The sequence below is a fragment of the Delphinus delphis genome, chromosome 3 (genome assembly GCF_949987515.2).
Source record: "Delphinus delphis chromosome 3, mDelDel1.2, whole genome shotgun sequence".
Lineage (NCBI taxonomy): Eukaryota > Metazoa > Chordata > Mammalia > Artiodactyla > Delphinidae > Delphinus > Delphinus delphis.
This window is the reverse complement of record NC_082685.1, coordinates 2,967,647-3,030,991: the sequence shown is the minus strand read 5'-3', so window position 1 is coordinate 3,030,991 and position 63,345 is coordinate 2,967,647. Positions and strand designations below refer to the sequence as shown.

General features: G+C 60.5%; 5 protein-coding genes across 8 annotated transcripts in view; 2 read left to right on the top strand and 3 right to left on the bottom strand.

Moving 5' to 3' along the window:
• The window catches only part of OAZ1 (ornithine decarboxylase antizyme 1), a 3,658-nt gene extending 1,366 nt beyond the window's left edge, over window positions 1–2,292 (top strand). Inside the window, 5 exon segments of the mRNA XM_060007336.1 lie at window positions 273–330; window positions 332–418; window positions 821–993; window positions 1,427–1,512; window positions 1,738–2,292. Of these exon segments, the coding sequence (XP_059863319.1) occupies window positions 273–330; window positions 332–418; window positions 821–993; window positions 1,427–1,512; window positions 1,738–1,871 (538 nt within the window). The 3' untranslated portion in view covers window positions 1,872–2,292.
• Window positions 2,293–4,481: 2,189 nt separating this feature from the next.
• PEAK3 (PEAK family member 3) lies at window positions 4,482–8,960 on the bottom strand. Its single transcript, XM_060006450.1, is given in 9 exon segments — window positions 4,482–4,616; window positions 4,618–4,648; window positions 4,650–4,822; window positions 4,824–4,990; window positions 4,993–5,212; window positions 7,631–7,789; window positions 7,791–7,836; window positions 7,838–8,123; window positions 8,873–8,960. Coding segments are annotated over 9 exon segments (1,305 nt in total).
• A 9,446-nt stretch (window positions 8,961–18,406) lies between these two features.
• LINGO3 (leucine rich repeat and Ig domain containing 3) lies at window positions 18,407–20,497 on the bottom strand. Its single transcript, XM_060007335.1, has one exon. It carries the CDS (start codon window positions 20,482–20,484, stop codon window positions 18,586–18,588), a length of 1,899 nt encoding a protein of 632 aa, XP_059863318.1. The 5' UTR covers window positions 20,485–20,497; the 3' UTR covers window positions 18,407–18,585.
• A 20,742-nt stretch (window positions 20,498–41,239) lies between these two features.
• Window positions 41,240–46,060, bottom strand: LSM7 (LSM7 homolog, U6 small nuclear RNA and mRNA degradation associated). The gene is made up of 4 exons (XM_060006522.1): window positions 45,989–46,060; window positions 45,778–45,868; window positions 42,959–43,030; window positions 41,240–41,498 (listed from the first exon to the last, which is right to left on the bottom strand). The coding sequence occupies exons 1-4, from the start codon at window positions 46,058–46,060 to the stop codon at window positions 41,356–41,358; spliced, it is 378 nt and encodes a 125-aa protein (XP_059862505.1). The 3' UTR covers window positions 41,240–41,355.
• Window positions 46,061–46,125: 65 nt separating this feature from the next.
• On the top strand, window positions 46,126–61,488 carry SPPL2B (signal peptide peptidase like 2B). Of its 4 annotated transcripts, none has more exons than XM_060007332.1 (15): window positions 46,126–46,225; window positions 51,390–51,509; window positions 52,074–52,256; window positions 52,692–52,781; window positions 53,365–53,504; window positions 54,068–54,210; window positions 54,380–54,476; window positions 55,307–55,423; window positions 57,154–57,235; window positions 57,953–58,027; window positions 58,110–58,172; window positions 58,258–58,357; window positions 58,711–58,788; window positions 60,178–60,338; window positions 61,131–61,488. In XM_060007332.1, exons 1-15 carry the CDS (start codon window positions 46,151–46,153, stop codon window positions 61,353–61,355), a joined length of 1,749 nt encoding a protein of 582 aa, XP_059863315.1. In that variant the 5' UTR covers window positions 46,126–46,150; the 3' UTR covers window positions 61,356–61,488. The 4 variants fall into 4 exon arrangements, with proteins under 4 accessions (XP_059863315.1, XP_059863314.1, XP_059863317.1 ...); XM_060007331.1 differs by having other exon boundaries at window positions 61,128–61,488; XM_060007334.1 differs by having other exon boundaries at window positions 60,178–60,405; window positions 61,128–61,211.
• Window positions 61,489–63,345: the final 1,857 nt, after the last annotated feature.

The following is a 63,345-nucleotide window of genomic DNA, read 5'->3' as shown; positions in this document are numbered from 1 at the left end:
AAGAGGCACTCGGGACCGGTTGGACCTTTAATCGGCGTCACCACCCGAGGAGGTGGATTTGAGTGGCCTCTTGTTCCTGTGGCTGCTGACCCGACGGAGGCAGATGTTGATTCTGCACCCGGTGTAAACATTGCGCTTGAGAGAGGGAGGCGCGTTGCAGGGAGCTGGGCTCTGGTAGGCCTTGGTCTTCTGCTGGCCTTGCTGGGTTCGGGGCCCTGTCAGCGGAGGCGGGGCGTCTCCCCCAGTGCTGCTCACCAGCACCTTTTCTCCAGTTCCAGGGCGTCCATCAACTGCTGTAGTAACCTGGGCCCAGGGCCTCGGTGGTGCTCCTGATGTCCCTCACCCACCCCTGAAGATCCCAGGTGGGCGAGGGAATAGTCAGAGGGATCACAGTCTTTCAGCTAATTTATTTTACTCTGTAAGTATTCTTCTTCCTCGGACTTCTGGGTACCTGAGGTGGCGGAGGGGGAGAGTAGCCAGACCCACGAAATGTTTTATGCACCTGTTGTGTGCCAGGAACTCTCCACATGGTTTTCCTGAATCCAAGATGGAAGGAACAAAGGTGCGCACTGCAGCGCAGGCTTTGTCTGAGCCTGTAGTAGCTGTTGGCGCCTCATGTTTGCGCCTCAGCTTGGGGGTCCTGCTCTGGCCTTGGGCGGAACCACCGTTCCTCAGAGGCCCGGGAGGCCCCGCACCCCAACAGCGCTGCAGGGTCATATGGGTGCTTTTCTGGGTTTTCCAAACTGTCAGAGTAGCAAGGGGGAAGATCCCCAGGCTGTGAAGGCTGGCGTCCAAGGTTGGGTTTGGTCTTCTTCCACAGGATAATCGGCTGAATGTAACAGAGGAACTAACGTCTAATAACAAGACGAGAATTTTTAACGTCCAGTCCAGGCTCACGGATGCCAAACACATTAACTGGAGAGCGGTGCTGAGCAACAGCTGCCTCTACGTTGAGATCCCAGGCGGCGCTCTGCCCGAGGGGAGCAAGGACAGGTGAGGGCGGGCCTGTGTGTGCCTGGGGGGCAGAGCAAGGCAAACTGTGTTTGCACCTCAAAGTTGGACTCCAGAGGAGGGAAGCCTGAGTCAGGAGCCAGGCAGTGGTTATTGTTTCCGGAGTGAGGGTTCCCCTTTTAAGCAGTGGATCAGCAGTATCACCCAGGGGACTCCAGGGGCCATCTATGGTTGTCACATTGTGGGTGTTGCTCCTGGTGTCACGTGGGTGGGGCCAGGGACACCCCACAGTGCCCAGGACAGTCCCCCAGAATGACCTGGCTCCAATGTCAGCAGTGGCAAGGCTGACCCTGGATTAGACCCGGGAGAGGCTGGTGCTCCCAGTATGCAGATGAGGCCACAGACAGAAGTGGGAGAGCTGGGCTAGGGCCCCTGTGGGGCGGCAGGGGCGCGGGCCCTGACGCTGGAACCTCAGCTTCGCAGTTCTCCTCGAGTTTGCTGAGGAGCAGCTCCGCGCTGACCACGTCTTCGTTTGCCTCCATAAGAACCGCGATGACCGAGGTGGGTGATCTCCACGCGGGGGAGAGGAAATGGGAGAGGCTGCCCACTGCCCTGGAGGCCAGGCCTAGGGTGGGGTCCGTGCTGTCCGGGGGCCGCACCACACCCTGTGAGCAGCCCCCTTGCCCTAGACTCGGGCCTTCTGTCTCAGGCGGTCCCTGGGCCGGCAGGGCTCTGGGCCCTGCAGGTGGACGGGGTGGTTCTGACCTGATGGCGTCTCCTCCGCAGCCGCCTTGCTCCGTACCTTCAGCTTTCTGGGCTTTGAGATTGTGAGACCGGGGCATCCCCTTGTCCCCAAGAGACCCGACGCTTGCTTCATGGCCTACACGTTTGAGAGGGAGTCCTCTGGTGAGGAGGAGTAGCGTGATGCCCCTGAGGCCCCTGGGGCTCGATTGCAGACCGCTCCGTGTGCACTTGCTGCCGTGCTTCGGGCGGGTGGTGTGATCAACTGCGCGCTGACCTGCGTCAGCCTGCTCACCTGCTGGCTTTGTCCGCATGTCGTAATTGTGCAAATAAATGCTCACTCCAAATTAGCCGTGTATTTCTTGAGGTTTAATGTTGTGTTTGTGATACTGAAGTGTTTGCTTTAATTCTAAATAAAAATTTATATTTTACTTTTTTATTGCTGGTTTAAGATGATTCAGGTTATCCTTGTACCTTGAGGAGGAGTTTCTTATTTGAAGTCTTTTGGAAACAGTCTTAGGTCTCTTAACTTGGAAAGATAGGTATTAATCTACCCTTCTATTGCTCTCAAAAATCCAAATAAAACGATTGCCCTTCCAAGACCTGTGTTGGCTCAGTGGTGTTGACAGGGGCGCTGTCCGAAATGGAGGGCAGGTGGAGGGGTGGCCAGGGGCCAAGGGGAGAGGGGCCTCAGGGTTGCCTGGGGTTCAGGGAGCTGTGTGAGCGTCCTGAGCTGAGTGACCCCCGTACACACACTTCCTTCTTTTTACAGAGGGGTGGGGAAGCCAAGGGCCCGGTCTCACCTCTGGCCACAGCCAGCCTTGGCCTCCTGTGGGCAGCCCGGCCCTGGGGCTCCACCCCGGCTGCTCCATACCTCGCCTTCCCGCCACCTCCTGCCCCACCCCACACCTTGGGCCGTCACTCGCCTTCCCCAGTGCCATTCCCTGCGGTGGCTGAGGCCTGAGGCTGGCTGGAGTGGCCTGGTTCCAGTCTGAAGCTGTTTACTGGGTCCTGGGAAGTGGCGTAGCGTGGCGTGGGGCGGGGCAGGGGCTGCCCGGGACTTTTCCAGCTTGGGGGTGGGGTGGTGTTTAGCCGTGGGCACCCCGCCCTTTAGCCTTTGTACAGTGTCGTGCTGGGGCAGGAGCGCTGCTGGTGGGTGTCCTGGCCGGGGCAGAGGTGGGGAGGTCTGAGAGCCAGAAGGCAAAGACACTGCAGTGGCGGGGGGGCTGGGGTGAGGTGGGGGGTGGAAGGCGGAAGAGCTGCGGGGCTGCAGCGCCACCTGCTGGCTGCATCTGCGAGCGTGGCCCGGCGATTGACAAACAGGCGGCCAAGCGGGTATCTTTTACTGAGGAGGATGGAGTTTAGGGGATTCAAGTATATTTGGGGGTTGGGTGGGCTATTCAGCTACCTGAGTGATAATGGGGTTGGCTTTCAAAGGTTTGGGGAGACAGCTGGACACACTCCAGTCCACGTCAGCAGGGCAAGGGCCAAGAAAGGGGTTTGGAGTCGGGGTGTTGGAGGAGGTACAGGAGTCTGAAGCAGAGGTAGAGGGGAGAGTGTCTGCAGTGGAGGGAACAATGGGCAAGGCCTGGAGGCCAGAAAGCACCTCCGCAGATGGCGATGTGGCAGGAGGGGCTGGCCAGAGAGCATGTAGAGCCTTTAGAAGAGCCCGATTGTACTGTGAAGGTACTAGGGAGCCATGGGAGAGGTCTGAGCAGGAGAGGGCCCTGGTCATACCTGGGGGTCAGAAAGTTCCCCCCAGGATCGCCATGGTAGGGTTGGGGTGAGTGAAGGGGCGTGACTGGAGACCCCAGGCTATGGCAGTGGGACCCCTCAGGGCTCCTATGTACATTTTTCAGAGGTATAAACCGAGACCTCATTCTCTCTCTCAGGTCCCCTGATGTGTACCACTTTGTTTATTCCATCAATTAAACGCCTAGCGTGTGTTCAGCCTGGCCCCTGCCCTCAGGGAACTCACAGCCTGATAGGTGAGGTGAACAGGTGACAGGTAAAGAGATGAATAAATACTTCCAGGTGGTGACAAGTGCTCGGGGAAGGCAGGACGCGGAGCTAGAGAGGGCCCAGGAGGGGCAACTTTATTTGCTTAGAAAAGGTGAGTGAGATTTGGACAGTCTGGCAGAGGGAACAGGCCATGCAAAGACTTGGTGGCTGGACGGAATTTAGTGCCACAGAGGAACAACAAGGAGGCCACGGTGGGTGGAGGGAGTAGGGGGTGCAGGGCATGGGCACGTTTGGGCAGGTGAGCCCAGACCCCACTGGGGTGGGCTGGCTGTCTCAGGTTCCAGGGAGCCTCCCTCCTCCTGGAGGCCCCAAGCAGTTCTTGACAAGGTCGTTCACAGCACAAGGGGGTGTTCCAGGGCCAGGAATGCCTCTGATGCCACCATTCGGAGGAGTGTCCACACTGTCATGGAGACAGTGGCCATCAGACCCCAGCATTAGAAGGGCATCCTGGCTTCTGCTGGAAGGCGGTGGGAGCGGTTCTACCCACTGGGAGAGACATTAGCTGTCGGGGATTCCACACCTGGAAGAGGGGTGGGCATCTCTGGCATCAGAAAGCCTCAGCAGGCACTGGCCATTAGCCCCCAGCCCTGGAAGGGGGGCACCTGAATTCTTAGGGGGCCTTGGGCCCAAGTTCTCAGCTGCATCCTCTGCTGGCCTCCTGGTTCCTGCTGGAAGGGGGCGTCCACCCTATCACCAGCCCCAGCCCTGGGAAGGGGGACCTGCCTCCTAGAGAGGCCCTGGAACAGGTGCATTGCTCACGGGAAGGATCAGTTACACAGCAGCTCCAGGGCGAGGTACAAGGAGTCCTCGGTGGCCTTGGCCAGGTATTCACAGCACAGCCAGTCTTCCAGGCTGGGCACCTCCCCACCAACGGCCCGCTCGGCTAGGTGCAGGACCAGCAGCAGCGCGGCGCATCCGCAGCCAGGACCCCAGCGGGCGCCCAGAGCAGCACCGCGCCGCGAGTCCCGGCCTCCGAGGGCTGCGCGCGGGCCAGCTGGGCCGCCAGGTGCTGCAGGCCCACGGCCAAGGACGTGGCCAAGGTTGCGCCCGGGCCAAGCAGCTCTCGGAGTGGGCTGCCCAGCTGCCGCGCGTGGGCGGCCGGGGGGCCGCGGGGGGCCGCGGCCGACGTCCGCCAGGAGCAGGCGCTGGGTCCTGGCGGCTAAGCAGCCCCGCAGTGCCGCCAGCATCAGGTTCTTGGGCCGCCGCTCGGCCAGGGCCACAGCCCGCGCCTCCCTCCGGGCGCTCCAGGGCTGCAGGAGCCCCAGGGGCACGGCCTTGCGAACTCCTCGGGCGGCTGCGCGCCTGTCTCCACAGGCCACTGGACCACCGTGAGCTCCGGCATCTCCGCCGCCAGCGCCACGGGGCTGCTCCAGGGCGTCTCGGGAAGTGCGCCCTCGGGCGCCAGACCACACAGCTCCTGGTGGTTGAAATGCGGGGCCAGCGAGGCCTGCGGCCCTAGCCCACACGGGTGGGGCTTGTCAGCTCCTGGCTTGGGCACCTGCGGGATAGAGGGACGCTTCAGAGCTCCCCGCCACCAAACCAGCACAGCTCGCCCAGTGCCTCTACGTGTTCTAAAGACTTCCCACCCAACCCAACCTGCCCACCATCGCTGTATCCCTCCAGAAGCGGGGGGTTCGTGTTAATTCGGATGTTGGTCACCAGTATGATTTTAAGGAAAGCTACACCAGGGAGGATAGCGTTTAGGGGATCGGACTTTCCACTCTGCCAGAGGGGCGGATGCTTGCCACTTGGTAGCAAGGAAGATGACAGCTAAGGTGCCAGAGCTGGGCTGTCCACTAGAAATGCAACTCGGGCCATGGTGTCATTCAAATTTTCCAGTAGCCACATTTTAAAAAGTGAAAAGGAGCAGGTGAAAGTAACTTTCTTTCTTCTTAAAAAAAAAAAATTTACTAGTTTGTTTTATTTTTTAGATTCCAATACAATTGAAAACTTACAGGATTTGTCTTTGTCTTATTTCACTAAGCATAATACCCTCCAAGTCCATCCATGTTGCTGCAAATGGCATTATTTTGTTCTTTTTTATGGCTGAGTAGTAGTCCATTGTAGATATATTTCACATCTTTTATTGAGGGACGCTTAGGTTGCTTCCATGTCTTGGCTATTGTAAATAATGCTGCTATGAACACTGGGGCGCATATATATTTTCTAAATAGTGTTTTCAGTTTTTTCTGGATATATACCCAAGAGTGGAATTGCTGGATCACATGGTAGTTCTATTTTTAGTTTTCTGAGGAACTTCTAGACTGTTTTCCACAGTGGACGCACCATTTTACATTCTCAACAACAGTGTACAGGGTTCCTTTTCTCCACACCTTCGACAGCATTTGTTATTTGTGGTCTTTTTGATGATGGCCATTCTGACAGGTGTGAGGTGATACCTCATGGTGATTTTGATTTGCATTTCTCTGATTAACGATGTTGAGCATCTTTTCATGTGCCTGTTGGCCATCTGTATGTCTTCTTTGGAAAAATGTCTCTTCAGGTGTTCTGCCCAGTTTTTAAAAAATAAATTTATTTTTATTTTATTTTTGTCTGTGTTGGGTCTTTGTTGCTGCGTGCGGGCTTTCTCTAGTTGTGGCGAGCGGGGGCTACTCTTTGTTGCAGTGCGCGGGCTTCTCATTGTGGTGGCTTCTCGTTGCAGAGCACGGGCTCTAGGGGCACGGACTTCAGTAGTTACAGCATGCGGGCTCAGTAGTTGTGGCGCACGGGCTTAGTTGCTCTGCAGCATGTGGGATCTTCACGGACCAGGGCTTGAACCCATTTCCCCTGCATTGGCAGGCGGATTCTTAACTGCTGCGCCACCAGGGAAGTCCCCTGCCCAGTTTTTAATTAGGCTTTTTTTTTTTGATACTGAGTTTTATGACCTTGAAAGTAACTTTCATAATCTATTTTATGTAATCCAATTTATCCAAAATATTATCATTCAACAGGTCACCAAATGACAAAAGTATTAGTGAGATGTTTTACATTATTGTTATTATTATTGATACTGAGTCTTGGAGACCCAGTGTGTATTTGGTACTCGGAGTATATCTCAATTGGCACCAGCCCCACTTCAAGCGCTCAGAAGTCACCCATGGCCAGCAGTTGCAGTACTGAACAGCAAAGCTCTTTCTAGAAAGTAGGGGAGTATCAGCCCTGGGGATTACATTTGAATCACCTTGGGGCAGGGGTTAAAAAGGACAGGTGCTGAGGTGGGGCTCTGGGAGTGTGATATTTAAAAATAAACTCCCCAGGGGTCTCTGAGATGGATGGAACCAGGACGGAGCTGTCAACTAAAGAACTCACAGCCAGCAGCAACTTACTCCCTCCATGCTCCGGTCTGTAAAATGGGTCCATGATAACACATTCTGCCGAATGGGTGAGGTTCCTCCAAAATGGTGATGTGTCTGACACTTGGTAGTCTGGTTTATTTGATGGGAATCTTTTTTTTCTTTTTCTTGGTGGTGCATAAAACAGAAGCATCTTATAACGAAACGTGGTGACGCTTGCATGAGGATTAGCTGAATGAAAGTGTCTAAAAGTCCTTAGAACAGCACAAGACATGAAGGAACAGTGCTCAGTATATTTTGTTGAAGATGATGATGGAAAGTGGGAGCTATCAGCCGGCTGTGGGTTTCTCGCGCCAGAATTCACGGGTGAGTGAGTTAAAATGCAGACTACTGGGCCCCTGAGAGTCGTGGGGGAGATTTTAACAAGACTCCCAGGTGATTTGAATGTAGGTCGCCCCACACCTGAGAAACGCGGTTCCAAGGGCTGACGGTGTTAGTTCGTATGTTGGTTGCAAAGTAAGCAATTGGACCTCAGTCTAAAGAGCCCTGGGTTACGCCTTGGTCGGGACACTGGGGAAACCTCCGAGGAGGCGGGGCGGAGGCGGGGCGAAGGCGGGGCTCACCTTCGCAGCCAGGAGGTGCCACGCCTCCTTGTCCCTCCGCACCAGGCGGTGGTGGAGGGCGTCCCAGTTCTCCACGCAGGGCGAGCTGTCCAGGAGGCGGAAGCGGTGGCCGGGGCGGCAGGGGCCCGGGAGGCCCCCCAGGAGCCGGGCGTGCAGCCGGGGCGTACACGGCGCGGAGGCCCTCCAGCTGCCGGGCCTCCAGCGCGGCGGAGAGAGAGGCCCAGCTCCGTGTCCAGCGAGCAGCAGGGCAGCTCTGCAGGGCGACAGGCTGGCCCCGCCCTGTCGTCGCCTGCCTGGCTCTCGTGCACACTGCGGGGTCCCAGAAGGGGCTTCTGAGGCTGCCCTGCTCGAGTGGGGCCGGGGCTGGGGGACTTGTGGGTGGGCAGCGACTGGGCCCTGGTCAGGGTCTTCTTGGGCAGGGGCTGCGGGTCAGTAGCGAGGCGCTCAGATGTCGGTGAGCAGCAGGCCTTGGAGGGCAGCAGGCGGGCACGGGGAGGGAGTGGGGGAAGGGCGTGAGGACACGCAGAGCGGGGTCCTGTGCGCATGGCTCCACCCTCAGCCATAATTCCTTCATCTCTAGAATGGAAACAATGGGGAGCTCCCTGGTGGTCTAGTAGTTAGGACTTGGAGCTTTCACTGCTGTGGCCCCGGTTCAATGCCTGGTCAGGAAACTGAGATTCCACAAGCCACGCAGCACGGCCGAAAAAAAAAAGGAAAAAATACCAACTCTAACTACCCTATGCCCTGTGGGGTAAGGATGCCATCTCCAATTTACAGATGAAGAAACAAAGGTTCAGAGGAGTGACAAGTCAGTGGCAGAGAAACATCTGGCTCAGCACAGGTGACCCCCACTTCCCTGTGTGGCTCTGGGCAGGTGACTGAGCCTCTCTGAACTCCAGTTTCCTCATTTTTAGAAGCTGGTTATCCAGCTGCTTTTTTTTTTAAACAAAGAGTTTTATTAAAGGTAGTTAAAAAGCTGCTATAGGACTTCCCTGGTGGTCCAGACTCCGTGCTTCCAATGCAGGGAGCACAGGTTTGATCCCTGGTGGGGGAACTAAGATCCCACATGCCGAGCAGCACGGCAAAAATGAAAAAAAAAAACCAACAAAAAATCCCTGCTGTGATCTAGTTAAACCATCATGGGGCAGAGCGTTCCTTGCATGGTAATGAAACACTCAACCTTTCTGCTCTGGCTGCCTCACCGATCACCTGTCCCACCCCCATCCGGGGCCCCTCCCAGGCTCTCACTAAGGTTGCTGTACGTGGGCTGGGTCAGCCAGGTCGGGGCGTTGGCCCCGGGGGTCTCGGTGGGTGGCTCTGGGCTACTCATGCTGCTGGGGGAAGGTCAGAGTGCAGGGTATGTGTGGGAGGGGCCCAGCACCTGCTGTGTGGCCCTGGGAGGGTTGCTTGACTTCTCTGGGCAAATGTCGCCCATCAACCTTTCAGGGCGGCGAGAAGGACCCTGTACTTTTGTGACATGGACAGAATGTCCAGCTGTAAGGACAAGACCTCAAGGGGGTGGGGGAAGAAGCTGGGGGCCGGTGACAATACCCAGGGAACCCATGCTTAGGCCTTTTCCCCAGAGCTCAGCCCCCTCAAGCTGTGTGGTTGCCAGCAGCAGCCTGGGCCCCAGCTCTGCCCCACCCAGATTCCAGGTTGCCCAACCTTGAAAAGCAGCTGTTCTGCCCACTCCCTGCCGCAGTCCCCCTCTAGGAGCGCCCTAGCTTCAGGACTGGAGTGACCTCGGGGCAGGGGGATCTTGGGGACAAACTCCCAGTAGCTGCAGCCCCTGGCCTCCCGGACTGTCTGACCGGTTGCTGGAAATGCCCAGGCAACTGTTAGACCGCAGGCCCCGGCAGGAGGGGAAGTTTTCTGCGTTACTTCCCCATGAAGGCCACCCGGTTCCAGGGCTGAAAGCGGGTGGCAGGAGATGGGAAGACGGGCGGAGGTCCCAAAGTTTACACGAGGTGGGTGGCAGAGGGGAGCCCTGAGAGGTGGGGAGGATAGAGACTTTTTAGACTCCCCCGCCTTTGGGGAGGGCAGGGAACCCCAGCAGTGACTGTTTAGGGAGAGATTTGACCAGGTGACCCTTTCATCTGTGGCTTTCACTTTCCCCAGAGCCACTTCCCCTTCTGCAGGATCATCTGAGAAGCCTCCACTGCGCATGCCCCCACCTCTGACCCATCCCAGGACCCTTGGCAGGTACTGCTCCATTTGAGCCCCAGCTCCGCTCTGACTTGCTGTGTGATGTTGGGTCAGTCACCACCCCTCTCTGTTCCAGCAAATAAAGAAAAGTGGCTCCTGCTTGCTGCCTCCTGACAGCCACAGAAGCTGGATTTTTCTTTAAAAATTTAATCAACTCATTTCCCTTCCCCCCACCACCTTAATGCATTGATTCAGAAAAAGGCATTTGATATAGAATTACCATACACAGAAAATCAAGAAGGGTGAAAATCCAGGGAAAGCCAGACAGTGTGAAATTCTAGCTTCAGCACACACTGTCGAAGCTGTCTGGGGACCTGAGGCTTGCCCTACCTGCCCGGAGGCATGAGAGGTGTCTCAGCTGAAACCCAGCCTCTTCCCCTCTGTAATGGAAGAACCAAGAAATCACTGCAGATGCGAAGATGCAAAGACGTTCTTGCTTCCTAGCTTGAGTGTCTTTCATGCTGAGTTTCTCCCTCCGCCCCATCTCGTTTCCCTTAGGGGCAGTGAGCACAGAGAGGGCTGGAGTCCATGGATGGTCACATAGCAGGTCCAGGCTGGGCAGAGGGGTCCACAGGCCATCGCTGGGTGCCCCCTGGGTGTGGGAAAGAAGACAGATCCATCTCACGGAGTCCTCCAAGTGGGTCTCCTGCCACAGTTTGGGCCACACTGACCTGCTAACAGCCAGCTTTTCGAGCGTGAGGGTCTGTAACTTGATTCAATATTTTGTCTTTCCCAGCACTCAGCTTCTGTAATTCATAGAATTTATACTTTCTGTCTTAATCCATGGGGCAGCCTGTGATTTGGGCAGATTTCAGAATCATGCAGTCGGAGAATGGCAGGCTCAGGGAAGGATTTGCCAATTATATGGGACAAGGATTCCAGAAATCCTGGGCTGTTCCAGGTGGAACAGAAGGGACCAGAGGTGCCAAGGAAGTGGCCTGCTCACTGCCCAGACCCCTGCTGACCACGAGTGCTTATTCTTTCCTTCAGGAGACCCTGTGGGGTCACCCAGCTGGGCCACGCCTCCCATCCAGGACTAATTAGGGTGAGGCAAGCAAGGCACTCACCTCAGGCACAGAATTTAAGGTGATGCCAACAAAACAAAAGGAAAAAACCATCAAGGTGGAGAGACTTCTGACCTTTTGCTACCTCTTGAATTCGCGAGAACAGGACGTTGGTTGGTGATGGCCGTTGTGACCGTGACACTTGTGTTTTCCTCCTGTCGCCCTCCTGGGCCCCCCGCCTGTGCCCCCTCTCAGAAGGGGCACCTGTACTTCCTCCGTGCGGTGCGCGTGTGGCCAGGCGGCCACCCTGAAAGTGTTCTGAGTGTGCTGCTGTCAGGGAGCCCGAGCTGCCTCTCACCTGGGCCCGAGTTGGGGTATGGGTGCTCTAGCCCCTGGGGGGCCCCCGGCACAGGAGCAGGTGCCGGGATACGGGAGCCACATGGTGGGACAGGTTCCTGGTGGCTCCCGGCCAGGCCAGGATGGGGCAGCAGTGAGACCCACCCCCCATCCTGTCCCCTGGGCGTGCAAGAGCCTCACCTCGGGAGAGCAGCAGCCCCTACCTGACCAGTGCGGAGGGGCTGACCACAGGGGTGTGTACATCTTCTCCCACCCACCGGCAGGGGGAGGCTGGCTGCCACCCATGGGCTCAGCCCTGAATCCCACCCTACCCTCACCTCTCGCCTCGGGCTCCCTGCCAGCCTCAGACACCTCCCTGGGCCCAGAGCAGCGCTCGCAAGGCCAGGCCGAGGTTGAGAGGTCGGCCCCACTGTCCTCAGCCTGCTGCAGCCACAGGGCTGGACCAGTGGCTTTATCTTCTTCATTTTGCTTCAGGTTTTTATTTCTTTCTACTTTAAGTTCAGACCAAAAGATTCCAGAGTCATCCCCTACCCCTACCCTCCACCCCTCCAGAGACCCTCCAGCTGAAACCAGAGCCTGAGTTCAGGGACCCGAGTGGTGGGTATCGGGAGTGAGGGCACGAGGGCCACGCGGGGCCCTGCTGAGCCCTTGGGGTGCCCCCGGCCTCCGGCCACTCCTCTCCCCTCTGGGGACTCGTGTTCCAGCAAGTCGGGCGGGGCCCCTGCAGCGCTTCTGCTCTCCCGACCCCCCTACGCCGTCGGCACTTAAGCCACACGACAGAAGTCTGTAGCCCACACGACAGAAGTCTGTAGCGGGAGCTGCACACACGCCCCTGGGCGTGGACCCCGGTGAAGCAGGTAGTTCAAGGCAGAGCTTCGGGGACCGGGCGCAGAGGCCCTCACTCGACGACCTTCGTGCGATGTAGTGTTGTGCCCACCTGAATATTATATCATACATCGAGCCTTCTCTGTATTTGAACAAGAAAGCGAAACACTAGTTTCCTACTTAAGACTTTAAGGGTTTGTGGGGCGGGCGGGGTTAACACGACACTTGGTTTTGCTTTCCTTTTCCTTTGGTTTCATGCGGAGTGTGAGCTCGTGAGTGTGTGCGTGGACGTGTGTTAGAGCCTCACCAGGAGATTAGGCTGTTGGAGGCCAAAGGGCGGCTTACAGTTCTCTGCTTTAGTCGCTGAACTCCTGAATGTTTTGGAGAAACAGGAAACAGAAAATAGCAGATGTCATGGAGGAAAGAGGATAAACAACGACCAAAAAAAAAGGGGAAGAAAAAAAGCTCACACCCAAATTCACAAAACCTATTTTTTAAACCAAGCACATCTTGAATGCGTGTGGAACCTCAATGGGCTCAGAAAAAAAGATACTAATATATTTATCTCATTGTTTGTTTACATAAACCTACAGTTTCAGACCTCAGCAGATAAAAGGCCAGTCCCAGTGAATCCCAGCTTCCGCCGGAGCCTCTTCTGAGTAGGCCCTGGGGCGGGCGTGGAGGCCCCTGAGCCCTCCTCCCAGCCCGGCCTCTCCCAGCCCAGCTGGCCCCCCCCAGGCCTCCTGGCCAGACCCTGGCGGTCCTGCCAGCTGGCACAGCAGGGGTGGCTGTCACTTGTGGCCGCAGGACCTGAGGCTGGGCTTGGGCCCTTGGGATGGAGGTGCGCCCCCATCCCACTGCTCTGCCTGCGACCCTCGGGTGTGTTGATGTGAGGGTCCCTCTCGCGCCAAAAAGCCTGGAACTTTGCACAGCTCCGTGGGCTCCGGCGGGTCACCGCCCTCTGGGGACCCCCACCTCCACCCCGGCCGTGGGAGGGGCTCACTGGGCAAACACTGCACGGACGGCGCAAACGCTCTGAACAGTGTTGTTTTTGTATCAATGTCTGTGCAGTGACGAATGTATTTATTTCTCAGATTTGGGGCGAGTGAGCGGCAGACCGGGCTCCGCCACCGCACGCTCCCACCAGACCCAGCCCACCGCCGCCGGGGCTCCTCCAGGATTGCAGAAAAGGTAAAGAAGGAAAGAGGAACCTTTAAGCAAATACGAATCTCAGACTCGCAGCATAGCCGCACACCTCAGCCTGTGAAATGAACAATCTGGACCCAGACGGACTTTCAGAACCTCACGCAGCCGTGGGCTACCCTGACTCCCACCCGTCAGAATGCACTGGACTGGCCGTGTGCAGGAGTGCGATCCACCAGGGACCCCGGCCGCGCTGCCCGTGGCTGTCCGGAGTCGGGGTGAGGCCTGGGCAGCCGGGAGGGCAGGGTTCAGGGCAGAGGTGGCCGCATCCGTCCCGTCGCCTTGGCTTGGTGGGTGGGGGGAGGACGAAAGCAGAGGCACCAGGCCTCAGAACAGACCAGGGATCCCAGCCTTGCCGGCCCCCTGCAGGGACCAAGGCCCTTGCTCTTCCCCAGAGCCAGGTTGGGCATCACTGAACCTGTGAACCCGATGCCAGGAGCGGGTGGTGGAGCGGGGCCTGACCTCAGTCTGACCTTCCAAATCAGGGGGTGGGTGTGAGCTGTGGGGACTGAGGCTGCCTGGGACCCCCTGCCTAGGACCACCCACCCTGCCCCGGGCTTGTCACCCCACTTTAATTTTCTACCAGGAACCCCTCCCCCACCTCACCTTGCTGTTTATTGCTGTAATTTATTGACCTCAAATACGCTGCATAACAGACCTCACTCAGGGCAGGGAGGATCCCCAGGGCTCCCCGCCTCCACTTGGCGGGGCCCCGGGGGGGCCAGGTGCTGAGGGGAACCTCTTTGTCCCCCACCCATCACTTGCTTTCCCCCTCCCCTGTTGGGGGACCCCAGGTTGGGCACTGGCCCATTCACAAATACCTTGAGGGGGAGGGCGAGGGATGGGGTTATAGCTGTTTTGTTTACCGGGAACTGGAAGAGGGATCATGTCCTGCTACGCGCGCTTCCCAGGAAGGGGGGACCGTGATCGCACCCCTGTACTGGCCACCGCTACGGTCAGTCATCACACCGAGTTCACTTCCCTCGAGAGTTTGGATAAATTCAGGTCATAGCTGCAGGTATGCAACCCTCAAGTGTCATAGTAAAGCAGTTCATCGATTTCTCCATTTAGAAGTGTGCAGTCTTAATGTACAGTGATGAGAAACTGTTATTTTATGATCATTTCATTAAAAGCGTGATTGAAAAAAAAACAACAACCCAGTAATCAAGATAAATAACATTGTAATATAATAATGTAATATTAAAAAAACATCTTATTTGCAAACTATGGCCCTTGGGCTGGCCGGCTGTTTTTGTAAATAAAGTTTTATTGGCACCAGGCCCAGGATTCGGGTTTGGGGAGTGAGGCAGGGTCATGCCAAGGCAGAGTGGATCCTGTCTTTATCTAAAGGGTTGTGGACTCGGGGCATGAATTAATTTTGTTCGTAGAATGTTGATCTTGATGACTGAGTTCTGGATGCCAGGGCAGTGCCTTACTTGCCTGATCCTGAGGTGGGCTTTGGGGGGTGGACAGAAGGGCCAGGCTGGGACAAGCAATGACATCCCTGGGGACTTCTCCACCCAGGACAGGCAGGGTGGGGGGCAGCTGGTGCCCAGGGACCCCGCTGCCTACCTCAAGATGACCCCTCCTTGGAGTGGTTGGGGGCCCTTTGTGGGGGAGGAGAGCAGATGCCAGCTGACATCTGCTCAGCACCCCAATGTGCCTACCACCCCACTGAGCCCCAATGGACAGTCCTCCCTTAAGGCCTAGAAATGGGGACCGATTGCCTCAGCTCACCCTGAAAAGTGGCCCCTGTGTGTCAGCCCTGGCCGGCCACCCCACATCAGGGTCAAACCCTCTGCAGATAGTAAAGCTGTTCTTTTATTCGAGAAGTGTTTTTGGAGCGCTGCAGGAGCTGGGGCCGGGCTCTCTGCATCCCTGGCATCGCCCTGAGCAAGGGCTCGGGATGCCAGATCCTCCCGAATTTCTCATGACTTCGCATTTCTGAGAAAAATGCTTCAGTTTTTTGTGGCATGCAGGGTTACAGTCCCCAAAGATGTCCATCTCCAGAACCTGTGAATATGCTATGTGGCACGGCAGGGGGAAGTGAAGGTTGCTGATTAGATGAGGATGGGGGTGACCCTGGATTCCCAGGGGGCCCAGCGTCATCCCAGGGTCCTTATAAGAGAGAGGCGGGAGGGTCAGAGGCAGAGAGAGACGGGAGATGCTGCGCTGCGGGCTCTGAGGATGCAGGTGGGGCCGCGAGCCAGGGATGCGGCGCCTCTAGAAGCTGGAAAAGGCGGGAACCGACGCTGCCCTGGAGCCTCGGGAAGGACCAGCCCTGCAGGTCCATTTTAGACTTCTGAGCCCCAGAGCTGTCAAATAATAAATCTCAGTTGTTGTAAGCCACTAAGTTTTGTTACAGCGGCCATAGGAAGCTCAAACAGTTCCCTGCATAAAAGACGACCATAATCCTCCAGTTTATAGATGAGCACACTGCACAGAGAGGGGCAGTGACTTCCCCCAGGCCACACAGCACTGAGGCCACAGACACCCCTCTGCGGGGCCCCGCCTTGGGTTTCTAGCCACCAACGGGGCGGGTCCCCCTTCAGCTGCCCTTGGCCAGGGGAAGCCCCAGGGGGAGAAGCTGCCAGCTCCAGAGGCGCAGCAGGGAGGGAGGGAGTCTGCACCTCACTTCTTTCCTCCCTGCCGCTGGCTCCGCCCCTGGACCAAGCTCAGGGCAAGAGTTCCCCTGGACAGCCCAGTGCCACTGGTCCCTCTCAGCACCCTGCTTCTCCCTAGCTGGGGACTTGACTCTCCCTTTGCCCACCTGTAAAATGGGGTCATAACAGGACCCAGCTCATGGGGGAGTGAATGCAGGCAGCACAGGGGACAGCGCTGGGAACAGCACGGGCACTCCTGAAGTGTGACCTCTAACCTTATCACACGGGTCATTCTCCACAAATGCCCTATGACTCAGGGTCAGCTTTGGTGCTGAAGCCAGGCCTCTCCCTCAGGGACCCCCAGCAGCCCCTACTTTCTGCCCCCATGCTTCCCATGAGAATTTTAAAAAACCCTGAAGTTTGTTATTAAATTGGTTTCATTTTTATTGGATTCCAACCAAATACAGCCGGGTAGGGGTGGGGGACAGGGGCTAAGGGTCTTGGTTGATGTTGGGACAGGGGGTGGGCAGAGGGGACTGGGAGATCTCAATATGCTGACATTCTATAAGTCCTAACACTGCTGAGAACATACTCCCTCCTGTCTTGATGATGTTAAAGGCACTTGGATGTCGTTTTGAGGGGCCCTCGGTGTTGTCATGGCAACCAAGGTCAGGAGGATGCTAAGGGAACAAAACTAGTCCACTCTGTTCGACTCTGTGTAGGGCTGCTGGACACCCCATTCGGCCCTCACTCACTTCCTGCCATGAATGGGGTTGGGTGGGGTCCCCACCCTGGCTGGCTGTGGTCAGCAGCCTGCCACACAGCCCTGTTGGCCCATGTGCACGCTCTGGAAGCGGGATCAGGGCCTCCCGATGCTTCCAGCCCAGGGAGAATGGCCAGTGGCCCCTTCCACCTTCTGGCTGAATCCTTTGTGCAAAACTTCCAGGAGGGACAGCTTTCTCTCTGGCTCATCTCAGAAAGATCTGGAGGGATCCAGAATCCAAGTCAATCACCAAGCTTGTCCACGGGCCTGGCCTCTACGTATGTAGCAATAGGTTTGACCGTCAGACCCATTTTATAGACGTGGACACCAACGGTCCAGGTGGTCCTCGGTTGCCAACAAAGATTACACAGCTGCGAGGGCACAGAGCTGGCTTTGAACCTTCTTACAAGGTCCTTGAGAATACTGTCTAACCTCCCTTCTGCCCAGGGCCTGGCCACACAAAATTTCCTGTGCCCCTTCCCCCAAGTGATGCCCTAACTGTTGTCTGGCCGAGGTAGAGAGTCGGGGCAAGGACCAGGCTGGGTGAGGCAGGGTCATGTATGGTCCCTGTCTGGTATCGGAATACTTCTGCAAAACCTCAGCTCCTGCTTGCATACCCCCAGTGACTGGGAACTCACTATCTGTAGAGCAACAGGGCAGTGACCTTGGGGAAGCTCTTCTTTCACCTGAGCTACAGTCTTCCTGTGACCCTCTCTACTCTTTGGCCCAAGATCTGCCCCAACATTGCAGAGACCAAGGTGCCTCTGTCACCTTCTCCCAACGACCCAGGTCCAGGCCTCCCTGTAGCTTGAACCTTTGTTCTGGCCTTTCTCCCCGTCGCTGCCCCTTCCATGCCCATAACAGGGACCCTGAGAACCGTCCACGCTCTGGTCTCCTTCCCGAGGTGAGCAATGGGCCACGGGGCTGGGCAGGGGTGCTGCAGACTCGGGATTGAAGGTCACTCCAACTGGTCTGCTGGAGAGGGACACCTGGAAGCCATGCTCCTGGGCCAGGGGCCAGGACGGCTGTCCCTCCTGGGCGGTGAGAGCAAGGAAGCAGGTGGCAGCTGTGAGGGATGGTGGGAGGAACCAGGGGAATGGCTTCTCCTAGCGGGCAGCCCACCCTGCTTGGCCAACAGGTCCTGGCGGGCGGGAGTCTGGGTGCAGGGGCATCTGGGCCAGCGGGTCAGGGACCATCCTGCATGCTGGACCACCTCAGGGTGAGCCTGACCTCCTCAGCGAGACCGTAGCGCAGCCCCTGAGATCTGCCCCAAGATGGCCAGCTGAGCGCGAGTTGGGTGTGAGCTGTCTGGGTGTGAGCTGAAATGTGTCCCAAGTGTGAGCTGCCTGGCCCAGGTGTGCGCCGGTCTCTCCCCAGAGCCCTGCGTGCCCTTGGTGAGCTCTGGAGCTTGGGACACCTGCTCAGTGTCAGCTGGGTGTGAGGTGTGTGTGTTCCACTCTGGAGCCGTGCGTCTGGTTGTATGTTCCGGGTGTGCGTGTGTGCTCTGGTGTAGGGACGGGGGCGGGGTGTGTGTGTGTGTGTGTGTGTGTGTGTGCAGGTGTGAACAGTGAGGGCTTTCACATGCCCCTGGTGACCTCCGTGGGGTTCCAGGTGTAGACCATCTCCACCAGGTGTAGACCATCTCCACCAGGTGTGAGCTGTTTACGCCCGGGACCCTGGGCCTCTGAGCACCCCCCGCCCCCTGCCCAGCTCAGCGACCACACGAGGGGCAGGAAGACAGCGTGAAACCCTAAGAAAACGCTTGAGAAACTCTGCAAAAGATACATCCTGATGAAAAAACAGTCCTGTGGTTGGGTCTCTACAAAAAAAGGGGAAGTTGTGCCAGGAGCCGGCTTGCGGCCGCCCCCTACGGGAAATGCATAGGTGGTAGTCAGATGGGCCAGCCACGGGCTGGCGTGGATTTGGGCGGAGACGGAGACGCGGCCTCTGGCGCAGGCGCAGCGGCGGGGGCCGCGGGAGGTGGGCCGGGGCCTCTCAGATCATCTTCATGTTGAACTTGCGGGCGCCCCCCTGGCCGGCAGCCGCGGCGGGCCCGTCCACCTTGCGGAAAGAGTACTCCACCGAGAAGTTGTTCTTGTGCTGCCCGCGGCCGCGGCTCCACACGAAGAGCAGCAGGAAGCAGAAGAGGACGACGCCTAGGAAGGTGATGCAGCCCATGGCGGTAGACACCAGGATGGTGGTGAGGTCCAGAGGAAAGCGCACGGCCGCCTGCGTGTCGTTGCGGCCCTCGCCCGGGGTCCGGTTGGTGGCTGGCTCGGGCTGCACGCTCAGCGTGGCGAAGTAGGTGTCGTTGCCGCCCGCGTTGCTGGCCACGCACGTGTAGGTGCCGCTGTCCCCTGGCCGCGCGTCCCGGATCTGAAGCGTGCCGCCCGGCAGCACGCGCGCCCGGCCGGCGCTGGCGGCGGTCACCGCGCGGTGGCGCGGCGTCACCCAGGCCACGGTGGGCGCCGGCTCGCCCTCGGCGCGGCACTGGAAGCGCACGTCGTCGCCCGCGGCCGCCGTGACATGTTGCAGCCGCCGCTCGCGGATCTTGGGCTTGCGGCACACGAAGTACTCGAAGAGCACCGAGTCCGGCAGGTTGCGCAGCGCGTCGCCGCGGACCTCGGCTGGGGTGGCGCAGGCCGGCAGGCGGCCGTCGAAATTGAGGGTCTTGCGGCGCTGCACGATCCAGAGCAGGCGACAGTCGCAGGCCAGCGGGTTCCCATCCACACGCAGCGTCTCCAGCGTGTTGACCGAGTGGAAAGTGCTCTCCTCCAGCGTGGACAGCAGGTTGTTAGAGAGGTTGAGCAGGCGGATCTGCCGCAGCCCCAGGAAGGCCTGCGGCTCCACCACGGCCAGCAGGGCCCCAGCCAGGTGCAGCTCACGCAGGCGCACCAGGTCGCGGAAGGACCCTCGCGGCACCGTGCTGATGGGGTTGTGCGAGAGATTGAGGCAGGTGAGGTGGGTCTGGTGGCGCAGGGCGGCGGCCGGCACGGCGGTGATGTTGGTGTGCGTGACGGACAGCGAGGTCAGGTTGAGCCCCCTCAGGCTGCCGGCGGCCACCTCCTCCAGCAGGGGCCAGTTGTCGATCTCCAGGTGCAGCAGGCCCGGGAGCCGCTGGAAGTTCTGGTCCTCCAGGGCGGCGATGGCCAGGTGCCGCAGCCGCAGGGCGCCCAGGCCCCGCAGGTGGCCCAGCGACTCGCCCGACAGCGCCGTCAGGTTGCAGCGCTCCAGGGTCAGCTCCTCAAGCGCCAGCAGTCCCGCGAAGGCCCGGCGCGAGATGAACACCAGGTCGTTGTCGCCCATCTCCAGCCGGCGGAGGCTGCGCAGGTCCTGGAAGGTGTAGTCCAGGAGGATGACCAGCTTGTTCTCGCTCAGGTCCAGCAGCGTGAGGTTGTCCAGGTGCGTGAAGACGCCGGGCGGGATGAGCTTCAGCAGGTTGCCGCGGAGGCGCAGCTCTCGCAAGCGCGGCAGGTTGGCGAAGGCGCCGGGCTCCACGTGCGCGATCACGTTCTCGCTCAGGTCCAGCTCCTCCAGCAGCGGCAGGGCGGCCAGGTCGCCCGGGTTCAGGCAGCGGATGCGGTTGCGGCTGAGCTCTAGCAGGCGCGTCTCGGCCGGGATGCCGTCGGGCACCGCGGTCAGCCGGCGCCGGGGACAGGCTACCGCGCGCATCTGCACTGTACACTCGCAGCGGGCCGGGCAGCCCCCAGCGGGGGGCGGGGCCGCGGGCAGGAGCAGAAACTGCAGGCTCAGGACACACAGCCAGCAGGTCATGGTGCGGAGCCTGGGCCTAGGGCCGCGCCACCATCCTCGTGGGCACCTGAGGGCGGGGGCAGCGTTAGCACCCGTATCCCGCCATCCCGCCATCCGCCACCCCGGCCCGTCCCATCCCATCCTAGTAGCTAGCTCAGGAAGCGATTATCCACCGTGGGACCCGGGATCCCCCTCTGGGGTGTCTACCCAAGGGCTGGGTAAGGAAGTAGTGTGGATGGATAATCAGGGTCCATGGAGGGGGTGACTTCAGACCAGGACAGATGACATTTGAGCTGAGACCCTGGGCTGGGTTGAACTGTGTTCCCCCAAAAGAAACGTTCAAGTCCTAACCCTGGTACGTGGGAAGGGGGCCTCGTTTAGAAATAGGGTCTTTGCAGATGTGGTGAGTTGAGACAAGGTTATATTGGATTAGGGTGGCCCTGAATCCAATGACTGATGTCCTTATAATAAGAGGGAAATTTGGACTCACACATAGATGCACACAGAGGGCAAAGGCCGCATGAAGATAGAGACAGAGGTTGGAGGTATGTGCCTACAAGCCAAGGATGGCGGGGGCCCCCAGAAGTCGGGAGGGGCAAGAAGGACCCTCCCTTGGAGACTTCAGAGGGAGCATGGCCTGAGACCCCTGGATTTCAGACTTCTGGCCTCCAGAACTGGGAGAGCATAGATTTCTGTTGTTTTCAGCCACTCAGTCTGTGGTACTTTGTGTTTGGCAACAGGAAGCTAATACAGACCCAAAGAATGACCAGGAAAGGGCCCATGGGTGTTGCAGAAAGAGGGTTCCAGGCTGGGGGAAGAGCCAGTGCAAAGGTCCTGAGGCTGAAGGAGTGGCTGGTGAGGCTAGGAGTACAATGAATGGGGGTGGGGAGTGGGAGATGCACTGGAGGGTTCACGGAGGCTGGATGATGTGGCTGGGGAGGCCCGGAGGGACAGATGCCAACACGCCTGGGCCTTTGCACCTGCGCCTTCCGAGTTGCTCCATCTCTCCTGGCAGCCAGCTGGCCCTCCACCCCCTGTCCCCGCACCCTGCTGGGCTGCAGCCCGGATCCCGGGGCCAAGGTGGGTGGGGGTGGGGAGGGCATAAGCAGATGGCAGCCTGAGGGTGCTGCTCCGTTGGCCAGGCACCTATTTTCAGCATCTTAGCAGCTGAAGCCCCCAGGCATCCCCTGACCACCCCTGACACATGCTTACTGCCTGTTTCCTCACTGTTCCCGCAGGCCCGGCTCGGCAAAGACCCAGGCTGTAGATTCTCATCTGCTAAACAGCGGTGTGGCCAGCTCCAGCCTTCCTGGGCCCTTTCGGGAATTTTAAGTGAGCATTAACACACACAGAGCCCTGAGTAACTTAATGCCAGAGGTGAACCATACGTCACTGGGGGGAGAGTTTGTATTTTGCAGGGGTCATCAATTTAAGATGAGGTCATACTGGAGCAGGGTGGGCCCTGATCCAATGACTGGTGTCCTTATAAAAGGGGAAATTTTGATGCAGACACTCAGGGAAGGTGGCCACGTGACAACAAAGGCAGAGACTGGAGTGATGCATCTATAGGCCAAGGGACACCAAAGAGTGCCAGTAACCATCAGAACCTGGAAAAAGCAGGCAAGGATCCACGCCTAGAATCTCTGGAGGAAGCACAGCCCTGCTGACACCTTGATTTTGAACGTCTGGCCTCCAGAACAGAGAGAAGAACTTTCTGTTGTTTTAAGCCGCCATGTTTGTGGTATTTCATCGTGGCAGCTACGAGACCTAACGGAATATCCACGGATCCGTAAGAAAAACTCGCACGTGGGAGCAGGGTGAACAAGGAGGTTTGCTGCAGGGTCGTTCGGAACCGCAAAAACTGGGACTCACCTAGATATCCATCAATAGGGGATCAGGTAAATAAATTGTGGTCCGTGCCCGCTGTGGAACACAGGGAGACTTGTATGTACCAGTGAAGAAAGACAGTGATGTAGTTATATGGGGGGGGGGGTGAATAAAAATCCCCAAACTAACCTAAGTGTCCATCAATACGGGATTAGTTAAATAAACTGTGGTCTGTGCCTGCTGTGGAATCAAGGAGATCTGTATGTACTCAGTAGAAAAAGAGAGCTGAGATCTAGTTACATGGAGGAAAAATGAACTAACCTTAGCACCCATCAATAGGGGATCAAATAAGCCATAATCTATGGTTATTGTGGAAGGCTGGGAGATTCAGATGTACCCACAAGGAAAGCTGGCTGAGGTGTAGTTCCACAGGAGGCCAGGGGGAAGCAAGGTTGCCACACAATCACAGACAGCACAATCCTATTCGTGGCAAAATAAAACCAAACACCAAACTCAGTTCTTGATTTGGGCGGGCACATAAACACAAGCGCAGGTGCCCCTGAAACGCCTGGGAAGTCACACACCGTTCGGGACAGCACTGTGAGTGGCGGGAAGGGAGTTGCCGTAGTGGAGAGTGCGGTCCCATCATGAGGAAACCGAGGCGCCCCTGGCCTCCAGGAGGTCACAGGTCTTAGCTCCCTGTCCCCGGCTGGGAAACCTAGCAGGGAGGCAGAGGGAGGGAGTGAGAGGCATCTGGCTGTGCCTTCCCCCTGCAACTGTCCTTAATCCCGACCTGGGCATTGCAGGGAACATAATCCTTCCCTGAGGCAAACTTCTTCCCAGGCTCTTTTTCTAGGTCATTCCCTCCCGTGTGGTTGCCCTGGAGAGCATGTGGAGAGGCCGTGTCCCAGGAGGGGACATGACAGTCAGAATTGATGGTTCCCTGTTCAGCTGTCTCTTTTCTACGTTAAAGGGGCTCTGAGGTCACTCCCAGGTCGCCAGCCCAGCCCAGGCTGCTCCCTGTGGTCAAGGGATAACGGTCCCCCAGCCGGGGATGGGGCACAGCTCCTCAGCAGTCTGCTTTGGAGGAGCAAGGCCCTCCCTGGCTCTGCCCCAAGAAGGAAATAACTGGTATTGTTCAGCCCCCCAAACAGACTCCTTGTGGGGGCAGAGCTGCCTGCATTGTGCCTTCTGCAGGAGAGAATTTCACGCGCCCGGCCTCTCCTTGCCTTCCCCTCCTCCCTCTCTCCCCCTCGCTCTCTCTGCTCCAGCCCCACAGGCCTCCTCGCTGTTTCTCCAACATGCCTGCTATGGTCCTGCCCCAGGGCCTTTGCACGGGCTGTGCAAGACCCAGACCACTGTCCCTTCATGGCTCTCTCCCTGACTTTATTTGGGTCTCGCCCCCAGTGTCACTTCCCTGGTGACTCTCTGCACTAAACTACCCCTCCCCTCCCCCCAGACTCTCTGAAATGCACCTTAAACCCTGTTCAAAGCTGGTCTTTATTCCTGGACTGGAAACATCATCTTCATCATTATCATCATCTTCATCAAAATGGCAAACTCTGGGGGCTTCCCTGGTGGCGCAGTGGTTGAGAGTCCGCCTGCCGATGCAGGGGACACGCGTTCGTGCCCCGGTCCGGGAAGATCCCACATGCCGCGGAGCGGCTGGGCCCGTGAGCCATGGCCGCTGAGCCTGCGCGTCCGGAGCCTGTGCTCCGCAACGGGAGAGGCCACAACAGTGAGAGGCCTGCGTACCGCAAAAAAAAAAAGGCAAACTCTGCTATAGGCTCTGCTCTGGGCCAGCCCTGGGCTAAGGCTCTACCTGGATCGGCCCATTTAGTTCCCACAACAACCTCACAGGGGTGGGTCATGCCCACTTTACAGATGGGAACACTGAGGCTCAAAGCAGCATAAGTCACCCGCTCAGGTTCACACCGCACGTCAGAGGTGGCAGGGGATAGTCTCGGAGTGAGGTGGGGTGGGGCTACACCCTGTCACACTCGCTAATTTTTTTTTTTTTTTTTTTTTAACAGAGGCAGGAGAGGGTCCTGGCAGTTCATTCAGCTAGAATTCAAAATACGGCTCTGTTTTTGCTGGACCTGTTTTCATCGTCACCTGCAGAGATCCTGTAACACCGGTCTCTTCTCATTCGTTGATTCCGTCCGTCAGTCAGTCAACAAACATCTACTGTGCCAGGCATTTTCCACGTGCTGAAGACACACCGTGCGTGAGACAAAGGGGTCAGCTTTCTTGGAGCCCACGGATAATAAAAGAGGTAAGTAAATACACTCTCTCCCGCCTTAGGTGGCCATAAGTGGAGAGAAATAAATCCAGGAAAAGGGCGAAGGGGGTGTTGAGGGGATTGCAATGATCTAATTTGCCAAGGAAGGGACAAAGACTTAGGGAGGGAGAAAGGGAGCCAAGTGGGGCGGGGCGGGGCGGCAGGCAGCAGGACTGGGCCATTCAGCCACGGAGTCTGGGGTTGGGCACTGCAGAGAGAGGAAGGTGGACTTTTTACAAACTTAAATTTTTTTTTTTAAGTTGGAAAGAATTAAAAAAAAAATAGTTGTCACAGAACAGTATCGGGAAGGAAGTACTTAAGTGACAAGAGGCCAGCACGGCCAGGGCACAGCCACTGTGACACAGTCGCAGAAAGGCCGGCAGAGACCTCGGTTCTGACGCGCTGTGTGACCTCTAATGAAAAGTGCGCCCTCTCTGAACCTCGCCTGTCAAAGGGAGCAAGTCCGGGGGCGCCCTCGGAGCACTCGCGCTGTAACTGCTCCCGGGATGAGAGGATAGCTGGTCCTTGGCGCCCAGCGGGGTCTGCTCCAGCTGTGACCCAGTTTGTGAGCTATAACCTCTCCCCCCAGCATGGGCCTGTCATCTCTGTGTGGGGTGGTGGACTCGCAGCTGGGCTGGAGCTTGTGATGCCTCCCCCTCCACTGTGGAAAGGTCTGGTCTGGGCGAGGGAGCAGCGGGGACTTGACTCTGTCTCTAGCAACCCTGTTCATTCACTTACCTCGACGTTGGCTGGACTGGGAAGCGGGAGAGCTCGCGGGAGGGTGGTCTCGGTGGAGGGCTGGGTGCCCTGAGCAAGTGAGTCACGCTCTCTGGGCCTGTTTCCTCGCGTGGAGGCCTGGGCCTTGAGGTGGGGTTAGAAGGCCAGGATCCCAGGTCCCAGTTAGGGTGGGGGTCTGGATTCCAGTCCTGCTTTTGTTGCTACGTTTTCAGGGCATCGGGTCCATTTCCTGAAAGGTGGTGAGAAGGCCAGCCGGCTGTGAACGGTGGTGGGAAGGGCAGGCGGGGGGTGGGAGGGACAGGTCTGGCAAAGGCCACTCAGGGGGGCCGTGCTGGGTGGTAAAATGAGGCCATGTGGACAGGTCCGTGTTGATGCTACACCTTCTCTGCCCCTTCCCTCCTCCTTGAGGCAGGGGCCTCGGGGGAGGTGACACCCACAGGGCGGTCAAGGTCACCACCTGCCCTCCAGACACTCCTTTTACCCCCAGGGACCTGCCACCCTGTCCGCCCAGGACTAAATACCATCTGTTCACTGATGACTCCTGACCCTGTGTCTCTCCTGAGCTCCAGCCCTGGGGACCAGCCACATCCCGACATCACCCGGAGGCCCCGCAGTGTCCCGACGTCACCCGTCCCCTGGCAGCTCCTCATTCACACCCCCGACCAATCCATCACCAGGTGCTGTCAGCTCCACCTCCAAACATGTCCCAGATCCACCGTGCTCTGCATCTCTGCCACCGCCAGGCCACCACCAACCCACTCCAAACCCTCTTCCTGTCAGCATGGGCTCCAGCTCACCCCCCACCGTTCAACAGACACCCTGCTTTTTTCAGGACTCAGCGTCCCCACCTTCAGGATGCACTGGGGTTGTGTGAGGTCCCTCAGCATCGCTGACTTCCGGGGCTGGATCATTCTCTGTGGGAGGCCGTCCTGGGCCCTGGGGGGTGTGGAGAAGCATCCCTGACCCCCACCCCATCGACGCCAGGAGCCCCCCAGTCGTGACAACCACAGACGTTCCCAGACATCGCCCATGCCCCCTGGGGGGCGGGATCGCCCGGGTGAGACCCGCTGTCGGTCGCAGAGGATGCTGGGCACAGAGCAGGCATCCAGTGGCTGCCCCAGGAGGAGACAGGCTGATCATCAGCCTGTGTTATAGATGGGGAAGCAGAGGCCCAGAGAGGGGAAGTGACTTGCCCAGGGCCACACAGCAGGTGAGAAGCAGATGTAAGACTTGAATCCAGGACTCCACACCCTGTCTTCCCACGGTTCTCCCAGGGTCGGGGCGGTGGGAGCCCATCCTCGTGGGACCCTGACTTCCACCAGCTCTGCAGACCCAGGAGCCTGCCCTGTGCCAGCCGGGCAGAACTGTGAGGCCCCGGGGCTGCCCTTGGCAGAGCGAGGCTCCCTCCCCCCATGCCATGGTCAGCGAGCACGCGGCTTGTGGCCAAGGGTGGAGGAGGCCCTGGGGGCCAGCCTGGCCCTTCCTGGGCTGCGGGTGCAGCCGTGTTGGGGCTGAGTCCCCATGTGACTGTTGATGTGGGAAAAACTGCTCGCCACGTGGACTGAGAGCTGTTCATGCCGAGTGTGCTGCAGACCAGACCCCCTGGACACCCAGGGCCACTCCCCCTCATTTTCCACACAGAGGAGCCAGAGCCTCGGGGCTGGTGCCCGAGAACCTTCCCATCTCTTCTCCCCAGCGAGGGGCAAATCCCACCGGGGCAGGGCTGCCCTGGCCACACTCCAGGACTCCCCCTCTCTCTCTGAACCCCCAGTGGGCCAAGCGTGGGTGCTGGGGGCTCAGCAGCACCGGGGCCTTCCTCGGGGCATTTTTTTCCCATTTCAAGTGGCCAGTGTTTATTTTTTTAGTACTTTCACATATATGTGCAGCCATCACCTCTAATTCCAGAACATTCCATCACCCGCAGAAGAAGCCCCGTCCCCACGAGCACTCACCCCCTACCCCCTGCCCCAGCCCCTGACAACCCACTCTCTGTGTCTGTGGATCTGCCTGTCCTGGACGTTTCCCATCCATGGAATCACACCCTGTGTGTCCTTCTGTGTCTGGCTTCTCTCACTGAGCATCGTGTCGGGTGGGCAAACAGGCAAGACGTGCAAACACATCCACGAAGTAGATCGTTTGGGAAAAGTGGGGGTCTGTTATCGGGTCTGATGCTTTGTCCAGCATGGCCGGGAAGGCCTGTCTGAGCTGAGTCATGAACGGCGGGCAGGAGCGAGCAGGTGGAAGGCCGGGAAATGGTGTTCTGGGTGGAGGGATCCACCGGGGCAAAGGCTCTGGGGTGGGAATAGGCTGGTGCTCGGAGGACAGAAAGGGGGGTTGCGGCTGGAGGCTCAGGGTGCGTCTGAGTTTGGATCTGGGGGGTCGGGGTTGGCAAGGGTGGAACCACGCAGGGCTCTGAACCCACAGTGAGGTGTTGGGACTTGATTCTGAGAGTGCGGGGGAGTCATGGGGGGATCTGGGGCAGGAGCAGGACGTATCTGAGCTGGAGTCTGAAGATGCATCTGGCTGTGTGTGTTCTGGCCCTGTCACCCCACATCATCTGAGGCTGGAAACTTGTGTCTCCTGCCTGGACAGCACTGTCCCAAGGGTGGGGACCACGTTAGTCCTCTTTCTACCCCCCATCACCAACATGCACAGAGCTGGGTGCTCAGAGGGCCCAAGAATATCCAACGAGGGGCTTCCCTGGTGGCACAGTGGTTGGGAGTCCGCCTGCCGATGCGGGGGACACGGGTTCGTGCCCCGGTCCGGGAAGATCCCACATGCCGCGGAGCGGCTGGGCCCGTGAGCCATGGCCGCTGAGCCTGCGCGTCCAGAGCCTGTGCTCCGCGACGGGAGAGGCCGCAGCGGTGAGAGGCCCGCGTACCGCAAAAAAAAAAAAAAAAAAATCCAACGAATGAAGCAGAGAATCAGCGAAATCTCGCGCCAGGACGAGCTCTTCGGGGTCCCCGTCGGAGCCCGCCCCCGACCGCCCGGGAAGAGACTTTTAAGGCCCTGAGCCGCAGCTTCCTCTTCTGCAAAAGGGACTCATGTGACTCACAGCCGCCTCCCGGGGCTGACGGAGTGGCAGGTGAGGAGTCAGAGAGAAGATACTTTATAACCTGGGCACCTTCAGAAAAGTCTCCACTGGGTGCCGGCTGGGGTCGGGCGCCCCGAGTCCTAGGCCTTGTTCTGCTCTCGGCCAAGTCCTCACCTCATCTGTTCATTCATTTATTCATTCATTCAACAAGTACTGAATGGGCACCTTCTGTGTGCCGGGCGCTGCTCTTTGAGGGAAACAGCAACATGGACTGAATCCCTGCCACTCATCCACGGGTGATAAACAGGAGGAGTAAAACAGAGGCCACGTGTGCACAGGGCTACGGAGAGAAAACGGGGCAGGTGGCGGTCTGTGGTCGGCAGAACAACGCCCCATCCAAAGATGCCCGCGCACGACCTGATGCCTGGAACCTGCGAGTGTTACTTCATGTGGCAAAGGGGGATGAAATTAAGGATGCTGAACAGTTCACCCTGAGACCGGGAGGACCCTGGATTCCCCAGGGAGCCCACTGTCATCCCAGAGTCCTTATAAGAGGGAGGCGGGAGGGTCAGAGGCAGAGAGAGATGGGAGATGCCGCGCTGCTGGCTGTGAGGATGCAGGGGGGGCCGCGAGCCAGGGATGCGGCGCCTCTAGAAGCTGGAAAAGGTGGGAACCGATGCTGCCCTGGAGCCTCCGGAAGGACCAGCCCTGCCCACGCCTAGATTCAGCCCCGTGAGACCCCAGTCGGACTCCTGACCCCCAGGACTGTCAGAGAATCAATGTGTGTGGTTTCAGCACTAGGTTTGTGGTGATTTGTGGCAGCAACCTCAGGAGACTCACGCAGGGTCTTTGCAGATTTGAAGAGGAGGTGGGTGGAGGCCTCCCCAGAGCTGTGCGCTTGCTCTGCGGGCTGGAAGGTGGAGGGGGCCGAGCTCCCCTCAGGGTCTGCCATCAGCCTCAACTGCAGTGCAGGGACCTACCCCGGGGGAGGAGCCCGAAATCTGTCCGTCCAGGCAGGACCTGGGAAATGGAGACCCCTCCTCCGCTTCGCCCCAAGCTGTCCTTTACCCAAATTTACCAGGAAGTTCTTAAGCTGAGGGGGCTGGGGTTGCCAGGGCCCCTCCCCTGGAGCAGAGGCAGCCCAGCCCCAGGGGTCCTGGCCAGGTGACTAGCTTCCTCCTTCCCTCCTGGCCAGGGTCCCTCCCCCTCCCATCCCTTCTATCTTGAGCCAGCTTTTGCCCCCGACAGGCCACATGGGACTCATCCTCCCGACCCCTCTCGGGCTGGGGGATGCTGAACACGCCCTAGAGCAAGGCTGAGCCAGGCCCCTCCTGCAGGCAGCAGCTGAACCCACCAGGAGGGCAGGGGCGGGGGGAATAGATGGTTGCAGCCAGCCCCTCTGTCCCTGGGGCCACAACTGGGTCCAGAGGGAGCAAGGGCAGTGCGGCTGGCAGGTCCTCAAAGCGTTCCCTATTCCATCGGCTAGACCGACTCAGCGCCCGGCCCCCTGAGGCCTGCTTTTGGGGACGCACTGCCGACCCCTCAGGATTGGTGCATCCTCCGGCCTAGATCCGGGCCCTCCCGGGACTTTGATCCATGACAATTCATTAAGCCCTAATTAGCCTCCAGCTGCCCTTAGTCCCTGTTAAACCTTCGGGGGGCTGGGGGCCTCCCGACCCACTTTCCTTGCCAGCCTGTGCAGGGGGGCTGTGGACCGCCCTCTGCAGGGGAGGCCTCTAGATCTGGAACCACGTTTTGAATGCCCCCTGTATAGCACGGCCGCTCAGCCACGAGCCCGGCCGAGCCCCGAGGGGGGAGAATAACGACACCCACTCGGAGAAAAGGAGACTGAGGGTGAGAGTGGTCCCCAGCTCTCCTGGCAGCGCTCCGCTTGGGAGTCAACATCTGAACCCGGGTCTGATGCCAGCTCCCTTCCACGGAATCCCAGAGCCCTACTGGAGGGTGGATGGACGGCCCTCTTAAGAGGCCCAGGATTGACATGGGGTGGTGGGCGGCTCGCCCGGGCCCACCCAGGACCAGCTTTGCTTGGAGAGTTCTCCAAGAGGCTCCCTACCTGGTGACTAGGTGGTGACTCAGGGGAGCCCAAGAATGACAGCACTGTGGGAAGAGAAACCAAGTTGACGCCTAAGATCTGCTTTGTAATTCCCACTCGGCAAGGCACCTTCGGATCCCAGGCATCACGCGGGGGTGGCTAGGCGCAGCCACCTCCATTCTACAGATGATCACACTGAGGCCGAGCAGGTGCAAGGCGGAGCTGCTGGGTACCAGTGAGGACGATCATGGCTGCCCCACGGTCTCAGAGCACCTACCTCATGGCAGCCCCGTGCCGGGGGTGCAACGCACCTCCATTTTAAATCCCGTGTTGATGTCCATCTCAAACCTGGAGCTCAGAGAGGGGCTGTGCTTTGCCGGAAGTCACCGGGTGGGACGGGGAACAGAGAAGCAGGCCGAGGACAGCTGGCTTTAGCCCTACTGAGCCCTCGTCCCACGGTTGGGCGTCCCCTTCCCATCTCCCCACGCCGTCCAGGTAGAGCGGAGGAGCTGCATCTGCGGGGGAAGCCTATGGGGTGGGCCCACAGGGTCTTCCAGCTCAGATCCTGTCTCAGATGGCTGCCACTCCGGCTCAGTGGGGAATGGGCAAGGCAGTATACCCGCAGCCCGACGGCCCCAGACCTCTCCCCGCTTGCCCGCACCTGGTTTCACCGGTCTCATCCACAGAGACCCTGTGTCCTCCACCTCTGGGCACTCACACACCATAGCCTTCCCAGCCTCCACACCTCCTCCAGGGAGCCCTCCTGGGTTGCTCCAGGTTTCAGAGCCCTGCTGTGCCTGAAAGTTCCCCCATCGAGCCCCAGATGGTCCCTCTGCTGCTGCCATGCTGCAGCAGACACCCCCTCCCCATGCCCCCACCAGCAACCATCTCTGTACAAACATGGATTCACCAGGCACTGCTTGTTAAAAATGCAGGTTCTGGGGCACAAACCCCAGAAGTTCTGATTCCTCAGAACTGGGGGGCCGGGGTGCCTGTGTTGTCAGTGCCTGGGGCGTGTGTTGAAAAAACCAGTCATAAGGCAGTCTCAAAAATAAGGACCGGGTCCTTTCCTGCACCCAGATCAGGCAAGGCATAAGGTGCTGTCCCCCCCCGCCCAACTTGTTGAATGGGGCTCAGTGGCCTCCCAGGCCTGGCCCCAGAGGCCCTGGGGGGCACCTATGCCCAACCTCACGGGATGGAGAGAAGCTCCCCCGACCCCATCCTTGCTGCTGCTTGGACACAGGCCCTCAGTGCAGGGGGCTCGGCTCTGTGCTCCCAAATCCCTCCCACCCAGCTGAGCTGTCCCCAGCCCCAGGGATGCAGCAGGTCCTGGTGTGGACCCCAAACGCTTCCTTCTCCTTCCTGGCAGCTCGGCACCCCCTAGGCTGGACCAGACCCCGCTGGAGGGGAGGGCAGGAAGGCTTGGGGCTGACGCTACCATCCCGACCGTCGTCCACCCCCAGACCCAGCCAGTCCCCCTTCCTTCCCCTCATGGAAGGGGGCGCATCCCCCAAGGCGTACCCACTGCCCCAGAGAGAAGCCCATCTGCCTCCCTGCTCCTCGGCGCCCCAGGGGAGGAACGGGGGACCCCAGCATGGGGAGTGGCCCCCCAAAGTTTCCAGGGGGAGCGCTGGGGGCCTGGCGAGGAGCGATGAGCCCGGAAGGGGCGCTCAGTGAGAGTGGTCCCCGGGCGAGGGTGGGGGCTCGGGGGGGCGGGCTGCGAAGGGCAGGCGCAGCGGGGTCTCGGGGTCCGGCGCGGCCACTCACCTGGGCGGCTCCGCCGCGGACAGGGCGCGGGCTGCGGCGCGGGGGCCGCCCGGAGCCGACAAGAGCAGCCGCCACCTCCCGGGTCCACCGTGCGCGCCGCCGCCGGCGCGTGCCCGCCGCCGCCCTCCACGGCGCGCGGTGCGGGGGCGCGTGGGACTGCGCTCGGACGTGCGCGCGGCCCGTCGGCTGGGGTGCGCGGTGACCCGACCGCAGGCAGGTGTGCGGGGCTGCGGGGCGCGAGGACACGTGCGCGCAGGTGCCGGGACTTGGCGCCAGGGCGGCGGGCGGGGGAAGGGCAGGGAGTCCAGGACCCGGGAGCGCCTGCCGCTCGGTGCGCACCCGAGGCGGTGGCGCGAGTGAGGGCCACCTCTGTGGCCATGGCTTTGGTGGGCCTGCAGAGGCTGCGGTGCAGGGAACGCAGGGCTCCTCATCTGTGACCCTCTGGGATCTGGCCTCTCCTCGCTGACCCCACTCCAGGCCTCCGCCACCCGGCACCTGGATACCTGCCCCAGCCTCTTCCGATTCGGCCAGCGCTCCAGGCCCATTCCTCACGTGGGCCCCGGAGGATGCTTAACCACTGGCCTCTAGAACCAACTACGGCTCCCTGTTGCCCTCAGATTCATGGCTAAACTCGGTGTGTGTTTCTGGATCTTCCCTACCCATGCCTTCCTCCCGCCGGCCGCCTCACTCCTTCCCAGTGAGGCCCCCTTGCCCCTTTTCAAACATGCCAGGCTCCTGCCAGTCTCAGGGCCTTGGCCTTCGCTGTTCCCTCTGCCTGGAATGCCTTCCCCTGCATCCTTTGTTGGCCAGTTTGTAATCGCTTGTTTATGCTGCAGCTCAATGCTGTGCTCAATGGATGTTTGTGGAAAGAATGACCCTTTTACTTTTACTGTGGTGGTTTGGGGAGCCGTGGGCACCCCCAAGCTTGGGAACCTCAAGTTAGGAGGGAGGCCTGCCTCATCTGATGAAAGGCATCTTGTTGGAGCAGATGTCCTAGAATCACTAAAGGTTGGGGTGAAGTGTCCCTACCCTGACTCCCAGGTTGGGATATTGTGCAAGCCAGGGCAGAAATGGAATCAGGAGTGGAGTGTCCTGACCCCGCCAGGACAGAGCCTGCCCAGCATCGGCCCTGTTTAGGGAGCTCACGCTGTGGAGTCCAGGGTGAGAGGCAGGACATTACTGCAGTGTGGGAGGTGCAGGGGCAGAGGACGGGGTGGGGGCACCCTCCCCCCCCCACCGTCATGCTAATACACGATTAATTAGCGAGATTACTGAGCACTCACTCTATGCTGGGCTCCGTTCCAAACACGGGCCCTCTTGTGCTTGCTGCAGGGTCATGGTTACAGGCGGACACTTATTATTCCCATTTCACAGATCAGCAAGTCGAGGCTCAGAGATACCATTTGTCCCAAGAGAGGAGCTCAAGGTGGGCCTGGCTGCCCAGGGGGCTAGGCGTGTAACCTCTCATGATCCCACCCCCACCAGCCTTCCCTGCCCGCTGCGCCCTCCCAGCTGCTTCCATGGTGGCCTGGCATCAGCTCAGCCAACTGTGATTCGAGCAGGCTCCATTCCCAGACTGTCGTGTTGGCCGGAGGCCCGGAAACCGCATCCCAGGAGGCCGTAGGCCAGGTCCCCATGAGACAAGGGGGCAGATCCCTTTCCTGGCCAACAGAGTTCCAGGAGGAGGACGTGGGCTCCCCTCCCTTGTGGTTCCCCATCCCCGCGGACAGCCCAGCGCCCGCATAGAGGAGTCACTGCTGCAGAGGCTGTGTGACCTCAGGGCAGTCGCTTCCCAGCTCTGAGCTTCTGTCTCCCTCTGTAAAATGAGGCTCTGATACCTGCCACCCAGGGCTCTAGGAAAGCAAGCACTTTCCTACCGTGTGCCAGTAGGTCTGTGTACCAGGTCAAGCGCCGGGCCGGAGGGAGGAGACGTGGCCGGGGGGGAGGGCTCGCCATGGGCCTGGGGGGCCGGAGGGAGGAGACATGGCCGGGGGGGAGGGCTCGCCATGGGCCTGGGGGAGCAGATTTTGTGAGACTATCACAACAGGGGGTGGCGGAAAACTCAGCAGATGATACCCGGTACCCAGCCTAGGCTGGGGGTCAGAGACGCTTTTCCAAGGAGAGGGTGCTTGAGATGAGTCCTGCAGGGAGAAGGGGGTAACCAATGCAGTGGTCAGGGTTCGAACCTACTTCCTGCCTGTGGAACTGTGGGACACTCCCCTGCAGCCTCAGTTTCCACATCTGTAAAGTGGGGACCCAAACAGTACCTGTTTTCTAGGGCTGCAGAGACCCCACTCAATGATGGAGGGGGACATCACTGTCCTCAGCGTCCACAGGGGGACACCAGGGCGCTCAGTGGCTCTGCCCAGCTTGCATTCATTGCTCCGGAAGGAAGCCTGGCTGAAGGGCAGGATGAGGTCTCGGACACTGCCTGCTTCAGGACCTTTGAACAGCTGTCCCTTCTGCCTGCAGTGCCTTCCCCCAGCCATCAGCCTGGCTCACCCCTTCCTGACTCATGGCTCCACCCTTTGCCTCCTCCTGTCCCCTCTCTGCCTCCTCGGCACTCTCTCCAGTTAAGACACTGTGTAATTTACTGATTTATCCTGTTTATCGTGGGCCCTGCCTTCTTCTCGGCCGCAGCTCCAGCAGACACGGAGTCGGCGTCCAGTAAGGACTGGCTGAATGAACCAATAGTCCAGTGACGTTGAGGGCTGTAGGTTTTGGCCCCGGAGGTGGAGGTTCTGGGGGTCTGAGTAGGGAAGCATCTACGGCTGCCTGAAACCACTGTCTTCTCTCTGTCCATGGTCAGCATCAACCTGCTCTCTGTGCCAAGAGGGAGCCCAGGAGCACACAGTAGGTCCTCAGCAACCGGCTAGAATGTACACATCATCATTGCGGTTCTGTTGCATTTAGCAAGGGGAGGGAGGTGGGCTCAGCTTCTGGGTGGCCTCTCCCGGCCCAGCATCCCCAGTGGGATGCTGCCGTGGGGGCTGAGGGGGACATGGGAAGGGGATGCGTCCAGGGATCCCAGCCTCCCAGGTGGTGGGGCAGCGGTACCTGGTTGCCAAGGTTACGACCACCTGTGATGGGGATGTTGCCGTGAGACAGACCCCCTGGGAGGAGAGGGTGGCTCCAGATGGGGGAGCTGTGGCAGGGGCAGGGGGCCTGGAGGTGGCTGCCAGCCCAGGGGGCTTCCGTAGCCCCCGTGTGTCCCTCTGGGTGGGAGTGTCGCAGGGCCATGGCTCTCCCCGTTCTGCGTCCTCATGCCTGGGAAAGCCAGCAGGAACCCTTAGGTGGCAGTAACTATTTCTAAAATTAAAAGCTCTTCTCTCCTTCGTTCTCCGGCGAGATGTGCAGGACTGGCGGTCGGGGCCAGGGGAGGGAGGGGTCACATGGCCTGGGAGCCTCAGGTGTGGCTTCAGACAAGTGGCTTTCCCTCTGTAACGGGATCAGAGTCCTGGATTTCTGGCAGGCCAGAGAGCAGAGGGATTGAGGCCTTGGGCTCCAGGCCCCTGGGGCTGTGCCGGGTCCCCTCAGGATGACCTTGACTAATGACCTAAGCTCTCTGAGCCCCAGGAACCTCATGTGTAATGTGGGAATCATAGCAAGCAGTCCCTCGAGGCTGTTGGGAGGATGACACAGGACTGTATGATTCACAAGTCTGTCTGCCCCATCCACGGTAAACAGCCTTGAGTGGTTGGTTAGCTGGTGTTATTTACTGAGTCAGCATTTTCCCGGGCTGTGCATGGGGATGCTGGTCCCCAAATGCGGCTCCCGCCACAAAAAGGGGCCCAAAGCCAGACTGTAAGGCAAACATCACAGGACAAGCTCTGAGGGTCCCAGAGGGTGGGAGAGGCCTGCCGGCAAAGGGCCCGGTGTGGGCAAAGCCCACATGCCCAGACGTGGCGTTGGGGCCTCTGCAGCCATTCTATGTGGTCAAGTGGGGGGCCTCGAACTGACACTAGCCTCTTGTGCAAGGCAGGCCCTAGTCGGCAAGTCCCAGAGTCCCAAATAAGTGTAGGTCCCTGGTACGACTGGAGAAACAGTGCCCTCGGGGCCTCCCTACGTGCACCCCATGGAGCTCACCAAAACCCCGCTCTCTTTTGGTTGAAATGACAAATTGACCAATCTGGCCTCAGCCCGGGGACCCCACAGTGCTCCAGCCTTGGGGCAGGTACCATTTTGATCCAGCTGAGGGGTGCTGGGGCCTGAATCACAGCAGGTACTTTCAGCAGGTAATTGTCATTCAGCAAGTAAACCTTGCAGCAGCTTCCGATTTTGCAAATAGGGCCCATCTTAGTTTTTCTTTCCCAACACTCACCGTTGATTTGGTTTTCCTGTCCTATCTCACTGTTCAGGCTCTCAAGTACAATGTCCAAGGTGACCGTGGGCGTCCTTGTCTTGCCAGCCTTGCCAGGTCTTATGGGGAAAGCGTTCGTTTTTTCACCGTTTACGGTGATGTTAGCTGTCAGTTTTTTCACAGATGGCCTTTATCAGGTTGAGGAAATTCCCTTCTATTTCTAGTTGCCACGATTTTAACCTGAATGGGTGTTGAACTTTGTCAGATGCCTCTTCTGCAGCTATGACATGGTCATGGGTTTTTTCCTCCTTTATTCTGTCGATGTGGTGAATCACATAGATGGATTTTCCAGTGTTAAACCCACCTTGCGTTCCTGGCCATGACCACCTGGTGGTCACGATGTGCAATCCTTTGGATCCAATCTGGTGATGTTTGGTGAGGGGTCCTTGCATCTGTATTCGTGAGGGATGTTGGTCTGTGGTTTTCTTTTTCTGCAATGTTTTTGACAGGTTTTGCTTACACTGCCCTCATATAACAGGTGGGGAATATTCCTTCCTCCTCTGGTGTCCGAGGTTGGATTGGTGTTATTTGTCCCTTCAAAGCTTCGGGATAAGTTCTGAAGTAGAGTTGTCAGTACTTGCTGACGGATGGGATGCATGGGGCGGGCGGGGGGGGGGGGGGCGGTGTCAAGGGTGACCCCAAGGTTTGGGGCCTGGGCAAGCGGGGGACTTGTGGAGATGGATCCTGGGATGAGGAAGGCTGGGGAGGTGGCAGGCGGAAGGGGGAGCATCAGCTTGGGGCACATTAATTTGGGGTTCCTCTAAGACACGCAGTGGGTGTGGATCTGGTGCTTTGGGGGAGACGGGCGGGGGCGGGGGCGGCGCAGAGGTGGGGAAAGAGAACTCAGGAATTAGCGACAGGGTGGGGCCCAAAGGCATATCCGCCTGGATCCCAGGCTCCTGGTCAGCCCCCTCAGCCAGGAATGTTGTTTTCCCTCTGGGCTCTTCATTCCTGGGTGAGTCCTGACCCCTGCAGGCTCCAGTCAGCATGGCTTGGGGACGGGACGGGGTGGGTCAAGGAGCTGACCTGGGCCCTGAACACAGGCAGAGAGCATGAAAAGACATGCGCTTTTCAGCGGAGGACATATATTGCACATCAGAGCCAGGAAGCTCTCGGTCTGATGGAGCGGATGGGGCGGGGTGGGAGGCACTATTCCTGCGGACAGTGAGGGCTTCGGGCTTGGAGCTGGGGAGGAAGCGAGAAGCAGAAGGGCCAGACCCCCGGGGCGTCACAATCCAACAGCCCCAGGGATCCAAGACCCCTCCCCCCCCACCCCATTTGCAAAGTCAACAAAAGCTTCTTCCTTTTACATCCACATCCACGTCTGAGTCCAGGCGGAACTGGATTCCTCTCCTGCCTCACTGGCCAGCCATGGGGGGCTGCAGGGCTCTGCGGCATCACTGGTGCTCCAGGGTGGAGATGAGGGCTCCCCAGGTCTGTGGGTGGCAGGACCAGACCTGGCCGTGAGAACGGGGGAAGCTGTTTCCTCCCAGCTCCTGGGGCCAGGTGGGCAGGCGGTTCCTTCCCCTGTTTGCTTCCCACCCACCTAGCTTTGGGCCTGTTTCTCACCCACGAGACAGCTTTCAGAGCACAGGAGGGATGTGGGGGGCAGCTCGCCCCCTGAGTTAGGATCCCGGCTGTGTGACCCAGTACACGTTGCTCAGTCTCTCTGGGCCTTAGCATCCTCATCTGTGGATGGGGATAAGGAAAGGGTTTGGGGTGGGGGGCTGAGTGAACCAGAAGGTGTACGTCAGCCCAGCCTGTTGCTGAAGCTGTTCTGGGGACAAGGCAGCTGTGGGGAGGTGCAGGGCTGACCGTCAGCAATGTCAAGATCCCGTCCACCTTCAGAAGACTCTGGAATCTGCCGTGGGGTGGGATCCTGGTCTGGGCTCAAGGTGGGGCCTGCCGGGGCCTCTGGCAACGTCTCCCGGAGCAGGGCCTTGGCAGACAGCACCTGGAAGCTGTGGGCTGTGGTGACCATGGGCACGTGGAGCAGGACCGGCCCTCCCCGCCGTCCGATGGCCGCAGCCCCCGCCCCGGTGTTCCAAGGCCCGCGCTGACCGTGGGCAGGGAGCTGAAAGGGTGGGAACTGGGCAGGGGTCAGCGGGGAGCCTCCGGACGGCATGGTGGGCTGGCTGGCGGGCTGGCCGGCCGGGGATGCCAGGGATTTATACGGGGGCCAGGGGGCAGAGGGGGCGGGATCAGTGTCACCGGCTCTTTTCTCCCTCTTCCTTCTCTAGTCTCCGCCTCTGTGTCTGCCTTTCCTAGTCTCCCTCAGTCTTGCCCTGCGTCTCCCTATCTGCCTCTGGCCTTCTCTTTCTCAGGCTCCTTGTAAAATATTAAAATTTCAATATAACACTCTGTAAAATATTAAATTTCTCTTCATGAAATATTAAAATGTTAAGGATAGGCTAACATCCCCCTTTCATCACCATCTTCAATCCTGGGTCAGCAGGATCTTTCTAGATCCTTCTCAATATATTTAAAATCATAGAAACATAAGATCTTCTTAATAAGCATCATCTTAAAGAAATGGTGTTACACCACGCACATGCTACACTTGTATGTCAGCAAGTCTCAGTGACCTGTCACTGCGTAACAAACATCCCCCAACGTAGGGGCATAAAAATTTATTATTCCTCATGATTCTGTGGGTTGGCAGCAAAGTTCTTCTGCTGGGCTCAGTGTCACCTGGGCTAACTCAGGAGGCCTCAGACACACGGCCACCCGTGGGCAGTGTTCCAAGAGGACAAAGGTAGGAGCCGCAGGGCTTCTTGGCAAACTAAGCTCTGAATGCCACGTCACTCCTGCCGTATTCTTACCATTAAACCAAGTCCCCAGATTCCAAAGGGTGGAGAAACAGACTCCCCCTCCTGCGAGGGAAGCTGCAGGGAATTAGTGGCTGCACAAAGAGATGTATCTACCTCTCTGCAAAAAGTTGCTTTGTATTGATATTTGGCCAGAGGAACCTGAGTTTCTCCAGCAGATCCCCCAGTGATGGGCAGCTAGGTTATTTACGGTCTTTTACAAACGAGGTCATAGTGACTCTGTAGGGTGGATACGGTTCAGTGGAACAAGCTCATCTTACCCCCCTTTCTGGGGAGTTCTGCCTGAGCCCCCAGGAGGTCAGGGTCTCCCTCTCTTGGGCCCCCGGAGCATCTTGCTCTCAGCCTCAGACTTGAACACAAAGATCTGTGCTCTTAACCAACTCCCCGTCCAACAGCAGCCCAGTGCCCGGCTGGGGATACTGGATGACTTTTTCTGAGCTTAAGAGAGAAGGAATGGGACCTCAGAGAGGCTGGGACACTCACCCTCAGCCACACAGCAAGTGGTAGAAGGAGATTGGGGCCCCTGACTTTGTGGTCACAGAGAACTTTTGCGCTCATCGGCTGGGAGGTGAGGGGTGGGTGGAGAGCGGTCTGAAGCCTTTGAGGGCTGTAATGATGGAGCAGAGAGGCTCCCGAGACAAGCCCTGCTTTCTGTGCAACCAACGCTGGGAGCTGGAAAGCCAGGTGTCCTTGTCCATCTGTCCTGGCCCCTGGCTGCCCCGGGGCTCTAACGAGGTCTGATTAGCCTCCAGCCCTCACTGCTCCCTCACCCCACCCCACCCTGGGGTCCGGACCCCTGGGCCTTCTGACCCCAAGATCTGGGTCTCAGCCTTTGTGTCTCAGCCTCAGATAGGGCAGGCTGGGTGTGTGGAGAGAACAGAGGCACTGGTGCCCAGGTTCTCGGTCCCTCCACCGTGTGTCCCCCCCCCCCCGCCAGAGTCGCAGTCCCCCGGCTATTGAGCGGGCACGGGAATTGCCCCCAAGAGCAGGACGCGGCAGGTTGGATGTTCTCTGGCACAGCCTCCCCCGGGGCTGTGACCCCAGCTAGCCCAGGCGCCCCGCTGCCCAGCTGCTGGGGCTGAGGCCTCTGATGAGGGAGCTGCATGAGGCAGGGCCGCCAGCTGGCAGGGAAGCGGGCCGGGAGGGATGAGCACACGGGGCTTGGCGACGCGGCCCCACGACTAATCCCCGGCAGCAGGGCCACAGCAGAGCTCAGATCCCCGCGATAAGCCAGCTGCTTTCAGTTTATCTGGTGTAAACGACGGACAGGTAGCGTGGGGGCCATCCAGCCGGGTCCCCTTGTGCGGTGGGTTCCTGTGTGTCGCCAGCGTTGGTGGAGGGGCCCTGGTCTACAGTTCCCGCCAGGACAACTCCCACTCACTCCTGGCCCCGCTCGTCCTCACATGCCCAGCACTCCTACAAATAGCAGACACATGCCTGCTCTCAGCAGACGGTGCTGTGGAGGTAGGGTCCTAACGAGGACACTGGGTTTAGGAAATGGGGCCAGGAGAAAGCCCTGCTTCCTGAGGGCGGGCATGGGGACGTTCAGGATCATGGCCCACGGAGTCGCCAGCTGAGGGGCAGGGGTGGGCTCGTCCTCTGAGCTGAGGCGGGAAGCAGGTTGGGCTAGGAGGTCGTGGGACCGGGCGGACAGCAAGGCTCCATCCAGTTTGTTCTTTGTGAGGTCACGGCTGTGCGGGGATGTGACACAGAAGGACCCGGCTTTGGGGGACCACTCGGGCCAGCGTACAGAGGCACTTAAGTGACAGGGCCTGCCGCTGAGAAGGCTGGCTGGGGGGTCTGCATGGGCTGTGGCCCCAGGGGGGCTCTGCAAAGGCTCCGGCCTCCACATCCCGTGCCCTCACCTGGACCATGCACGCTCAGTCACCTCCGAGCCCCCCAGCCCTGGGCCTGGACCCCAGACGGCGCGCAAACTCTGCTGGATGGACCGCATCCCTGGGGCCCAGGTCTTGCCAGAACACCAAGGCTGAAAGCCAGAGTCCAGGGCTCCTGGACACTTGAGGTTTGCAATTTTATAAAGAAAACAAAAACATAAGCAATACAAAAAGGAAAGTTCCGTTCCTACGGGTGGCCCGAGTCCTGGGGGAGGGGCGGCCCCGGCCGCTAGGCGTCTTGCTGCTGGATGAAGGGGTTGGGGATGGCTTCCATGCCGTCCTGCGGGCAGATGAGCACCACGGAGGTGCCCCTGCACACCACCAGGCCCAGCTGCCGGGTGTCCTCCGTGAGCTTGTACTGGTCGTCAGGGTCTGCAGAAGAAGAGGGGCGGCGATGAGGCGGTGCGGGCTCAGAGGCCCAGGAGGACCGGAGATGGGCCCGCGGTGGGGGGGTGGGGAGGGCAGGCGAAGGGCCCCACTCCCAAGCCAGCTGGCAGCCTCTCCCCGAGACGGACCACGAGGCTCAGGAAGAGCTCTGGAAATAGCCGCGTGCAGCCTGTCCTCCTTCTACAATGAGGACACAGCCCGGGGGACAGCAGAGACCGAGTTCTCAGATGGGCGGCAGAGAAAAACCCCATCTGCAGAATCTCGGAAGCCCTGCGGGGCCACCATTCACCCCCGTGCCAACGGGCTGTTCACAGTGGGGCGAGGGACCCGGGGAAGTGATGGCACGCCGAGGAAAGCTCTCCTGAGGTCACGGCGGCGAGGCCTCCATTACTGTTACTGCACGATGGCGAGTTGGGGAGGCCCGACTTGGGGTGTGGCTCCCCACTCCCAGACCCTGCAGGATGACCGCTGGCCAAGCCTGCCCCTCCCTCCCGGAACCGTGTGCATGCATCAGGGCCTCTGTCCCAGGGCCGTTCTGGGGGTGAGAAGAGGGCGCAGACTCAGCTAAGGAGCGAGCCCGGGCCCAGGTGGGGGCGGCCTCTGGCGCAGGAACAGCAGCCCTGCCTCCAGGGCTCTTCCGCCCGGGCCCGTCTAAGCGCGTGGCACACCCCAGCTCCCTTGCTTTTCCCTGCAGCCCCACGAGGTGAGGCTGTCCTTTTCCAGAAAGTCATCCGCCCAAGGAGGCCAGGCCAGGATCCCAGCGGGGGGGACTCTGGGCAGACTCAGTGCGAAGAGGGAAGACGAGGGAAAGCAAGAGGCCCCACGGGGTCGCTTCCCCACAAAGAGGGCCTCTCCCTGGGGGCCCTTTGACACTTCTGTGTGGCTCCATTAACTCTTCACCAGACTAACGTGTGTCTCAACGTCGACAGTTCCCAGAAAAGACACCCCCTCTCTCCTAGGCCTTGCGGTCCCCTTCATGCTACGGTCAGGCTGAGCTGGAGAACTTGCTGGCTGATGGCCAAGGGCTGGCCTGACCACCATGCGAAGGGTCTGGGGACCTGGGGGGACAGGGAATAACGGGGAGGGGGCCCTCCGTCAGCAGCCGGGGGTTAACACACAGGGACAGCAGGAGATAAGGGGGCAGGACGAGCCACAGGGCAGCCGGCTCTCTCACGGCGGGCGCAGCATCTTTCTAGCCCCGCTGGGCACGCCTCAGCCCCAGCGGGGGCTCAGTGTTGTGAGGACTGGATCCGGAAAATACCAAGTCCCGAGACGATGGTCTACTGAGCCTCGCCGGGACCGCGGGAGATCCGACACATCTGTCAGCAACGTGATCCACAAGGCACCACGTTCACACAGCGGTTGGGCGGCGGCAGGGCAGCTTTGGAACAAACAGTAAGGAAGGCCCAGTGAGGACGCCTCCGAGCCCCACGGGCTGCACTCACCTCTCATGTACTCGATGGTGCCATCCAGCACGAGGTTGAGCAGCGGGTCAAACCCTTTCAGGATTCCACTGGCTTGTCGGAATCACCGAGAAGAGAAGAGAGACAGACAGGCGTAAGATCAACGGTCATCCTGGGCAGATGCGAGCTGTGCCCGGGTGTCAGCACGTGAGATTGGGGTGCCCCCGCCGCTGAGGGGCCTCCCCAGCCGGATGCAGGTGTGGGAGCAGCCTCTCCAGGGACGGGACAGATGGGAGACCACGGGGGAAGCAAGGGAAGGGCTCCCGGATGGGGAGCAGTGACAGCGGACCCCAAAACCATCGCCACCACAACACAGTCGGCAAAGTCCGCCTGCGCCTGTTTTGTAAACAGTTTAACTGGCACCCGGCCATGCTCATTTGTTCAATGTCGCCTGTGGCTTCTTTCCTGCTGCAATGGCAGAGTGGAGTAGCCGCGACAAGAGACCATCTGGCCGGCGCAGCTGAAAATATTTCCTGTGTGGTGTCCTACAGAACAGGTCCACCAGCCCCGCCTGAGGGCGACGCCCTGGCCCTCTTCCTCTCCTGCTTACCCTCCCCTGCAGAACAAAGACCGTGAAGGCACCCACCTAACGGGGTTACGGAGAGTGACAAATCCAGTAACACGTGCAGGCACTTGGCCCCAGCCGGGCAGCGAGCCTGCACCCGCGGGTCTGCCCTCCTCACCAGGACAGGGGCGCTGCAGCAGGCGGGCAGGACGCTCAGACAGAGCCAGCGTTTCCCCCTCCCCAAAACCCCAGTGTGGGACGGGACCCATGATGGGACGTCAGTCTGTGCTCAGGCTGCAACAGCTCAGACAGCTTCGTGGATCTCATTAACGTCCATGAGTCGGTAGACTTTCAGCACATCTAAAGAGAAGCTATGCTGGGCGGGCCTGACCTGATAGGTGAGCCGTTAAAGGGATGGGCCCTTTCTGAAAAAAGAAATTTCAAAAATGAGATTTTCCTGCTGGTCTTGAAGACGTGAAGTGCAGTGCTGTAGACAAAGTCCATGGCAGGGGCGGCGAGCAGCCTCTAGGAGCCCAGGGGGTCCCTGGCCAACTCTTGGCAGAAAACGGGGACCCCAGGCTTGGAAGAGGACTCTGGGCCTGAGATGACAGGCTCTCAGAGACACTCCTTTACTGCAACCTCGTCAGAGACCTGAGCCTGAGGCACCCAGAGTCTGGAACCACAGGCGCTGTGAGATAAAAACGTATGTTGTTTAAGCGTAGAAAACGAACACTAGCGCCTTGAGAAGCAAGAGCCCCATCTCTTCATACATCCCAGAGCCAGCACGGTGCCAAGTGTTTGTTAAGATTCCGATCCTCACTGCATTGGGTACCTAGACGGGCAGGCGCTGTGTTTTTGGCCCTCTGAGGCTGCCCAGTCATCCACATCTCAGGGAAGGAGGGGTCTGGATCACTGTCTTACAAAATAAACAAACTGACGTTCAGAAGCAGCTGAATAAGTGAAATGTTGACCGGCTCTCACTAAGTGTCAGGAACCCTGTTAAACACGTTACCTGGGGCTTCCCTGGTGGTGCAGTGGTTAAGAATCCGCCTGCCAATGCAGGGGACACGGGTTTGAGCCCTGGTCCAGGAAGATGCCACATGCCACGGGGCAACTAAGCCTGTGCGGCACAGCTACTGAGCCTGCGCTCAAGAGCCCGCGAGCCATAACTACTGAGCACATGCACCACAGCTACTGAAGCCCGTGTGCCTAGAGCCCATGCTCCACAACAAGAGAAGCCACCGCAATGAGAAGCCCACGCACGGCAACGAAGAGCAGCCCCTGCAGCCAGAGAAAGCCAGTGCGCAGCAACGAAGACCCAGTGCAGCCAAAAAATAAACAAATAAATAAATTTATTTTTTTAAAAAAGAAAAACACGTTACCTGCTTTAAACACTTTAATCTCAGTGCCACTACTGAAGTAAGTGGAGTTAATAACCTCTGACAAATGAGACTGAGGCTCAGAGAGGGTAGCAACTTGCCCAAAGTCCCATAGCCAGTGAGCTGGGGCTGTGCCATGGGCAGGGCTCCCTGCATAACCCTGCAGCATCCTTCCTGCCGTCTTCGCACCATACTCCAACAGCAAATTCAGAGTTAAAGCCTCACAGTGACAGCATAAAGCCGCAAACTGTGACAAGTGCTACCAGGAACTTATAACAACAGGGGCCTGACCTGGAGTGGAGGCGTGGGGGTCAGGGAAAGCTTCCCAGAGCAGTCGAGAGCTCCCTGCATTACTCAGGTACAAAACGTTCATCGTGTTACCCTGGAACAACCGTGAACAAGGAGACGAGATTTGTTTTAAACAAACCCTTAAGGCAGCTTGGTGGAAACTGACCATAGGGCCGTAGTTCGCAACTGCGGCAATTCTGCCGCCCAGGGGACACTAGGCCATGTCTGGGACGTCACGACTAGGCGGCTCCTGGCACCGAGTGGGTGGGAGCAGGACGGCCTACAACGGAGAAAAATGCGGCCCCAACGTGAGCAGCGCCGAGCCTGAGAAACCCTCAGGTGCAGGACGACCCGTGAGGAGCTGGGACAGTCGCCTGAGTGAGGCAGGACCCACAGGAAGCAGAGCCGTGAATCCCAGCCACTGTAGCTTCCGGTGAGGTTGGGGACCCTTTGCGTGCCTCAGTTTCCCCACCTGCAAAAGGGGTGTAACCGTTCCTACCTGCCGGCGCCGTCGGGCCAGCACGACTTGTCCAAGCCTAGCGCTTAAAGCGCAGCCCAGGCATCCGTTATCGGTACCGCCGCCCGTTACTCCTCGTGGACCGTGGAGGGGGCGGGCGGAGGGACCTCACCTTCTCGGCCTCCCTGGAACTTCACTCGGATCGTCTTGTCGATGTACTTGGATAGATCCAAGATGCTCTCCTTCTTTTTCTTCTCTTTGTCCTGCAGGGGCAACAGAGCTCTGTGAGGCGGGGAGTGCAGCCGGACTCCGCCCCGCCAGCCCCGCCAGCCCCGCCAACCCCGCCAACCCCGCCAACCCCGCCAGCCTCGCCGCACGCTCACCGCCATCTTGCCGGCCGCGTCGCTGTGCGCAGGAGCCGCCGCCGCGCCCTTTGTACCCTGCCCTGCGCGCATGCGCGGCGGACGCAGGGCGCCTGCGTGGCGCGGTGCGCCGGAACGTTGCTGGGAAACATCTGCCGACGCCTGAGGCTGGGACCAGGCGACATGGCGGCGGCGGCGGCGGCGGCGGCGGCGGCGCTGGCGCGGCTCGCGGCGGCCTTCCTCCTCCTCGCGGCCCAGGTGAGGGCGGCGCCGACCCCGCCGGCCTCGCCGGCCGCGGTGCCCCGGCCCCTCGCCCCCCACCCAGGCCCCGCGCAGGACCCCGCCCGGCCCGGCCTGGGGCCAGCTTAGGGGATCCGTGCCCCGCGCGCGGGCGGCCCGCTGGCCCGGGGCTCGGTCGTGACCTTGCGGGCCTGTCCCCGGCCCGTCTCCCTTCCCCGCCTGGAAGTCCTTCTCAGCCACAGCGTCACCCGCTCCCGCCCCGGCCCCTGCTGGTCCGTCTCGGGGTCTCCCACCGCCGCCGGGGACGCCCCTCTCTGGCTCCGTGGCCTTGGCCGGGGGGCTGCCCCTCTCTGAGCCTCAGTTTCCCCTTGAGTGCCATACTACTCCCTTTTCCCGTGGTTGTGGTAAACTGTCGAGCGCGGCACCCAGTGTCTGGTAGTGTCGGGAAGCGGCCAGGAGCCCAGCCCTGGAGTGGGGTCGAATCGCCGCCCCATCTTTTGCTCCCGTGACCTTGGCAAGGGAGTTTCCCGCTTTGAGCGTCCGTTGCTAGTCTGCAAAAGGAAGATAAGTATACGGTGCAGAGTCAGCAAAACGATGTAGGGGATCACGAGCGCGCAGCATGTTACTTGTTTGTCACTAAACCTTCAGGGTCTCCAGTGCTAGCGGGGGACCGACCAGGAAATGGCTGATGTACGTTGTCATAAGCGCATCTTTTATTTCCAAATCCTCCCTCTCCCCGCCAGGTTCCACAGCTCAGGAAATACCCCCCACCCCGCAACAGCCGTACAGACTGGGCCGTTAACCTTGACCCTTCTGCTCCAGTGCCCCCACCTCTGCTCCAGGCGGTTGGCGTTCTCCCGTGGCCACTTTTGTCCCCCTGAATCCCCAGTTCATTCTCAACACTGCAGGAGTGATCCCTTTCAAAGTGTGTCTTGTGCCCAGATGGGAGCCTTCTGGTGGCTTCCTGGCGCATTTGGGAGGCCTCTGTGATCTGGCTGTCAGGAAGCTTCCCGTTTCTCTCCAGCTCTAGTGTCTTGAAGGCACTCTGCTCGCTGGTCTCTGTTTCCCTGAATTCCCCGGTTATGCTTCACGTCTCAGCTTAGCTGTCCCTCCCTCCCAGAAGCTCTCTGGGACGCCCCCTCCCCAGCTGCTTTGCCAGCCCCCTGTACTTGCCCCAGCCCTGTTCACTCATCTTCCCCAGCAGTCTGAGCCTTTGGAGGCAGGGACTTTAAGCTCTCCGGATATTTCAAATGAGGGCCAAGCGATAGGTAGGTGGAGGGTCACGGGAACACCACAGAAGGAGGGACGCAGTTGGCCTAGGAATGCTTTTCAGAAGCAGAGGTGCCTGAGGGGTGATCTGAAGGATGAGTGGGCGTTTGCTAGGTCAAGAAGGTACAGAAGGTTGTTGCAGGTGATGGGAGCAGGGCTGGAGGTGTGAGAGCTGATGTGCTTTTTTTTTTAGTAATAGATTTATTTATTTTAATTCTTATTGGGGTATAGTTGATTTACAATGTTGTGTTAGTTTCAGGCGTACAGCAAAGTGAATCTGTTATACATACATATATCCATTCTTTTTTAGATTCTTTTCCCATATAGGTCATTACAGAGTATTCAGAAGAATTCTCTGTGTATACGTTAGGTTCTTATTACTTATCTATTTTGCATATAGTAGTGTGTATGTGTCAATCCCAGTCTTTCAATTTATCCCTCCCCCTTACCCCTCGAGAGCTGATGATTTCCTTGGAGACGGTGAGGGTCCACTACAGCTGGCGTGTAGGATAATCCAATGGTTACACCTGAGGAAGGTGTCATCCCAGTGGAGTCCCTTCAGGTGCCCTTGCAGGGAAGGCCATGGAGGGAGCAGCAGTGGGAGTGGCTCCAGGCGTAGGGGGAAAAGGGCAGGCTGAACATGTGGCCTCTCCTGGCTGGAGTCCAGGGGAGCAGACTGGGCTGGTCGGAGCCGGGTGCTGGGACGTTTGGACTTTATTCCCGCTGGCTGAGGATTTGGAACTTTACCCTGAATGTGGGGAGCCAAGTAGGGTGTAGAAGCGAGCGGGAGAGCACCTGGGCCAGCCCTTCCCAGGACAGAACCCTGTGTGTGGTTCTTGGTGGCGCCCCGGTAAGGCCAGCTCTCCGCGGGGCGGGAGGCTGCTTGCTCACAGGTCGAAGCTCATTCCCGACCATTCTGTGACCCTGGGCGAGAGATTGGACCCCCTGCCCAGTTGCTGTAAGTTGTGCACATACAGCCCATGTGGGGCCTGTTACTCGGCAGATCTGAACACAGTGGTGTTCTCCCTGCCTGCCCCCTCCGCCCGCCTGCCCCTTCACCCCTCCACTGCCCCCCTCCGCTTGCCCCTTCACCCCTCCACTGCCCCCTCCGCCTGCCCCTTCGCCCCTCCACTGCCCCCCTCCGCCTGCCCCTTCACCCCTCCACTGCCCCCTCTGCCTGCCCCTTCACCCCTCCACTGCCCACTCCGCCTGCCCCTTCACCCCTCCACTGCCCCCCTCCGCCTGCCCCTTCACCCTTCCACTGCCCCCTCCGCCTGCACATCTTTTTCTAAGCTTCCCAGGTCCTAATTAGCCCCTTCTAGAATTCACCAAGTCCTAGGAAGACTGCTCCCTGTCTGGATCCCTTAGCTTCTTTCAAAGTCCCGTGACATGGATGCTTTCACTGTCATCTTGAAGCATAGTTTCCCTAGGAGTTCCTGAGCTCGATATGATTGTGGCGCATCGGGAGGTAGCCTGTCCTCGGTAGCCCCAGCTGTTTCTCGTCCTCCAAACTGGGATGGGCTATGCTGGAACGGGGGGCACTCACAGCCCTGGGCCCTTTGGAGGAACTTCTCCTAGCTCTTTAACTCCCCGGGGAGGAGACCGTATTCACGGCGAGACTGTGTTCTCGGGTGTTTGATACAAGCCCAGGCTTATTTCTTAACAGAAAGCCAGTTGTGCACATTGTGAGGGGAGAGCTGTGAAGTGTGCCCTTGTGCTTCTCAGTGACTTTTTAAAAACAAATGCTTTTAGTCATTCCCATTTTATACAACCGACAGTTTTCACCAGCAACTCGGATCCCATAGACCAGGGGTCAGCAAACATTTTCCAAAGGGCCAGACAGTATTTGTGGCTTTTCAGGACACATAGCCTCTGTTGTAACTCCCAGGCTCCGCAGAGAGCAGCATATGCCGTACCCTACGTTCAGCAACCAGGCAGACATGTTACGATAAAACTTTATTGACAAACACAGAAGGTGGGCCGGATTCAGCCTGGGGGTTGAGGGATCACAGAACCCCTGCAGTGGCCCAAGGTGGGGGGCAGGGCAGGGCTGACCTGGGGTGGGGGCACAGGGCTGGGCACGGTACTTGGGGACAGCCTGGTGGGGAGAACCCGGAAGAGGGGGCTTCTCATCCTGCCTCTGGTCGAGGGAACGAGGTTGGCCAGGCAGGGGTGGGTGGGGAGGTCACCACACTTCCCTCCCTCGAGCGCTGGTGGCAGTGCCCACGTGCCCTGCAAACATGGCCTCACTGAGCACACCCCGCAGCCCATTCGGCTGTCGGCACCTCGCTCCAGGCGACAAACCAAAGCACTGGGCAGGGGCAGTGGGGGCCCCGGTTCCTCTCCACGCCGCCAGCGGATGTGGATCAGTGGGGGGAAGCTCCTGGAGTGGCTGGGCCCCATTACACATTCACAGCGGGCCTGGCCTTCCGAGCTGGTCTGTGCCCCAGGCCTGCTGTTGGGGCCACGGCCCCTCGGGACCCCAGCTGAGTCGGAGCGCCGCCGCCTGCACCTTGGGAAGGCCAGATGGGGGTGGGGATCTGTCCCCGCACAGACAGGCTACTGCCTGTTGTCACCGAGGGGTGCAGTCTCTGTCTCAGCCTCCAGGTGGTACAGAGGGATGGCCCCAGGAGCCGGAGTGTGCAGAGTTGGGGTCCAGTTGGACCTCTCCAGCTCCAAGAAGCCAAGGGGCTGGGGTGGGCCCAGGCCCCTGTGGGCGTGGCGTGGCCGGGCTCCCTGCTCAAGGCTCTCTCTGGGACCCGTCCTCCCTCACAGGTCCCACAGCCCCAGGGAGCAGCCCAGACCAGGGCCAGACGGCGTGAGACCCGCTGGGGCTGAGGTCCTCGCGGGGGCTCCGTAGCCGAGCCCGGCCTATAGGAGGAAGCAGCCCCGGCAGGGACGCAGCGGTCCAGGCGGGAGGGGACGAGCAGGCAGTGGGGACGCTCGTGTGCGATACTGGTTTCTCATGTAGGTAAAGCCGCTCCCAGGTCCTGACCACCCCGCTGCCCTCAGCGGAGGGGCTGGAGTGCCAAGGACTCGGGGGCCTGCGCCTCTACCGCACTCTGGATTCACACTCGGAGCAAAGGCCCCGGTGGCCCGTGTGCCCAGCCCGCCCTGTCCTCCGCAGTCAGCCAGCTGCCCTCGACCTTGCTCTGTGTCAGAGCGGGCGGGGTCCACGTGGGCTCTGTGGGACCCTCCACAAGCAGCCTGCTGCCTGGCGGGCCTGGGCAGGAGGAACTTGAGGCCTTGTCGTCCTCCTGGGAGTAGTGGGCCAGGAAGCTGGGCACTTCTGCTGCCCGTGCCCATCGGGAGCGCTGCTGTACTTGCTCGGGACGTGCTGGGGAGGAGGTTCTGTCAGCTGCCTGGGCCCTGCTGGGGTCGTGGGGACGCCACCTGTCATGAAGGGCCCCCTGCCCAGAGCAGCCCTGCCTCTCACACCGTCCACTTGCCACGCGTTTGGGCAGGGAAGGTCAAGGTTCTGACCCAGGGGTTCCCACCAGCCTGTGGCCCAGCAGGTGCTGGTCACGTGACCCGGGCTCCGCCACCCCATTTCTGCCCTGAGCCTGCTGGCCTTGCTGAGTGGGGGCCTGTCGGGGAGCCTGGAACCTGCTGGGCCACCGCTGACTCCCCATCCCCTTCTTGCCTTATGGCAGTGGCGTGGGGCTCTCGTTCTCCCTGTAGTCCCAGGAGGACTCCCCCATTCCTGCCACTGGAGCCACAGGGAGGGGACCTGACACAGCCACTGTCAGCGCCCAGGTCTCCCTGAGGAGGCTCGGCCCTGCCCTCCTCATCGTGTCCCCCCCTAAGATGTGACAGTCGTATCCCATCTGTGCTGTCGGAGCGAGGGACCACCCAAGCCAGGTCGTGCCGTGGGCCGGCCCTGTCGGCTCTCTGACTGCTGCCCCCTGTCCAGGTGGCCTGTGAGTACGGCATGGTACATGTGGTGTCCGAGACCGGGGGCTCCAAAGGCAAAGACTACTGCATCCTCTACAACCCGCAGTGGGCCCACCTGCCGCTCGACCTCAGCAAAGCAGTGAGTACCGGCCAGCGCGGGAGCCCCCTCCCAACGCAGGGTCTTGTCTGTCTTGCTTGCTGCCCTCCCTCCACTCCTCCCCTGGGTCTCCCGAGGGCCTCTGGAGGACGGGTCTTGCAGAGAGCCGTTGAGGACGGAGGAAGGGCCTGTGCCCGGCATCGTCTCTGGGGTAGCCTGGATGCTGTGCTCTCTGCTCTGGCCTCACTCCTCCCAGAGGGACTCAGGGTGCCCAGTTCCTGGCTTGGTGGGTGGAACGAAGGCCAGCACTCCTGCCCGCACCTTGTGCTGTTTGTGACGGGCTCGAGAGAGGCGGGTAGGGTTCCTGAGCACACGCCGCCCTGTACCCCTCTCGTCTGCCTTGTGCTCGGGGTGGGTATGCACACACGCTTGTGCACGTGCGTGTGTGTGCGCGCGCGCGTGTGTGGGGCTGAGACCATGTGGGCTTGAGGTGAGGCTGCGTAGGGGCGGTGGTTGCCGCAGTGGCCTCCGCCGACCTGTCTCCCCGAGGATGCTGCGCGCCCTGGCTCCCCTGGAGCGTCTCATGTGAAGGCCGCCCTCCTGCAGTCTCTTCTGCAGGTGCGGGACTGGACGACCTCCGTGCTCTGCTCTCCGGCCGACCTCCCTGCCAAAGGCTTCAGTAACCAGATCCCCCTGGTGGCGCGGGGGAACTGCACCTTCTACGAGAAAGTGCGGCTGGCCCAGGGCAGCGGGGCGCGCGGGCTGCTCATCATCAGCAAGGAGACGCTGGTGCGGCCGCCGGGCCCCTCCTGGGCAGCCAGGGGCCCTGGGGGGCGGGGGTTTCCTACTTGTGGCCTTGGAGGGGCCCTGTCCCAGGGCGGTGCTGGGCTCTGACAAGGCCTGGGGCGGAGCTCTGGGCCGCTGCCTGAGGAGCAGGTGGTGTGGGCCACAGTGCCACCCTCTCCCTCAGGCCCTTCAGGGCAGACCAGCGTCACCCAAGCCCAGGGTTGAGAGGGAAGGGGAGCTTGCACTCCCCCAGACAGAGGGAGGGGCCGAGCCTGCAGGCCTCCCACCTGACACACACACACACACACACACACACACACACACACACACACACGCACGCGCGCAGGACTCCTCCGTCCCCTCCCCCTCGGGGAGAGCTGCCCCGCCCTGGGTGGGCCCTGCTAAGCCATCCAGCCGCCCTCTCCCCCTCTCCCCCAGGTCCCCCCAGGAGGCAACAAGACGCAGTACGACGAGATCGGCATTCCCGTGGCCCTGCTCAGCTACAAAGACATGCTGGACATTTTCGAGGTAGGCTCGTCCCCCGCCCTGTCTGCAGCTGGGCCCAGTGCCTGAGAAGACGGTGTGCCCGCAGTGCTGTGAACGTCAGGAATGGAGACCCCAGCCCTCCCCCATGCCAGAGACCCTGCGTGTCACCCCCTGCTCAGGCCTGCCCGGCCCCTCACCCGGCCCGGCCCTATCTGGCCAGAGGCTGGTGCGTCTTTGATTTGGGGAGCCGGGTCCCGAGCAGGCGAGCTGCAGCACACAGTGACATGGGGATAGCCAGGTTCCCCACTGCAGGCTTCGCGTCTCCCCAAAGGGACCCACCGTCCGTCTCCGGGCCGCTTCCCAGGCCACGTCCACCCTCGTTCACTCATGCTTGTCTGGGGGCGGGGTCTGTGTTCCCACACACGCGCAGTCCTGTCACCCACCTTGTGTGAAGCTCATCCCGGCAGAGCCCGCTTCTCTGGGGTCAGGAGTAGCGGGTGAGGGCGTGGGGTGAGGCGGGATCTCCCAGCCCCCGGCTCCTCGAGTGGGCCAGCCTCGGCCCTCTGGGTGGCGAGGGGACGGGTGGGCCCCCCCGACCTTAGCTCTCTTGTGTTCCCTGAGGCAGACTTTCGGCCGGGTGGTACGGGCAGCACTGTACGCCCCCAAGGAGCCCATGCTGGACTATAACATGGTCATCATCTTCATCATGGCTGTGGGCACCGTTGCCCTCGGGGGCTACTGGGCCGGGAGCCGGGACGTGAGGAAGTGAGTGGCCCGCGCGTGTGCGTGCGTCCCGGATGGGCGGCCGTAATGCTGGGCAAGTAACCACGAGAGTCCGCATGCCCAGAGAGCCTTCTGGAAAACAGCTGCTACAAACACCCAGGAGACCCGTTGAAAGCCCCGAGGGCCCCGCTCCCCACGATTCTGTCCTGCCCTCAGGGTTCCCGGCCCGGGCCCAGCCTGGCGGGGGCATCCACGGGAGACCTCGCCCCAGCCGTCCAGGGAAGGGCGGTGGTGGGGTTGGTACAGGGCCAGGGTCCAGGGTGGCCCCCATGCGGCCACCACAGCTGGGCCCTGGGGACCGGAGCCCCACCTCCGGCAGGACTGGCTCCGTCGGGGGGGACCCCAGGTACACATGGTGGGTGGGGATGGGGGACTGGCCGACGGGGCAGGTGACGGTGGTCACCTCCGGGCAAGCTGTCCCTCAGCCTGTCCAGACCCCTTGTGTCAGGCTGCCCCTGCCTGTCCTTCCCCATGTCCGTGGCCCTCGGCCCCCGGGAGCGGTGCCGGCCGGTAGGGCGTCCCCCAGCCCGTTCTTGTCTTTCAAGGAGGTACATGAAACACAAGCGGGACGACGGGCCCGAGAAGCACGAGGACGAGGCTGTGGACGTGACGCCCGTCATGATCTGCGTGTTTGTGGTCATGTGCTGCTCCATGCTGGTGCTGCTCTACCACTTCTACGACCAGCTCGGTGGGTGCCCGGCCCCGGCTCTCAGGGCGGCGGGGGAGGGGGGAGTCCAGGGGCCTCGCCAGGAGGGGCCTGGGGCTACCCCTTCCTTCCCTTGGGGCGGTCACCCTGCCAGGGAGTGCGGCACAGAGCCGTCCTTCAGGCTCCCCTCACCGCCCGCCCCGCCCCGCAGTCTACGTCATCATCGGCATCTTCTGCCTGGCCTCCTCCACGGGCCTCTACAGCTGCCTGTCGCCGCTCCTCCAGAGGCTGCCGTTCTGCAGATGCAGGTGAGCCCCCGGGCGACCCCCACCTGGCCCTGCTCGCGGGGGTCCCCCTCTGCTGCCTTGTGGCCCGTCCGCTCCCACCTCCCGTTACCCGGCCCCCGGAGGCTCCACAGCTTTGCTGAGGCCGAGGACCCTTGCCCTCCGGAGCCCTCGGTCAGTCTGGCACGGTGCAGGCATTACAGCAGGTGCCCACTCCGTGCTGGCTGGGGGCTCACGGGCCCCACCTCCAGCCCCTGGGTGGGCCTCCCGTTCTGGCTCAGGGCCTGTGGGATCCCTCGGGGGACGTCGGCTGGGGGCAGCAGGCGGGCGGCGCTGCTGATCCAGGCTCCGAAGGTTCTCTGCGGTCAGGGGTCTGGTCTGCTTGTCGTGGAGCAGGTGGGAAACGGAAGGGTTTAGACGAGGTCCGACGGGGTCAGGAAGCTTGGCTCAGGGGGCTTGGGGGAGGGCCTGGAGCAGGGAGGGCTGTGCGAGAGGGGTCACAGCACCCGACGAGGGCTCCTGCGGGTGGGGTCAGCTTAGCGACTGGCTGAGGTCCGGTCGCTTCCCCCAAGGCCCTGCCCCTGCCCACTCTGCCCTGCCCTGCCCTGCCCTTGGGAGCCTCCCTTCTAGAAATAAAAGGTGAGGGATGGTGAGTTTAACAGATAAGGTAAAGTAGAGGAAGGGACAGGGCCAGGGGTGGCCCTTGGGAGCAGAGCCCGGCAGACAGAAGGAGGACAGATGGGGAGGCCACGGGCTTTTGGGCAGGAGTTGAGCTGACCCTCCGGGTGCTGGGCAGAGGCAGGGCTGTGAGGGTCAGAGGCCGCTGACCTCCCCACCTGCCTGCCTGCCCTCAGGGTCCCTGACAACAGCCTGCCCTACTTCCACAAGCGCCCTCAGGTCCGCATGCTGCTCCTGGCGCTGCTGTGCGTGGCCGTCAGTGTGGTGTGGGGCGTCTTCCGGAACGAGGACCAGTGAGTGCAGTCCTGGAGGCCCTGCTGGGGGTGGGTGCAGCTGTCCTCGGGTGCTCTGACCTCCCTGCGACTCCCCGAGCCCTCCGCTCGGGGCGCCTGGAGCTGGGCCAGCTCCCGGTTATGAAAGGCTCTCCTGTCAGTGCTCTGGACGCAGTGGCCGCACGCCGTCCAGGCCTGGCCCTGTCTGCCCTGTGGCTTGTCCGGTGCCCCGGGATCTGCGATCGCAATCTGGGCGTGAGATGCCGCCGGCACTGCTGCCCGGGCGCCGAGCCGTGTGCTCCGGGGCAGCCTGGACGTGGCCTGGCGCCGCTCGGCCGCTGCTCCGTTGTGGTGCCCGCCCGCTTGCTCAGCTAGCTCTGCTTCTCCCAACACCCCCCCCCCGCCGGGGGCCCCCCCCCCCGCGAGGCAGCGCGCCACCGCCTGCCGTCACTGACACCATCTGGCGCTCTCTCTGAGCTTCTCCCGGGGCAGTTAAACGCTCTTGGCTGTGCTGCTGTTTGGAGCTATAACAGATTTAACTGGCAGAAGGAAAGCATGAAAATATTTTGAGTCCTTTGTACACAAAGAGAATAGGGACGCTCACGGTTAAATCCAAGCCAGGAGGCTTGCTCCTTCGCATAAAAGTAGAACAGGCCATGGCTTCCGCCATGTCTGGGCGCCCATGTGGCCTTGGTGAACCTTCTCTGTTCTCACCAGCGCCCTGGCCCAGAGAGGTTCTCATTGTGCGCTCAGATGAAGCTCTGATGAGTAACTTGAGGGGCAGGGAGGACGGGGCCGGCTGTGGGGCCATTTCCAGCGGGGAGCCTCATCACACGCGGGCTTCATCACACAACTTTGACTTCCCAATTCGGAAGTGGCCCCGCAAGGGTGGCGCCCTGCTTCCCAGGACTCCAGATGATGTCCTCAGGGCCCCAAGTCCCTATTTCCTCAGAGAGTGTGGGGCATTTGGCTGGGTGGGTACAAGTTTTGCTTTTCTAAATTTTTTTTTTTTTTTTTCGTGGTACGCGGGCCTCTCACTGTTGTGACCTCTCCAGTTGCGGAGCACAGGCTCCGGACGCGCAGGCTCAGCGTCCATGGCTCATGGGCCTAGCCGCTCCGCGGCATGTGGGATCTTCCAGGACCGGGGCACGAACCCGCGTCCCCTGCATCAGCAGGCAGACTCTCAACCACTGCGCCACCAGGGAAGCCCTGCTTTTCTAAATTTTTTAAAAGATATTTTTGAGGGACTTCCCAGGCGGTCCAGTGGTTAGGACTCCACGCTGTCACTGCCGAGGGCCCAGGTTCCATCTCTAGTAGGGGAGCTCGGATCCCACAAGCCCCGCGGCACGGCCAAGAAAAAAAAAAATTTTTTTTTTAAAGAAATTTGAATCCGCTGGATACATGGTCCCCCTCGCCCTGCACCCCGTGCCCCGGGCTGTGATCTGGGTGGGAGAGCCGCTGCTGCAGAGGGACAGAGGCCCTGGCACGCGCCTGCATTTCTCTGGCCGTGGCGTCAGGGTTGGGGGATCGGTTCACCCCCTGCTGCTACCAGCCATTGCTGCCCCTCCTGTCCCCCCACGGGCCTCAGGACGTCGGCTGCTGCCTTTGTCTGCATAAGGGCCTCCGCGGCTCCTCTGGGCTCGTCTGGGCGGCTTGGACTTGGCGCTGAGGCTTCCAGGGCGGGGGAGGGGCCTGGCAGGCGGAGGTTCTTGGTGGAGGCCCCGCCCAAGGGTGGCTGCGCTGCCTTCCAGGTGGGCTTGGATCCTTCAGGACGCGCTGGGCATTGCCTTCTGCCTCTACACCTTGAAAACCATCCGCCTCCCCACGTTCAAGGTGAGGGCCCCTCGGGGTGGTGGGGGCGCTCTGCGGACGAGGGGATGGGGTCTCTTGGGGTCAGCCCTGTGCCCGCCAGCCGTGCAGCCCTGCCCAGGGCCTTCCACTCTGAGCCTGGCCATGTGTGGGCCGTGTGGTCTTGGCTCATCCGTCCCTCTGGCCACCCTCCTGGGGACGGGGCTTAAGGATCAGCGCAGAGTTGTCTCACAGTGTGGCGGCAGCGTCTGTGACCGCTGGCCGAGGGAACACCTGGGCGGGCGCGCGGAGCAGGGCCGCCTCCTTGCTGGTGAGGTGAACAGAGGAGGGAAAACCAGGTGAAACCAAGGGGGCAGAAGCACAGGGCTCGGGCCGGGACTCTGGGCCAAGGCCCAACCCCAGCAGGAGGAACCTAGAAACACACAGGCAAACGTGAAGCCGGGCGTCACCTGCCCAGACCCGTGGCTGGCTGGTTGCGGCTGTGTCTCTCTCAAGCGTCCCATCAGAAAGTCGCCCTCCCTGAGCCTCCGGCCTGACATTGCCTCCAGGGCACCGAAGGTCAGGCTGCCCGTGCTCAGACTTTGTCCTAAAGGCTTCGTCCCCACAGGGAAACTCTGAGCCTTGGGAGAGGCAGGGACACGTCCGGGAGCGTCTGTGCGTCTGGGACCCTGGGCAGGGTGGGGTGGAGGGCAGGGCCGGTGGAGGTCCCCGAGCACAGCCCTCAGGACGCCCCATTCCCAGGCCTGCACGCTGCTGCTGCTGGTGCTGTTCATCTACGACGTGTTCTTCGTGTTCATCACGCCCTTCCTGACCAAGGTGGGCTCTGGGCCCCGCCCCGCCCCCCCCCCCCGCCCTGGCCCCCGCGTTCCCCCGTCTGACGCAGTCCCCCTTCTCTTAGAGTGGGAACAGCATCATGGTGGAGGTGGCAACCGGGCCGTCAGACTCGGCCACCCACGAGAAGGTATGTGGTGCCCGCGGCCGAGATGCTGAGCAAGCGGAGTGAGCGCGGGCTGGCAGGTCCTGGACACGCTGCCCCCTCTCCCCAGCTCCCCATGGTGCTGAAGGTGCCCAGACTCAACGCCTCGCCGCTGGCCCTGTGTGACCGGCCCTTCTCCCTCCTGGGCTTCGGGGACATCCTGGTCCCAGGTACTGGGGCCGGGCTTTGGCGGCCCGGGTGCCCTTGGGGGTGTCAGGCCACAGGGGCTGGTGGGCAGAGGCAGAGCTGAGCCAGTGGGGCCTGGGGGCCAGGGAGGTGGTCCCCCGGAGGCGTTGTCCCAGCCGTACTGCCCCCAGGGTCCCCCTCCGGGCCCCTCCCCCCACCAGGCGGCCTCTGAGCTGGGGTTTGCGCTCGCTGGAGGTCTGGTTACCTGCCAGGAGTCGAGGGTGGCGCTGGGCCAGCTCCCTCCTGAGCTGGGAGGAACGCACGGTGCCTCCGGGGGAACCCCCGGTGCCTGGCTGGGGCTGCGGCCCGGCCTCTGCCCATGGCCTCTCTCCCACAGGGCTGCTCGTGGCCTACTGCCACCGCTTCGACATCCAGGTGCAGTCCTCCAGGGTCTACTTCGTGGCCTGCACCATCGGTAAGCCCGCTGCCCCGGGGGCTCGGCTGTGCCCCGTCCTCTGCCGCGGGGTGGTAGGGGACAGGCCTGTGCCCGCGTCACAGGCCTCCTTGTCACTTTCCACGGTGGTCGTTGTTTCTCTTTTCTTTGGTCTTCTTTGTCTTTCTCTTTTTTCCTTTGTCTTCTGTTTCCTTTGTTACTAAAGCCATTTACACCAAAGGGATGTTTTCTCATTTTCTGTTGAGTCCAATCATTTCTAAAAATGTCCAAACCAGTTCTCTTGTCCTGCTGGGTCAGCTCTTCAGGACGAGCAGGCGTGCAGAGCGCACAGGCCCCACCAGCCGACACGGGTGAGGGCAGGCCCCGCCATGGCCCCCAGCAGTGCCAGGCGGACGCAGGCTGGCCTTCCCGGCGTACTTTGGGCCGTTGGCGTCCGGGTTCCTGAAGGCCCAGACAAGTGCTCCCCGCCTCTGCCCCCTGGGTTCACACTCCATGATTAGCTCGTCCAGATGCGCCTGCAGAGCTTTTCTCCGTGTGAACCACAGTTTGTCAACTTGTTCTGTAGTTCCCGTCACTGAAATCCTGTAGTTGGCTCGGTTGAATCACTTCTTTAGGACAGGTGGCTAGTCCACAGCCGATAAGCGGGAACTCTCCCTGCACAAGCCTATCGCTTGGAAACATGGAGGTAAGGGGCAGGGCAGGCAGCCCGAGCAGACGCAGGTGCTGGAGACGGGGCTTTTTGCCTCGGAGGGGATGTGCCAGTAAATGGTGTCTTTCTTTGTAACTCTTCACCTGGGAGTAATTGCACGTGTGCGGCTGCAAGGTTAGTACAGTGAGCCCCACGCCGCTGCACTCAGGCCGACCCCTCTAACTCCTCGTGTGTGCTGTGTTGTATGTCCGTCCCTGTGCTCTACGTGCGCGGGGGTCTTTATACGTTGGACTCACATCCCTAAATAACACACGCTGTTTTATGCTGAACGGGGAGCAGGAAATGCGGACGCTTCTCACCCCTCAGTGCTTTCATGCGGTCACAACTCAGTTATGAAAGGTCTGATTTCCTAATTCTGTACCTACGTTACTTCAGTTCAAATTATTTTTCTAACTAGAGGCTTACAAAAATGAGCTATTGGGGCACCTCTGCGGCTCCTCCAGCCGCTCCCGGGACGCCAGGCCTTCCCATGGCGGCCGCCCGCTTCCGCTCCCCAGTCTGGCGGCTGGGCCCTCGTTCCCTCCTCTTTCCCTGCTGACCCCTGTGTGCACTCTCGCCTGCCAGCGTCCGGGAAGGTGTGGGTGGGGAGGACCCGCTGGCCACGGCCCTGGCGCGAGCTCTGCCTCTCCTGCCCCTGTGAGCAGTGGGTGGTGAGCTTGGGACCGGCCAGGGTAACGTGCTGCCTGTCTCTGCTTCCGCAGCCTACGGCATCGGTCTCCTGGTGACGTTCATGGCGCTGGCCCTCATGCAGCGCGGCCAGCCTGCCCTCCTCTACCTGGTGCCCTGCACGCTCGTCACCAGCTGCGCCCTGGCGCTCTGGCGCAGGGAGCTGGGCATGTTCTGGACGGGCAGCGGCTTTGCGGTGAATACCAGTTTGCTATGAATGTCTGCGAGAAATAATAGCCTAATAAGCCCTAACTAGAGTTAAAGTTGAGTAAGACCTCCTAGCGCTACAACTAAACCCCGCAGCCCGTGTCCCGTCTCTGGAAGGTTTTGCTTTGGGTGTGGTGCTCCCGTGGCTGTAGGGCGGGGAGGGGTACATGTGCTCGTGGTGTGGCTCGGGGTGATGCTGCTGCCCTGCTGCTAACCCTAACCCTAACCCATTTGGTTGGATTGGTTGGACTTGGGGTTCCAGCTGCTTCTGCCACGGGCAGGGGGCGGGCCGGGCCTTGTTCTTGTCTGAAACTGAAGAGGAAAGGGACAGAGGCCACTCCCTGTGCAGCACAGGGTGACCGCTGTATCCCTGCAACTCAAGGGCATTCCGGGCCTGCGGGGTCTCTAGCGGGCCCTGTTAGGAGACCCGTCCTGCCCTGATGGGGGCTCTGAGCGCTTCCGGTGTGTGTGTAACTTGTTCGCATAGATGTGAACACGCTTTACATGTGGTGTGACTGTTGTGACCCGGTGAGTCGGGAAGGCTTCCTGGGCTCAGTGCCCCCGTCCCCAAAGGTCTCCCTCCCGGCGGGCGTTGGCTTTGCTACAGAGCGGGTGGATTGGTTCTGGAAGGTTCTGGAGGGAGAGCAGGCCAGAGAAGGCAGGGTGGGGCCCTCCTGGGGCCCTGATGCGGTGCTGGTGCCAGTTGGCGAGCGCGGCTCCTTCCTGGGGCCGGAGCGCCCCCGCGGCTCCACCAACCCGGGCCTCCTCCCTCCCTCAGAAGGACCTACCTCAGTCGCCGTGGGCGCCGGCCTCTGCCGACGGCCCGCAGCCCCAGGCGGACTCCGACGCAGCCCCCTCCCAGCAGCCTCCCGGCCAAGAAGCGGCCCCGTCCCCTCCGCCCGCGGAGCAGCCCCCAGAGTCGTCCGCGCCCGAGGAGAGCGGGGCCGGCGCGCCCCCCCAGAAGCCCGAGAGTCCGGCAGGCCTCGCCCCCGGCCCCTCGGCCTAGGGGAGGGCGCAGACTCGGCCCCCGCGCCCAGGGACTGGACCCGCGCGGCCCGCAACTTGGTGCTCTGGCCTGGCCGATGCGCACGTCCTGCTCCAGCCCGGCCACACCCCGGACCCCAGCCCTGCTCCGAGCTCGCGTGGCTGCCAAGCCCCCGGCCGGCTGAGGCCAACCCCGCGCGCGCCCCGCTTCCTGCGGCGGTGGTGCCCCGGGAAGGGCGGGGCCGTCACCTCCGCCGTTGGCCGCGGACACGCCCAGTTTGGTGCTTGCCCTGCTGCTGCTTCCCTTCGGGTCCGGGCCGGGAGAGGGCGGGTCTCTGGCTCCTGGTGGAGGGGCGCCTTTGCTCAGCAGGGCCCCCAGGGGTTTGGACTGGACGCCACCGCAGCCTTGGGGGCCCGTGGTGAGCGCCGAGCCCTGCGCCCGGCCCTTCCATCGCCCGGAAGCGCCCAGCGCCTGTGGTCCAGCTCCTCCAAGTTTGAATAAACGGCCACGACTTTTTGAAATTCTGGTAGTGTCGCCTCTTGGGGTGCGAGCCCTTCGGACTGCCTCTCTTGGGGGCGGGGCTGGTGCCAGGCCGGTGGCCCCATCTTGCCTTTCAGCTCAAGGGAACTCGGCTCCCACCCTCGCCACAGGCACCCGCACGCTCTCAGCACCCTATCCAGTGCACGCACCTCGGCCTCCAACTCCAGCACGGGGGACGGGGAGCTTCTGGAATGCGGGAGGATATTCTGGAACTGGCGTTATGTCTTCTACCTCACGGACAGGGTTCTCTGAACCTCACGACGGAGATGCCGCCGGCCCCCGTGTCACCGCCTGGCGACAGAGCCGGCGCCCGGACAGGCACCCGGGGCTGCTGATCGCCAGGGCCCCGGCCCGCTCCCCCCCCGCCAACACCCCGTCCGCGCCGCACGCCGGCTCTGTGTCCCTCTGCGCGCTGCTGCGCTGCACACAGCAGGCGGGGGCGACCACGGTCCATTCCACACAATACCAGCGCCAGCCAGACTCACAGCCTCTCAGCCACGCCTCTCGAGGAAGAAACGATGTTTATTCCTAAAAAAAAACAGACGGCGTCTCCCACCTGCTTCTGTGTGTTTCTCAAAAGAACAGGTGATCCGGTGGGAGGGCGGGGCTGGAGCAGCTGGACCTGCCCAGCCCCACGGGAGCCCCTGGCCTTAGAGGCCGGGACCAGGGCGCAGCCACGGGGCAGCCTTGGGGGAAGGCCCGAGCGGACCTCCGCCCTCCCTCTAGGGACTGCGCCTTCCTCTAAGCCATTTTGTACGTCGGTAAAGAGCGCGGAATCTCTTTTTTCTGTTTTGTTGGTTTGACAAACGTCAAAGAAATCAAAGGAGGATGTTTGTTAGTTCCTGAAGTTTCAGTTTGCAGTTTTTGCCTTGCTTCTGTTTGAATCTTATAATTAAACACAGCTTTTGATACTTATGGCTGGGTCTTTGCGTTTTCTGTGCTGCAGTGAGCCGGGGCTGGGGGGCGGGGCTCGGGGGCGTTGTGGGGAAGCCCTCGGTGGGCCGGCCGGGCTGGGCCCGGTGGCCTTCAGCCTGCAGGAATTCCTGTGTGGATGGAGGTGTCCGGAGCACACCCGCAGCCTGTGGCCGCTGGTGCCGCCCAAGTGGGGTTTCAGCTTTGCCGCCTGTGGCTACTTGTCCTTACTCGCCTGGGGTCCTCGTGAGGGGAGGGGAGGGTAGCGGAGCCTGCTGTTGTCTGTGTTTGGATACCATTAGCTTGTCTGTGATGATCTAAGAACCACGGAGGGAGTCACCTGTAGCAGGGCCTGCGGACTTTCTGTAAAGAGCCAGATGGTCAATGTTTGGGCCTTTTTGGGGCCACATGGTCACTGTCACAACCGGTCGACCCAGCTGTGTAGCCGGAAGCATCAGACAACGTGTAAGCAGACAGGCGTGACTGTGGCCAAAAACTTGGTGGACACCAAAATGTGCATTGGTGTCATTTTCACAGGTCTCAAAATACTCTCATTTAC

Coding starts and splice junctions, on each gene's coding strand:
- LINGO3 (XM_060007335.1), bottom strand. CDS start 20,484: ATGGGATGGGACGGGCCGGGGTGGCGGATGGCGGGATGGCGGGATACG.
- LSM7 (XM_060006522.1), bottom strand. CDS start 46,060: ATGCGCGCAGGGCAGGGTACAAAGGGCGCGGCGGCGGCTCCTGCGCAC. Junction 43,031..45,777: donor GTTCCAGGGAGGCCGAGAAG/GTGAGGTCCCTC, acceptor GATTCCGACAAG/CCAGTGGAATCCTGAAAGGG. Junction 41,499..42,958: donor CACCATCGAGTACATGAGAG/GTGAGTGCAGCC, acceptor CTTCTTCTGCAG/ACCCTGACGACCAGTACAAG.
- SPPL2B (XM_060007331.1), top strand. CDS start 46,151: ATGGCGGCGGCGGCGGCGGCGGCGGCGGCGGCGCTGGCGCGGCTCGCG. Junction 53,505..54,067: donor GGGAGCCGGGACGTGAGGAA/GTGAGTGGCCCG, acceptor TTGTCTTTCAAG/GAGGTACATGAAACACAAGC. Junction 58,173..58,257: donor ACTCGGCCACCCACGAGAAG/GTATGTGGTGCC, acceptor CCCTCTCCCCAG/CTCCCCATGGTGCTGAAGGT.